Source organism: Vicugna pacos, chromosome 5 (assembly GCF_048564905.1).
Source record: "Vicugna pacos chromosome 5, VicPac4, whole genome shotgun sequence".
Lineage (NCBI taxonomy): Eukaryota > Metazoa > Chordata > Mammalia > Artiodactyla > Camelidae > Vicugna > Vicugna pacos.
Window position 1 is genome coordinate 83,823,066 of NC_132991.1, and position 72,089 is coordinate 83,895,154.

General features: G+C 42.4%; 1 protein-coding gene across 2 annotated transcripts; it reads right to left on the reverse strand.

Annotated features, from left to right (window-relative positions):
- Positions 1-837: 837 nt before the first annotated feature.
- AP1S3 (adaptor related protein complex 1 subunit sigma 3) lies at positions 838-57,166 on the reverse strand. Of its 2 annotated transcripts, none has more exons than XM_072961740.1 (5): positions 56,993-57,166; positions 17,019-17,197; positions 15,065-15,173; positions 6,731-6,868; positions 838-2,399 (listed from the first exon to the last, which is right to left on the reverse strand). In XM_072961740.1, exons 1-5 carry the CDS (start codon positions 56,993-56,995, stop codon positions 2,364-2,366), a joined length of 465 nt encoding a protein of 154 aa, XP_072817841.1. In that variant the 5' UTR covers positions 56,996-57,166; the 3' UTR covers positions 838-2,363. The 2 variants fall into 2 exon arrangements, with proteins under 2 accessions (XP_072817841.1, XP_072817840.1); XM_072961739.1 differs by lacking the exon at positions 56,993-57,166 and adding an exon at positions 56,426-56,532.
- Between the last annotated feature and the right edge of the window lie 14,923 nt (positions 57,167-72,089).

The following is a 72,089-nucleotide window of genomic DNA, read 5'->3' on the forward strand; positions in this document are numbered from 1 at the left end:
AGAATTAGCAGGTGTAGAAAAACAACGTGTGTCTATTTGACGAAAATGTTTTGTCATTATTTTAGGAGACCTGATGTGGGAAAAAGTTTGAATTAAAAAGTCACTTGATTTATCACAAGAAATGTTCACTTTACATCTGTTAATGAAAGAAAAGGAGTTAGTAGGTTTAAAGAGTGATCAATGATTATACATGTAAAGAGATCAGATTCTCAAAATGTAGAAATGGTGAGAAAGAAGCCAATAGGAGCAAAGCAATAAATTCTCTTATTTTCTGTCACCTGCCTATGAGGTTTCTCCCTGATGGTAAGTGCCGAGAAAATGAAGAGCCATATTACAGGGACTTCACCAGGAATTACGGGTAGCAATTTCAAGCATAATAACTAACATTAAAAAAAATTATATTCATAAAGACACACTCAAGTTCCTCATTCAAAAATTTTAAAAATTTTTATTTGGAAGTTTTATACAAATTTAATATTTATTATCTTTTCTTTCACTTGGTAGTTTTTTTACAATTATATAATATAAAGAAAACATAATGATTATTTTCACCAAGGTCCGTGTAAGATGTCCCCAAAATCCCTTGAATTCACCCCAGAGTGACGTATCGTTATGCCCATATTCTATGTGTGCTGCTGACGCGGAGTCTGAGGAACCCTGTCTGTAGCTCAAACGTCTAACGTGAAACTCCCCAGAATCGGTGGAATACATCTAAATAAGGTTTAGTCAGTACCTTCATCCAAAAATGCTGGAAAACTTCAAAAGAACCAGAAAAACTTGGATCCACTTACATAAAGTTGACCTTTACAAAATGTTTTTTTAAAGAATTCTGCTTTATTTAAAAAAAAAAAAAGCTAAAGCACAAAATCAAAGACCTAAAGTAAACAAAGCGATAAAAATGACAAACTTCAATCTGATGCCCTAATTACAATTATATAATTAATTGGGGGAAATACTGCCTATTAAAAGCCCCATAATTACTCCACATACTAATTTGACTTGTTTCCTTTTAATAACAGTTATACTGAGGAGTTGGTCAATTTTTCCTCATGTTCTTCCACTCTTGTCTTGCCATTTTCCCCTAAATAAGTCAGGCAGGATGAATCGAAGAGGATTCTCCAACAGCAGGAACACTCTTCTCTTAGGAAGAACACTAGAGGGCCCCTAACCCCTGCAATGGTGATACTAGACCTCAAAACTAACACTGAAAATACACAGGTAAGTCATCAAAAGCGGGGCACCGAGACAGAAGGGCACGAGCTGGTTCCCGAGAACGTCTGATCACTTTCACCGCCTGGTTTCATAGAACTTTCATTCCCGGAGGCATGAACGAGACATAGTCACGATGGTAACAGTCAGAGCAAATATTTTCTTAGGAGATGAGGAAAGGAAAAAGGAGAAAAGGCACCTACTGTATAGGCTGCAATAATATCAAGTGCTCCAAGTAAGCTTGATAAACACTAAGTGTTCAAATATATTCCATATACATGAAAACACTGGAAACAAAATTTCTCAAACAAGGAAGAGTGCTTGGAACATAAAAGACGATGAAAATAGTAGTAGTAATAATTATTACTGCTACTGCTATTAATCTTTGCTATACTATTTTTATAAGAGAAGTCATAGACACTTTATCTCCAGATGTCCCCAAACCTTAATAAATACGTAGTTTGTAAAAAACACACCTTACTGGAATGCCCCTTATATTCAATCAGAAGGTGAAATTAAAATCTCAGCCTAGATAGCAGCTTCCAAGGCATCAAAAACACTTATATCCTATTCTATCTTTGGTTATTTTCCTTAATTCCAGTCCTGAAAAAAATGAATGAATTCAGGATATTAAAATCAGATACATTGTATCTGGACTGAAATTACAGTATGAAGTGTATTAAAAATGTCCTCTGAACTATTAACATAATTTTGAATTATTATACAATTTAAAAAGTTAAACATCTAGAAAAATTATTATGGATACAAGATACACTTTACATTCAAAATCATGGATTATTACAATACAGTTTCAGCCTGTCCGCAGAGGGTCAAATGCAACAAGTATATTGCAACAGATTTATTTAAAATAGCTCACAAATATGACATGGAGCTAAAACATTGCAAACAAATATTCAGTCTATTGAGTTATGAAGCAGTTAAACATCCAAGTAGTCATATACAATATAATACAGGCATGTAATAATGATAAATATACTATGTTAAACAACATTAATTTTTCCTAGTTAACAAGAATCCCTTTTAAGTTATTTCTGGCTTGGTGCCGGAGGCTCTATCAAATAACTGGATGCAAGGCATTGCGTATTTACAGATTCACAACCCGCCGTGCGTGGAGTCTTCAAGTAGATGTACGGTTAAAACGTAGGCTTGTTCATGTATTCTTCCATTGTCTGAAAGAGAACCAAATATTAGAACAATTTCACTTTAAACCACATCCTTTAGCAGACTTTGTAAACGTCTTCATTCTTCTACATATTTATTTTGCCATTATTGAAAAGAAGCTTCTGGAAGTGTACATGGACATAAATCTTTGTATTCTACTCAAGAAAGGTGGTTCAGCGTTTGAGTATGATTTGTAAACACTCCACATGGCCGGAATTAAATAACTTTCAACAAGAGAAAAAGCTAAGTTTGACCATAAAATGAATGTCTGATAAGAGAAAGGCTGAAGCAACAGCTGCCAAGCTATCACTGTTGACTTCAGAAAAACGTGCCTGCTAAGATGGTCATGAGGACAACCTCCAGGCACCGGTATTAGAGAAATCTGAATTGTATTTGTATACCGTGTATCATTACAGATACGGAACATCTTATTGCCAAGACATAACGGATAAACAGCACATTTCTTAAGAATTTCCTCCACGTATTTTGAAAATGCTTTCCTCCAAAGTATACAAATTCTGTTTCTTCATCCTCTTCATCACTTACCAAGTTTGCTAACAGGCCACAAGGCCATAATTTTTTCCTAGTACTTTAAAAAAAAATGTTTGAACAGATTCATGATTACAGGGAAGCTGAAAGTTACAGTGATGTTGTAAGCCCTTTCTCATGCGTGACAGGATGGACTTTCTCTCGCACTCCCTCCTGTCATAAACAAATATATCTGTGTAACGTAGTGGCACCTGGGTTGAATCAATAAGGGATCTCAAGGGGGCAGCCTTAGGTAACACCCCTACCTCTTCCATGTAAGTCACGGGCAATGCAATCAGCCATGTTCAACCTGTTCTCAAGCTTGAACCCCAGGGGACGTGATCCACGTGCACCTGCCAGGGAAAACATCACCCAGCATGGGCCAAACAGACCAAGACCACGGTAAGGAAGATGGCTCAAAGGATACCAGGGTTAGAAACCAGGTTTTCTAACTGGTTTCACCAGCTCTGCTTAGAATTCCAGTCTTCCTCTGCTGAAAAAAACTCGTGTTCCATCATCCACACTTTCTTTTAAGGCTCTTATGTCCCTTCAATGAGCACTGGCCAAGAGAAGCCCCCACCTTAAGACCTCTGTCCTGTATAGACATTGCCCATGTTTTAATCTTGGCAAGGGTAGCACATTGGCCAGAGGTCCATGACTGTTTCGTGGTACCTAGAGTTTACACCATTTAAACAGGAATACAAAATTCGGTATAGAGTTTACTTACGAGACAAGAAAGGAGAGTACATTACGAATTTTTTTTTGACAAATATTGCAAAATCCAGAACAAGAGCATAAGGGTTCATTCATTAAGTGCCTGACACACTTCTGTAACATCTCTTACATTCCTTACATGGCCATGAATTGTTTGCAGCTGAGATAATCTACCTTTGCAAATTTGACCTTATGAGCCTGCAGGGAAGGGGCCTGGACCCAGAAAGGCCCCAGGGCTGTCAATTCTCTGGCTTCACAGCTGACTGGCCTCTAGCTATGGGCCCTGATCCACATCACCGGAGAAGTCAACGTGCTAAGGACTGCACTGGCTGCCCCTTCTGAGCTGTGCTGTGACTCAGGTTACATGAGCCAATGACATTTGAGGTTGATCCTTTCTCGAGCTTGTCACTTGAAAGGTTGGAACAGGACTGGCACATTCTTGAAGTGCTCTGCCCTGGCCTTTCACAAGCAGACTCGAGTACCTTGGGACCCCTCCAGTTATCCATCCAGCACTGCAGGGTTTCTTGTGTATTTAGTCACATACGCACTATTTTTTTTTTTTTACTGTGTTATGGTTTGGCTTAGCTGTTTTAACATGGTTTTTGCTTTTAAGGTGACAGTGTTGGAGTGCACCTAGCCTTTTCTCATGAATCTGCACATACGCATATGATGTATCTTATTGCTTGACCTAATGAGGTATCATTTGACCCTCCCCTCTTAGCTTGCTTTCTTATTATGCAGTCCGACCATCTTCTGTTTGTCGCCCCCACTGGTGATTCCAGAAATTGCAACCTCTGCATTTGAAGATCACTAGCTTCTTTCAGTTTCTTTTTCCTTCCAATCATTTTTGCAGCATTGTCCACAGGTACCTTCAAAATAAGGTACCTCTTAAAGTCATCCCCAATCAATTAAACTGTTCCTTTCTCTCCATATCATCAACTTCTAGCCCCAGTATATTTAGAAAAAGCTTAAGAGCATACAAAGGTTTAAGATTATGTCTCTTCTTACTAAATACATGGAGACAGTGTTTTTATTAAAAAAAATTTTCACTGAGTAAGGGTCAGGGGAAAGTCCTAGGGCTACTTTGAGATTTGATTTTCAGTTGTGCTAAAAGTAAAAGCAGTATCACAAAGGCCTCAAACTTTAGCAACTACCAATACATGCTTAGGTCAAAAGGACAGGGGGAAAAAAAAACAACCACAGCATTTTTTCCTCCTTATGCAATCATATTACATGTGCCTATTCGTGCTAACCTTTTCTAACCAGCTATACACAGCAAACCACATATACAAAGTCAATTTTCAACCAGCTCCCCCAATGTTCACTGACTTAGCTGAAGTACCAGAGCCCAGCAGAACGCTGGTAATAACGCTGTTTCTATTGGCGGGTGCTGTTAATTCAGTGAGAGATGTAGAAGGCGGTCATGATACTGCCTGCTCACCATGAGGATGCAGGGGCTAATGGAGGGTCCCCTGAGACCCATCTATCAAGACCTTCCACTTAATAACCAGGGACATGAACGACCAATAAATGTTTAATTGTAAAAGGCCTCTCTCTTGAAATAGCAGGCAACACCTGCTTCCCAGCTCTAAGTGGAACCCTGCAAGTTCTTTAAAACTATTTCCTACAAAGGGGGCAATTCAAAATAACCCAGCTATGTCTTGGCCCCAACTCAAGGAGCTTTCATTACTGAAGTGCTAAAGACCCCGATTAAATGTCTGTTTCTCCTATAAGGTGATTCCGCAGTGAGGGCCCTGGGGATAGAATTATAAATAATCCCTAGCATATTTTTAAAAGGTTGTTCTGTGGAATTTCCAAACCACTGATTTCTCAAGTACATTGTAAAATTCCCTTCCTGTGGCATTTGGAGAGAGCCAAGTAAACATCAGAAAGTTTAAATGCATTTTTTGAGGTGATAAGCCCTCTAGAAAGAAATGCATCAGCTTCCTAATAGGAACACACACAGAGGCTTGGCAGTACCCTGCGTCTTTCCCAGGGTCAGTTCACCGAGGACTGGCTCCCGGGATGGGCAGGAGCAAGGAATCAGCTCAAAGATGCGTCAAAGATGTTGTTGTATAGGCTGAAGCACGCTCTTATTTCCAAACAGTGCGCAGAAGGGCTTTACACCAATTTTTAAGGATACTTAATAATGCTCTGGAATGTTCTCACCTGCTCTTAAGAAAACAGAAAAGATAGACCCAATGATGCTGTGGGAAGAACCCAGAGGTGGCAGAGCTGGGATGGAACCCAGGCCCTCAAAGGCACACTTGAGCAGGGGCTGGTCAGAGCATCTCATTTGGGAGGGCAGAAGTCAGTGGGCTGAAGTGGGCAGGACATGAAGGGGCTAATGTAGGTAAGTTTGCTTATTAGGGACGATACAAAGCTGGACTGCACTATGAGAAAAGCTCCAGTGTATTTCATACAAGTGTGACCAAATGGATGCTTCAGGGCCCATTCATACCTTGGTTAGCAAGCCACAAATTCCCAATTTATTTATGCAGACAGGAGCACACATACAGCCTCTCCAGGTAGGTAGGAAATTTTAATTAAAATGATAAATGCCGTCTTCAATAACAAAGCTCTAGTATTCCTGGCAGACACAACAGCAATGTACTGCTGCTCTCCTTTCCCAGGACAGCACAGACATTTTAATGAAAGTCTTTTTATGCCTCCCAAGTAAGTATTCTTGAAAAGAATAGCACCTAGTATTTAATGCCATTTTGACAGTGAAAAGCTCACTGAAAAGCTCAAACATGAAGAGCAAAGACTTTGGAGCCCAACTGCCTGGGTTAAAATCTCTATTCCACATTTACTGGCTGTGTGTTGTTGAGCAGTCACTAAACCTCTCTGTGCCTCAGTTTACTCATCCTTAAAATGACGGTAACAGTATACCTACCTCTTAGAGTTGCTGTGATAATTAAATAGATTAATACATGTAAGTTACTTAGAAACTGTACCCAACACAGAGTAAGCACTCAGGGAGTGTCAGCTAACACATCACCACCACCACCATCTCTTCCCAGGGCGTGGGAGACTGTCCTGATGACATCATCACCATCATCATCATCTCCCAGGGCATCAGAAACTGGATACTGACCTCCTGTAACATATCAGAGTCCTCGATGGCTTTGACAGCGGATTTCTTGGATGTTTCCTGGATTTCTCCACCCATTATAAACTCGTCCAGGATAAAGTAAGCCTTTTCAAAGTTAAAGATAATATCCAGCTCGCAGACCTGGCAGGTCAAAAACAAATGTTTTGATAAACTTGCTGCAGTATCAGGGGAAACATCCGCCGGTGTCTGAAGCTTTTCAACACTGACCCCCAGGTGGCACACCAAAGGGAAAAATATCAGAGGGTATTTTAAGGCCAGAAAAGTAGAACTGGGGAAATCCAGACCCTGAATGAAAGTAAAACGGCATTCTATTAAAGCAGAGCGCGTCCTTAGATAATACTGTTTAATATCACAACTGGAAATTTGAGGCTCAGTCGAGGCTCAGCCGCCCTGCTCATCCTCCCATCTGCACAGATAAAAGCTGAGCCCCCACTGCACTGCAGGCAGGAGGGCAGCGCTCCCTTCCTCTCTGATCTGTATATTTGGCTGCCAGCTTCAGAACTCTCAGAAGCTCACGCTTCAGAGGCAAATTAGCTCAACTGTGCTAATTCTTCTCAAAATTATGTCACAGGCTAGTGGTTTCCAAACTTCAGAGTGTGTCCCAATCATGGAGAAAGCCTGTTAAAAATTATGTCACAGGCTAGTGGTTTCCAAACTTCAGAGTGTGTCCCAATCACGGAGAAAGCCTGTTAAATCACCCACCGCTGGGCCCCACCTCCGGAGTCCCTGATACAGTGGGTCTGGGTAAAGTCTTCGCGTTTGAACTTCTAAGGAGTTCCCAGGTGATGCTAATGGTGCTGGTCCGGGGACCACACATCGAGAACCACGGTCACTGTCACAGACCAAAGCAGAGTCTGATGGATTTGGTTAACTGTAGCAAGGAGCAAGAGCCCTCCCCGCAATCCAGATAAGGCTCGATTCCAATGCTTCAACCACACACAGCCACTCAGGCACTATCCTTGCTGTCTTCCTTCTCACACGTTCCTCAACTCCCCCGTCCACACCCTCCTGAAGGTCTAGCTGGACGTCCCACCTCTACCCCTCAACAGCATCAGATACGCTCCCTGAGTCTCTTGCTTGAACATCTCCTCTCCCTTGCTCCCTGATGTTTGCAAAACTACTCAAGGCCCATTTCCCTCCTCCGTCTCTGATGGTTCTTCTCAGGCTCCTTGGATGCTTTTTCTCCCCCCCCCCCCCACCCCCGAGTCTTGCATTTGTTTAAGAAGTATTTACAAAGTGCTTGGGACACATCAGTCAGCAAAACAAACCTCTCTGGGGCAGGATGCTTACATTCCTGGGACCTACCTTCTCCTTAAAGGCTGGTGTTTCTCAAGAGAGCCTCTTCTCTCTGCAGCACATGCACCCTCCTGGACAACTCATTGACTCTCTACAGCATGTGTCACACGCAGGTGGCTTAACAAACCTAGACGTCAGGGCCTGATCTCCCTGTGCAGTGCTAATCCAGTATTTCCACCTGCTAACCAGACATCTCCACTTGGATATTCCTCAGTCCAGGTCCCCACATCCCAGAGTGAAGTCAACCATATCCTTTTCCCTTTTAGTTCCTATTTTGCATAGTACATGCAACCCCTATCTAGTGGCTCCACCTAATCCACTCTACAGCTCAATTTATTTTCCCCGTCTCTCTCATTCCTGTCCCGCCCAGTCTCATCCCCGTCCATTTGGTCACCAGTTCCTATTGATTCCATCCTGTAAAGAAACCCCTAACCCTCCCCCTCTTGCCCACTTTCGCTGCTGCCACTCAGGCCTGCGACATCTCTCACTTAAGCCACTGCAGTGACCTTTGCAGTGGCCCTGTGCCCACACAGGGCCAAGGACCCCTAACACTTTGCTAAAGTGCTGATCCAGTTCCTTTCCATGTAAGGTCTTCTGTTTGGGACCGTTTCAATTCCTCAGCATGGCGCACCGGGATCTTCACAGCCCCACCCAGGTCCTGCTCCCTGGCTTCCTATGCTGGCGCTCACCCCAAGCTACAGCCACACGGTCCACAAACTCACCCTGTTCTTTCACGCCTTTGCCCTTTGTACATTCCAGAAATTCCTGGAATGTTGCCTCAAATGTCCTTTCCTTCATTCTGTCGGCAAAAACTCAAGCTCATTTTTCATGGCCAAATTCCAAAGTTATGGGCACAATGATTCCTCCAAACGCCCTTTCCTCTCGTTGGGATTCTGCCTCGCCTCCTGTGTTCTTTCTCCCATCTTGTGTGCAGGAGTGCGTGCCTACTTCTCATCACTGCCCCTGTACTGAGGGCTCCGGCTCAGACCCTGACTTAGTCATCCTTAGATCTCTGGTTCCTGGCACACAGTAGGAGGCAGTAAGTGTCTGCAGGATAAATGAACGAGTCAGCCACCATGCAGGCCTTGTTTTTACGATGCTGGGGATTAATGGCTTCCCAGGTCAACAGTCCTCTGATCCTACTGAACCCTATGACTTTACATAAAATGGATGTCAATATTTTCACAAATTGTTCCATATATTTAGGATGTAGGTCAGTAAACTTGTAGATGCCACAAGGAAAATGGCTTATATTGAAAGATCCAACTGAATCTAGAAGCATGAGAACAAATAAATAGAATACCACTGTAATAAATGGCCAACACAAAAGAACTAACCTAACTCACCTGCAAAGGTTACGGTCTCTTCATTCATTAGAAAACAGCATCAAATCAACATGTGTGTCTGTATAATTATCAAGCTCCGTCCCCTCTCCCTAGAGAGTCTGACACTCTCTCTCTCTCTCTCTCTCTCTCTCTCTCACTCGCTCACCCTCTCCCCTCCTACCCTCCCTCCCTCCCTCTTTTTCTCTCCATCTATCTATACAGACACATGTGTACATAGAGGCATATATATATATGACTGATTCAAAATTACAGTCTATTCGCTGAGACACAATCCTATACCCCAGGACTTCCCCCAGACCTTTAGGGTTCCTTCTTGAGAACAACTATCAGAAAAAGGATGGCATCAGAAGAGGACATGTTCTCAGCTTATTAACCTTTTCTTTTATTTCTAGAACATCCTCATTCCAGGAATTTGAGTGACAATGAAACCAAGCTGCCCAGGCAAAACTGTGGAGAGATCAGAGTACAGTGTGGGCTAGGTGCTAAGAACAAGGTTAAAAGTACAGCAATGGATTGGGGATGAAATCTGCAACATACATAACAGAAAGGAAAGCACGGTATCCATGATATAGAAAGAATTCTTGTCAATCCCTGAGATAAACATCACATCATAAAAAAATCAGATAAAGGCTGTCAAGGAGCAATTAATAGACAAGGCAAGAAATGGACCAGCCCAATACTCATCTAATAAGATACACAGTCTCACTAGTAATCAGAAACATGCAAATTAAATTAATGACCATCTGACTATTAAGAAGAGATAATACCCATTGTCGGGAAGTGTATGAATAAATAGGTACTCACAGTCACCGTTGGTGCAACCTGTAAATTTTATAGGCCATTTTGAAGGGTCAAATTGTAGTATCTACCAACTTAAATGCACAAATCTCTTTCCACAAGGAATTTATTCCTATGCGATGCCCAAACTAGTGCATAATAACATATATTAACAACGAGGATGATGGCAGCATCATTTATCATAAAAATTGGAAACAACTCAAAGTCTAGCCATAATGGAATTGTTTAAATAAAGTATGGCACACCCCCATCTTGGGTATGGCTTCATATGCCATGAGAACTCTGTGTAGAAGTTGGAAAGAATGAAGTCGATTTCCATGGATAGACATGGAAAGAGCTCTGTGATAGACTGGTAAGGGGAACAAAAGGAACTTGCAGAATTAAATGCATAATATGATTCCACTTTTCATTAAAAAAAAAACTGTGTATTCTAGAAGGATATGTAAAAATATGCATTATTTTGCAATTTTAAACAATACAGATACACAAAAAGAAAGCACAGTAGATCAAACATCCATGCACATCAAAGAAGGTATGACAGAAAGCTGTTACCAGAAATCAGAAGAGGTGGAAGTCAGGATTTATAGTAGCAAGAGCTGGAGAACCCCAGAGTTCAAGGCAGGTGGAGGCCAGGGACCCAAGACAGATAGGAACCTCATTAGGAGAAACCAGCAACCAGCATCCTGCAAAGTGAACCTGACAGATACTAATGCAAGTTCACTGGGAACTTCTCACACGCCACTCTCTGGGTAGCAACCCACTCCCAAGATTGTAGGGTTCACCAGCAGCCATGGGGCAATTTTACTACACCTAGTATCAAGGGACAGGGATAAGGTAAGGTGGTATGCAAAGCCAGACAGACACAACACACACACACACACACACACAGTTTACTACCTCCAGATCATAAGGGAAATGGATACACAAGTTCTACTTGCTTTACAGAGAACGTTACAAACGAGCAACTCTTTCATGTGTAACAACTCCAAATGCTACTCTATTTTCTATTCTCTGAGTCTAACCCAAGTGGTTAATCTAAGAAGAGAGTAAGAAAAGAAAACATTTCAGAACCTAAGACCTAATGCTGGTTTCTTCAGCTACTAATTATGCAAATACTATTTCTAATTCTACCTTCAGGGCGCTGCCCCAGTGTATCAAAAATGTGCCCTTGATGCTCAAATGACTGCACTCCATCTAATTATGCAAAAGTACATGGCTTTTGTGTTAATAAACACATGAGCCCCTCTACTTATTTTTTTCTCTTTTCCTTGTGTCTCTGTATTCTGGAAGAAAGCTTATACAAGGAAGAAACGGCAGTAATTTAACGTTATCTTTGATCTCCTAGCGTTGTGCTTTACTATAATTTGACTATAATTTGGCTTGAGGGATTCGCAGCAGAACACATGATGTATTGAGGTTGTTTCTGGCATTTCAATAAATAAACCTTTTGGATAGAATCTAAAAGGGATCGGCTCTTAGTGAATTTTGTTCTAAAGTAAATACAAGACATTCAAGTTACATACAACAAATGCATAAAACCATATATAAAATAATAACGCAAGCTGCAGTTACATAGCAGCTGACAGTTTATAAAGCACTGCTAATCACACCATCTCTTGGATCCTCACAACAGCCCCCATGAGATTAGCAAAGTAAATATTTCTATGAAACGTTCTGGGTGCCACTTTTGTTATCTGTGAAATAGAGATCTCTGATGAGGCAAACCCGGGGTCTGGTGAGTGAATGAGCTGATGCCAGGGTCCGGCAGGACACAGAGCGCCCTGCTGCTGACAACAACAAAGCTCCCCACGTCACTATCAAACATCTCTGGCTCGGCAACACGCACACTGTCTTGAGTGCATCAGTAAAAGCTCACACGGCAGCCCGTCATGGGAAAATGTGGCAGTGCCTAAGTCCTCAAACCGACCCTTACCTCTGGGAGACTCTGAGGCATTGCCTCTTAACCTCTATAAATTGGGGTTAATGCTACTTACTGAAGGCTGAAAGATTTAACTAGTTAATCCTTGTAAATCTCCTAGGAATTGAAAAGTGTTAAAAAAAAAAAAAGAAAAAAAATTAATAGCCAGAGATTTTGCAATCTGCTATAGGAATATTTTCTAGTGTTATGAGAAGCTCAGCACAGAGGGTTTTTTTTCTGGGATAATATAAGGGCAGAATTCAAGGAAACCTTCCGTATTAACACAGGAGGAAAAGAAAACCAAAGAGAACAATGTTATTCCTGAGACAATGTCATGAGAATCAGTATTGCTGGGTTTGCTCCTCACGGTTAATTAATAAGAACTGAACACCCCCTGGGCACGGAGTCTTGAATTGCTCTTAGCCGCTCTTAGCTTAATGAAAGATTCATTGAGTTTTTTTTAGTGAATTAAATGTTGGCCCATGACAAAGACAGAGCTTCTAAAGGTATGCCAAAATAGGATAAAAAATTAATGTTAGAGAAACAGGAATGCATTTCGATTCTGAAGGTGATTCCATTTCTCTTGACAAAGCAACGTGTTCTGAAATATCTGAAATTTGGTCAGATAAGATGGAGGTCAAAATTCAACCCCAATTCACATTAGTACAGATGGATAAACCTCAGAAGACATGAGAGGTCAAGCCAGAGTGGAAAAATGAGCAGGAGAAGGCGGGTTACGGGAAGGCCCCGGCACGAGGAGGACTCCTTCAGGGCTTTGCATTGAAGGCGAAGCCTGCAGTTTATTTCAAAGAAAGTACCCCAATGTCAGAATTCATTTGAATAATAGAAAGCATAAAATTAAATAACCTCCAGTTTGAAAACATGCCCTTATATATTCGCAAATCTCTTTAAAAACCAAAAATAAACTTGGCGAACCAGGAGAAAGCAAGAGAAAAAAGGTCTGGCTGTCTTACCACTTTTATACACTTACCAACAATCTGAAATTCCTGAAGTAATATTTAGGTCTTATAACATCATTTACAAAGAAATAAAAGAAAAATCAAAGAGAGGAAGGGAGGGAGGGAAGGAGAGAAAGTTATTTCAAAAACCTTTCAGGTCCTCATCCTTGTGAAGAGTGTTGCAACAAATCTGACAGAACCTTAACCAACACCTCAAGTGCTGTCTGCTCCGTCACATAGAATACAGCACAGAAAACTCTTCTGAAAGCAAATTCTCCTAACAGCACTTACTAAAAATCTTCAGTGAGCAAGGGAACATCACTGAGAAGTATTACTGAGAAGAAAAAAAAACATACTCCAAATCCACCAATTCATTTGTTGAGACTGTAAACTGGATGAAATGTTTCTGGAACATTTGCTAAAATCTGGCCCCGAGCTGGTTCCAAGCGATGAAAAAACAAGTAAGTTCAGGTCATGATCTCAACAGACTTGCAATTTGGTGGTCAAGCAAATCCCATAAAAGGGGAGGATAATACAAGTGTGGTCCACGTGGCTGGAGCACTGGCTGTGTCAGGGACAAAAAGAGAGAGGAGCTAGAAGGCTGGAGAAGTGGTCTGGGCCCAATGTTTAGAAAACTTAAATGCAGGATGGGGAGAAGGTAATAGCTCAGCGGTAGAGTGTACGCTTAGCAGGCACAAGGTCCTGGGTTCAACCCCCAGTACCCCCACTTAAAAAAAAGAAAGAACGAACGAAGCTAAATGCCAGGCTAAGAAATTTGAATTTTATTCATTTAATATGAAGGAGAGTGACTGAGGAGGAATGTCACCCGAGATCTGTGCCTGGGAAGGAAGATGGTAGCTAACAGGCCAAGAAAGGGACAGAGATGAGGTTTAAAAGAAAAGCAAACCTGTATCCCAAACTATATTGGCAACAGTGAAAGATGGAGATGAATTTTAGTCCAGTTTGAATTGACAGAGGCAGACTCAGTAAAGGGTGGAGAAAGATGTAAGAAAAACTATCTTTTTGCGTTGAAGGCTCTTGGGACATAATAATTTCAATCACAAGACAGAATAGCTTTAGTTCTTGTCACGTTAAAGCTGAGAAGACCATGAGAAGTTTAGTGAAGACCATGTCAGCAAAGTGAAGGGGAGTCACCTGGTGATGGATTTCCAGGGGGGAATGTCGAGTAGACACGCAGAGAAGAAGGAACAGGGGGGCAACTCAGAGGGCAGGGGGAGGAGGGGGCTGGAGAGGACACCAAGGAAGGGCTTCAGAAACACAGGGTGAGAATCAGCAGAGCTCAGCGTCAGGGCAACATCAAGAGGGGCAGATTGAAAGAAAGGGCTGTGATGAGCAAGGGTCCAGCGCTGCAGAGAGGCGAGGGCAGGTGAGGACAGGAGAGGCATCGCTGGTGTGGACCCGCATGAGCACCTCACAGCAGTAAAGACGAAGCCACATTGTAAGCCGCCTCGGAGTGAATGAGATCTGGGGATCAGGGCACCTCATTAGAGTCTGTTCCTTGGTGGCAAATGCATGGAGACTGAAAAGCAATGTGAAGGAAAAGGATTTTGGTTTTGTTTGTTTATTTGTCTAGTGGGGTTTTTTTAATGCATAAATAATACTAAAGAACACTTGGCGCTTAGTAAAAGAAACCAGAGAGGGGATAGCAAGTCAAAACAGAAGAGCGACCACAGTCAATGGGGAATCAAAGACAAAACATCAAGGAATTCTTCACCATTAAATTCCAGTTCATTGAAACAAGGCGTCAAGTGTGGCTGTGGTCTGAAGATACACACACCACCTGCCTCTGGAAAGCTCCGGATCTTCCATTTACGAAGAATTACAAGAAGGCAGGGGGAGAGCCTTGCCTTCTGATCTTCAGCACAAATGCAGCTCATATTTTAGACTTGAGAGAGAGAAGGAATGTGTGGAAGGACAGAACTGAAGTCAGAGCTGGGATGGAGACTGGCTACTTCCAGGAGACCAGGATGCCACTTACATTTCCAAAGTATTTGTCCAGCAACTCCACATAACGATGCACAATCTCTAGTGTCAAGAGCTCATTGTCCTGATTTTCTACTGCACAGCAAAAATATAAACTAGCATACCTTGAAAAGAAAGAAAGAGAAAGTAAAATATGATGACACATCGCAGACCCTGAAGATAGATGGTTTTCTCCATGAGTATGCAGTTGCCTCTTCCTCTCCACAGACTCTCCCTGTCCACGTCCAAGAGAGAAATCATTATTCATCGCATCCAATATCCTTCCAAAATGTAAAATGGAATATATAAAAATATGGTGGTGACTGGATTATTTCTGTTAATTATGTGAAAGGTCTTCAGAAAAACTTGATCTTGAGGAGCTGTTATCAGGGGACAGAGTCCTTGGCCCACGGTAATCAGGATGCCTGTTCATACCCCCTCCCCCAGATTATGAACTGGCCTTTCTAACCTCCAGACCCCTGACCAAGGGTCCCAGAGCCCATGGTCCCCACTCAGCTTTTCACTTCAACTGTACTGCAGTGTCTTTCCCAGCCTCAGCTTGTCAAGTCCTCCCCTCCTGTGTGTTTCTTCTGCCTAAAATACTCCTCTCCTCCCCATCTGTGTGGCTCACTCCTACTTTTCCTGCAGCTCTGAGCTTGGATGTCGTCTCCTCCAGGAAACCTCTGTCCTCTGACTGCACAGGACGCCCCTGCCACACACCCCCTGTGCCTCATCCACAGAGCACCCAGGACTCTGCATTCTGTATTGCATGGCCTGTCTCTCCCTCACTGGCTCAGTGGCTTCCCGAAGGCAGGTGCCGAGTCTGCCTTGTTCACCATTGCTTATCCAGCACCAGTAAACACCTGTTGAGAGAACTGCTGTAGCCTATTTTTTTACACAATGGCTTAAATCACACTTGAACCCAAAGCTTTAGACACCAGCAGGCAGAGAGTAGGGACAAGCTCCTTGTCTGCAGGTATGTCCTGGGACTTTGCCTTCCCACCCCTGAGATGCTGATTGCTCGAAGGGGCCTCTGCTGACATCTCTCACGATGCGAGTCCTCAAAGCTCTGACCTTGGACCCAGTGGAAGCAGCTTCGCCCAGGCACTTTCTGGTAATTTACTCCATTAAATATAGCCTTTGATGTTACCTCTCTTTTCCCTTCCGGTTTTATAACCACCCCTTGCGAGAGCCTTTCTATTGTGTATTTTCCTTCCGAAAGTTGCAGTATGATGTTGGATCCAGGATCAGATCGGCTGTGTTCTGGTCCTGGTACAGGCATCATTTATCTGGGTCTTTAAGGGAGAAATTACTTTACTTCTTAGGGCCTCAGTTTCCTCACCTATAAATTAAATCCCTTTCTAGTATGGTCTTGCCATGGCAAGAAGGTTCAGTAAAGGGAGAATACACAAATCTGGACTTGAATCCTGGCTCGGCCAATCACCACTCAATTATCGGGGCTGCGGACTAATTACTTAAACTCTCTGTGGCTTCAGTTTCCTCATCTGCAAACATGAGGGATAATGACCACGATAAAAAGCTGCCCATCCCTGGATCCCGTTAAGCTGCACATTTTTTCCCTATAAAACTTGTTACTAACTGAAAATGTTTTGTTTACTTAACAGATGAATAAGCTTCATGAGAGCAGGAATGTTCTGTGTCTTGTTCACTCCTGTAGCCACACTCACTAGAACAGTGCTGGGAACATAACAGGTGCTCTTAAGATATTTCTTGAATGCACGTGTGCATTATCAACATAAAAATTAAGTCCCTAGAATCCATCCTGGCACACGGAAAGCCTTTTTAACAAATGAGATTTCTCTTCTGTTTAGTCTATGGGTACAAACACTTGGGCTCCAGCCTTCCAAGGTTTCAGTAAACGATGGAGTTGGTGTTGCAATCTACAATGTGCAGGGTTGAATAAACCAAAGCAATAACGGGAGATTCAGTTCTCATAAAGTTACTCACACCTTTTATAAACAAGCTTTAGCTCCTTCCAGTCAACAAAACTGCTTGTCCTCTGACCACGGGAGAGAATAATCTGAACGATTTCCCGGGTGATCTTTTTCCTTTCCTTGTCAGGGAGAGTAGTGTACCATTTCTGCAGCCGTAATTTCCCTTGCCGACTGAAGAGCAATATGAAATGTATCTAGAACAAACAAAGGATAGGAAAAAAAAAAACAGAATTTGGTCAACAGATCATGCTACCAAAGACACTGAAATTCAGCAGCAGGCTTTACAAAGGATTTTAATTCGGAACAGATGAAAATTATCGGCATGCAAACTATCTCATCTGACAAATTACATTTAACTCATCAGAGAACAAAGAAATGCATACACTGCAAACATAGCTTATTTATATTGTAGAGGAGAGATAAGTTCTTTCTTTAATTCCTTTTATGAGCCACAAACTGCTTGTACGGAGAAAAATATATCACGGAGGAATATAACTCTTTTGAGAAAATATTAAATTCTTCCTTCACAAGCCAAAAAAATGTTAAAAGCAGTAGACAGGTTTACTTTAAAAACTACACTTCTGATCCCCCTACCATCTGGGGAAGGAAAAAAAAATTATACTCCGGCTCCATATCACAACTGTAGAAGCATAATGATAATATAGAAACAAAGGAGAGAAGGTAAAGAAAGGAGGATGAAGCAAGGGGGAAAAGTGAGAAAGCTAGAAGGGGACCATAACCTAATTTTTTGAATAAAAATTATATATATTTAGGGGGAGGGTATAGCTCAGGGGTAGAGTGCATGCCTAGCATGCACAAAGTCCCGGGTTCAGTCCCCAGTACCTCCATTAAAAAATAAACAAAACCTAATTATCTTCCCTCCCCCAAAAAATTATATTTAAGGAGTGCAACATGCTGATTCGATATGCAGATACACAGTGAAGTGATTACTACAGTCAAACTAATTAACATATCATCTCCTCACACAGTTACCAGTTTTTGTGTGTGATGACAGCACCTGAAATACACTGTAAGCAAATTTCTGGTATTCACTATAGTATTAACCACAGTCATGTTATAACACTAGATCTCTAGACTTATTCATCCTACGTAAATGCAAATTTGTACCCCCTGACCAACATCTTCCCATGTCTGCCACCTCCACAGTTCTGGTAACCACTGTTCTACTGGCTGCTTCTATGAGTTTGATGTTTTTAGGTTCCACGTATAAGTAAGATCATGCAGTATTTGTCTTCCTGGGCCTTCCTTGTTCCATAGAATGGGATGCCTCCTAGGTTCATCCATGTTGTTACAAATTACAAGCTTTCCTTCTTTTTTAAGGCTGAGTAATATTCCATTGTGTGTGTATGCACACACACACACCATACTTTGTCCATTCATCTGTTGTTGGACGCTTTGGTTGATTCCATCTTTTGACTGCTGTGAATACTGCTGCAATGAACGTGGGAGTGCAGATATCTCCTTGAGATACTGATTTCATTTCCTTTGGAAATATACCCAGAAGCAGGATTGCTGGATCATATGGTAATTCTATTTTTAATTTTTTGAGGGACCTCCATCCTATTTTCCATAATGGCTGTACCAATTTACATTCCCACCAACAGTGTGCAAGGGTTCCCTCTTCCTCACGCCCTCACTAACACTTGTTACCTCTTGTCTTTTTGGTAACAGCCGTTCTAACAGGTATAAGGGATATCTCCTTGTGGTTCTGATTTGCATTGCCCTGATGATTTGTGATTCTGAACATGTTTCCATATCCCTGTCAGCCATCTGTATGTCTTCTTTGGAGGAATGTCTTTTCGGGTCCTTTGCCCGTTTTTTAATTGGGTTATTTGTTTTCTTACTATTGACTTGTTCGAATTCCTTATATGTTTTGGCCATTAACCTTTCAACAGATGTACGGTTTGCAAAACTTTTCTTCCGTTCCATAAATGGTCTCTTCACTTCGTTGTTTCCTTTGCTGTGCAGAGGCTTTTCGGTTTGATACAATCCCATTTGTCTCTTTTTGCTTTTGTTGCCTGTGCTCTTGGAGTCATATCCAAACTATCACTGTCCAGATCTACGTCAAGAAGTATTTTCTGTATATTTTCTCCTAATAGTTTTACAGTTTCAGGCCTTACATTAAAGTCTTCAATCCATTTTGAGTTGATTTTTGTACGTGGAGTGAGATAAGGGTCCAATTTCATTCTTCTGCATATGGATATTAGATTTCCCAACACCATTTACTGAAGAGACTATCTTTTCCCCATGATGTGTCCTTGGCACGTTCCTCAAAAATCAAACTAAGTCTCAAATGTAAGCTCTTTATTCCACTTCGTGGGTTACTTGGCTGAGGGCTTTAGAAACAATCATCTCAAGATACAATTATCTCTGGCATTACAATAACTGTTGAACAATTTAGATCGTGTGTTGGCCGTGTTAGGGAGAAACCTGATCTTATTTTTTCAATTAAGTTCCAAAATGTTGATCTGAAATGCATGGTCACATTTCAATAGATTTTTGAAAGCTTTAAATGAATAAAAGACACTATGACATGTAGAAATTTACTGTGGAGCCTGGGAGCTATGGAAGATTTGTTTTCCAGAAATTGTCGGATAGTCTGATCTTGATTTTATAAGAGATTAGGTTTTCTCAATCCATAGTATGAGAAGATCAAGTTTAGAATCATAATTTGAGTCTTCATTTTGTTTTTAAAAAAATAAAATTCATTATTGAGGTTAATTGTGTCATGGAAGGAACAATATATACTAGAAACAAAATAATTAAAATTTTAGAACTTTTTACAAATAAAATATTCAGCTCTTTATTGAAGAGGTTTGGCTCTGATTGTCACACCGTAAGTCACACAAGGTGATAGGAGGTGGCGAGATCGGAGGACCAACAGAAACCAGGCTCTTTGCTCAGAGCGTCCCCTACCCACAACCTATAGAATCTGAGGCCTTCTTAGTAAGATACAGTCTGTCTCAGAAAGGAAACACCTGTTATAACAAGGACCTGAAAACCCTTGTTTTCAAGTGAAAAGAAAGCAGGTTAAAAATCCCTGCTCATCCAGCAGCTTTAAAAAAAAAAATCACCCTCAGTCTGGAATTTAAGTAGCTGCTTAGAATATAGTATTTTCTTAAATACCCATTTCACTGTCAGCACAGGCATACATAATTCAGTAATGGAACATAGCTACTGCTTCCTAAAAATCATACTGAGAAAGGCATTTTTGTTTCCAAGAAGAGATCATCACCAAAGTGACATTCTAAAAGGACAACACTGAATAGGGACAGAATAATAAAACCTCAGGAAGTTGAGAACAAGGCTCAGCTTCAGGTCATCACCAAACAGAAAAGACTATTCAACCCAAAGTCTAGTGACGGTCAGATTTTTACTAGAGAAATGAGAGCCACACATGTTCTGGGTGTTCCCTTTACATTTCCTGTCAGAAAATGTACTTCTTCCCATCTAACCTAAATCTCTTCTGTTATAATTTAAACCAGTTTCCCCTGGTTTTATTCACAGAGCATATTAAAAGACAGTATTTCATGATCCTGCGAATAACAACTAACTCTTCACATATTTGAAGGCAGGCTTTAAAGTCTACCCCAAGTCTTGTCCTTCCAGAAGAAATCACCCTGGTTTCATGTCATCTTCTTATTGGTTCTATTATCACATCTCACAATGATCATTGTTGTGATTCCTCCAGGATTTCCTCATAGATAAACGTTACTCTTAATTTGAGGAGCTCAGGTCAATGCCCAAAAGTTCCAGTGAGAGGTGGGAACTATTGCTGAGTTTAATTGTGGATTATTTTCCAGTTCTTTTGCTGCAACCTTCTCTCAAGATCAAGTGTCTGCCTTCTTAAACACAAATCAACAAGGCAGAAAATAAAGAAAGAGCTATTCTTCATTCTAACAATGAATTCAAAGAGAAAGGATGATCAGGAACCTAATATACACATCTGTAATGCCCATATGAGATATAAAAATGTGTTTCAAATTCAAAAGAAGCAACAAAGAGGCTCAAGTTTATGCAATAATCACGTTGCATAAGACAGTGTTGAATGATTTTGTCCTTTCAAGTTGTGCTCTGAGGAAGAACTGTAGCCTGTGTTGTGGTGTCTGGTGTCTGTTCCTTCTCCAGAGTTAACAGTGTAGCTTGAGAAAACCTGCAGAATGAATTGTAGTGATTCACAGGAGTTCGTCACCTCCAGCAATTAATTTTATCCAATTTGTCAGTTTAGTCATTCAAGGCATATTTGGATAATATGTTCCAAGAGGTTAATCAAATACATTTTTACTAGCATTAGTTTGAATGAAAGAGAAAAAGGCAACTGGAAGGGTTTGGGTTTTTTTCCAGTATTTACAAAGAGTCAACTTAAATTCAAGTTGATGTCATAAACTAACTTCATCTGACTTCAGAATACAACACACAGGCATTTTGTTTCAATAATAGTGCTGAGAAGAAAGGAGTAATGGAGAGACTGGTAATACTCTTCTGGGAAAAGCCAACTCCACAAATAACCATAAAATCAAATGGAATGTGATGAGCAACGCTGACTTCTTACATTTGGCCCAAATCCTCCGGCCGCAGGCGGGCATCTGGCTTCAGGGAGATCTCCCCTCCCTGTCTCAGAAGGAGACCCTTCTATCAAGAAGGAGCCCTTTTGAGCAGCCTGGTTCTGTCCCAGATGATCCTCCAAATCCAAATATGTCAGGTTAATCCAAGCATTCCTTGTCGTCAGGGTGTCCACTAGAACAATCCTTGACCTAACTGGGTACAGCCCAAACATCTCGCTTTGACCCATGATGTAAGCTACTCTGGGTATTTTCTTAACCACATATTTCTGAAGCGTGTCCAAAGAGGCACCACTGAGCCTTCACTGGAAGCACAAAGCACATCAGTACCAACCGACTTCTTCTGTTGCTCTGAATCAGTGTTAGTATCTTCCCTCTAGTTGAAGATCAGCAATGAAGACTTCCTACAGCAGCTTTGATTCTTAATGTTTGCAAATCTCCCTGCTCCCAACCTGAACCCACACAGTAGGTCCACAACCAGCTTCTAAGAAAAGAGTTATCCAGGAAACTTTTCCTGTCCCCAACACCATCACACCATAAACAGCAAGGACCTACTTGTGTTTCAAGAACTGAGCTGCAAACACAAACACACAGAGTATGTTCTGTTCCTCTCCTTCAACTCCATCAACCTGACAGGTCCTTGCTCTGGTGGCCCAGATCCCAGGATGCATCACTTAAGCTGACCCTAGGGGTCAGTAGTGGACAGCAAGCAGCTGTTGCTGACAATGCTGTCTGCACAAGGCAAGGCTTTATCCACCCTAAGCAGCCCAAATCTGTGCAAGGCCGTACTTCTTCTACACTGAAGGTTTACGTTACCTATCAGAGGACTTACACAAATTAGCTATGGCTTTAAGAAGAAATGCTTACAGACACTTGCAACTCTCCTGGATCTTAAACCTACTTCAGAGCCTGCAAAGCCATATTTTTTTTTTTCTGCTAAGAGAGGAAAGTGTTCCTCCACCTCTACCGCCAGTTTTGTTTTGTACCAAAAAACCCATCTCTTAATCGGGAGACTGAATGATTCCTCCCTGGAGATACTAGAAGGCAGAGAAAAGACCCCTAGTCCTGACAACGAAGCCTTGCAGGCCGCCTGACACGCCCCCAGAACTGCCTACTGGCAGCTTAGCACCCACTCTGAAATATGAGCAGAGACCAAGGGTCCGCAGATATTTGAGAATCATCACTAATGTCAGAGAAAGAGACTGAAAAGAACAAATGGGAAAAAGTAAGCGCTGGATACAGTAAGAAAAAAAAAAGCATGAAACAGGACAAACTGTTATACACACACACACTCACATACGAATATGCTCAGAGTTCAAAGAAGATGGAGTTCCTGTATCAACAAAATAAAAACAGGGTGGGGAAACAGAGACAAGAAAAAACTCCTGAGAATTAAAAAGCATGATAAATAAAATAAAGTCAAAGGAGTCTCCAAGAGACCAGAACAAACAGAAAAGCAGATGGAAAATTAGAGGAAAAGATAAAACTAGTAAGGGGTCAATCCAGAAGGTGCAAAATCCAGAAAGCAAAAACAGAGATCTCAAAGAAAGATTTAAAAAAATGTCCTAGGCCTAACGACATGAGACTTCACATAAGAAAGGCTCATCCAGTGCTCAGCACAATGCATCTTAAAAGCACGTCGCCTGAAACGCCAGAACACTTAAGACAAGGAGAGCAGCCTGGGAGACTCTGGGAGGACAGAAAGTTCACAGTCACCGGATCAGCACTCAAAAGGGCGCCCGACCCCCCGCCGGCAGCGCTAGCTGTGGGAGGACCAGATGTCCACATCCAACCAAATTATCAATTGAGAGAAAGAGGTGAAGAGAATTTGAATTTTCACACTTGCAAAGACTAGAAAGAAAAAGAAAAAAAGAAATCTGCATTCAGTATATCTTTCTCGGGAAGCCTCTTGAAGACGTCTCCCAGCAAAGTACTGGAAAGAGTTAGAGACCGTTACCCAGGGCACAGGGAACCCAAAGCAAAATAGTGCTTCGGAAAGGAAAGGGGAGAGTGACAGCCCCGTACCGGACCAAGAGAGCAACTGTTCCAGAGGGAAGTGAGGGGGCTGCAGGGAGGGGAGGGAGAAGCAGAATTCACAGATGACTTCATTTCTTTGTGTAGTTGGAAAAAATGCTGATAGCCATCTGAAAGATCTGTTGTGCATTGGGAGAGAAAAAAAAGTGACAGATACATAGGAAACTAGACAAGTGCAAAGAACATTTATAAACTCCAGAAAAGAAGTGATACAAGCAAGAAATCATACGCCTAGTTCTTAAAACCGCTTTGGGAGAAGGAGAGGAGAGGAAGCATGCGTGCGAACAAAGAAGAGGCAGATGCCCAATCACTGTAGCAGGAAGTCAGAGATAATGTAAAGAATGATGAGTGGACCTGTAATGGAAAAAAATATGAAAACAAATACATGTATGTATGTGCATGACTGGGACACTGTACTGTGCACCAGAGATTGACATATTGTAATTGACTGTACTTCAAAACAAAATTAAATTAAATTAAATTAATGTAATGAAATGAAATAGCAAAAAAAAAAAATGAGTGGAAAGCTGCCAGCATAAATATATTACTTAGAAATGCAGGCGTAAATACCAAAAGAAAAGGCTTTAATTATTGAAAGTAATTGCCCCTAAGAGAAGAACGTGGTAATGGAGGAGTTGCTGTATTTCATTACAAAGTATATAACTGTATTTGATTTTTAGACTGTGTATATATATTACTTAGATTAAAAAATTTTAAAGGAATTAGAAATAAATAAGGGGGGGTAGAGTACTGATATTTGACAGTGACATTAAAAACATATTCTGAGATATTATCCCCTCTCTCCCCCAATATTAAGCTCAAAAATTTAAAGGGAAAAATCCTTAAACACATTAACTGTTCTAAACTATCTGTTAAGAGCTCTCATTCGATTTTATCTGATGCAGTTTTATTTTTCAACCTGTCCCAGTTCATGGATAAGAGGGCCATTAGTTTACCAGCTGCCAGGTAGAATAATGCATTTTAATATATGCCCTGATTTTCCTTCAAGGCACTTAACATTCGACCAGAATTCTACCATTCCTAATAAAATTTTTAAAAAGAGAGGATTGACAGGAGTTTTTGCAGATTCTTCATGCACTAACAGTCCACTCAGCTTCCACCTGTGCAGCAAAGAAGTTCACCTCTGCAGCTTCTCTTCATACCATGGGTTTCTCAAATTCCTCATCATTCTGCATATTTCTTCCTGAATCATGTCGAACTCCATTCTTTGCTCATAACAAGGACTCAGAAAATATTGGTGGAACTGTTGAATGTTGAGAAACGACAATTAGCTCTGGATTAATATTCTCAGTAGAGAACTGGGTTTCTGTAAGGGTCAGAGAACACTAGTTTTTTTGAGATGACTGTCCTTAAAAAGCCCAGGGTTTCACTGGGCATCATAAGCTTGCTCCTGGGATGACTTTTCTCCGGATGCAATAAACTCAACTATCACTATCACTGGTTGTACCTGCAGATCTTCTGGTAGCTTATCCTGACGGGTTTAACCGTCCTCTGGCCAGAAGAGCCTCCACCTGCTCAGTTCTCTCTGCTAGATCAATTACAAAAATGTTACATGCAACCTTACTGGGTCCTCACTCCTTCAGGACCCACACATTATATTTGTATATGGGAATGATCCCGTTAACACTTATCCTGATTTCCCTCCTCTAAGCCTGCTCTGAAAGTGACAAGACCAACCCTCCAGGGCTGAACCCCTATCAGGAGGGCTTTCAGAAAGCACCAAGAAGGGCTAGCCACCGCTTCTCCCCCAGCCTCATGCATTCACCTTCTCAAAGGGCTCCAGTTTCCTCTTCCACAAGCCAAGTTGCCTTCTCTCTAAAAAGGTCATTTGCTTAAGCTTTCAGTGATCTACCCTCACTACAGATTTTACCAGCATGCCCCAGGTAGAAAGATGAGTCAGACTAACGTTTTCCAGAATTCATTTATACATGTTCTTAAGACAAAGATTCACTGACAAGTCATGAGTTCTCTAACAACAGTGACCTTATGGAAATTAAAATTTTAGTTTTTTCAAACCCATTATACACCATCCAGCCAAAATGGTGCGTCTCAACCACTGTCTCAGATTCGGTCCAGGACATGGTGTGCATTTGCCACTAGGCCAGCCCAACTGGATAAATGTGGGGCATTTATTGCTAGGCCAGGCCACATCCTTGGCCCGGGGCCAAGGGCAGAGGGGTGGGGAGGGCTGTGAGTGGTGGACATTAAAGCAGGTAGGTTATTACTTGGAAAGACTCCGGTGATGGGCAGCTTGCGAGTTTGCACTTGAATCCTGGCTCTGACATTTGTGAGCTAAGTGAACGTGGAACAGCTACCTGCTCTCTCTGGTCCTCAGTCCCCTCATCTATTAAATGAGGATGACAACAGTAATGACATCAGTCACGTTAGGGGGACACAATGATATCACACATGTCAACCTTTCAGTGCAGAGTCTCGCACAGAGTTAGCTCTCAATACATACTTGCTACAGCTAACACATCATCCAGTAGTCAGCCCTGCCCATTTATAGCCCCATTTATCTTCACTGAGGCAAGAAAAAAATTCTCTGCTTCCTCCTTTGAAATCACTCCATGTCCACTCCATCACTTTTCCAGAAATTGGTCCCCACGTTCTGAAAGAAAGGGCTTGTGACTGAACCCAGAAAAGCATTCTGCCGTTTCTTTGGATAATCAGAAACCACCCAACTTCTAGCTGACTTGCTACCTTGCCTGTCTCATCAATCACCTTCCAAGGAGTTTACCCCAAAGACAGCCCAAACGTGCAGGGAAGTTACTTAGGGTTTCTTTATTTCTTTTGACCGCTGACCAACGGTGTTCTGATCATGTATTTATTAATTCTCTCCAAGTTCCCTGTAAGGTGTTTACTTTAGGGTTCCCCATTTTTTCACTTGTGTTTCTATCATCGAGTCACAACAGTTCAGGTTTTCGCCTTCCCTCCCGCCTCTACTTGAACTGCATCACTTGTCTGTGGTGGGTCCCTCTCCGTCTTGCCCCACCAGTTTCTCTTTCACGGAGGCAGCAGGGCTCAGTGGGAATTCCAGGGCAGGTGTGGCACCGAACCAGCCGTCAGCTCCCCTCTCCAGGCCTCATCTCTTTGCCTAAGAAACAGGAGAGCAGGGTCAACTAGTCAGATACCTTTCGTGGGCTGGGCAGAGGCAGGCCACATTTTCAGTGAGGGCCAAGGTTCCGCATCATACAACAAGGGGTGGAAGAGACAAAGTCAAACTGCAAATCACAGGTTCCCAGTGGAGGCACAGCTTCAGCTCAGCCATAGCGACGTACTGCCAACAAAAACAGCCAGTCTTGCCAGGCCTCCAGATTTTTCTTTTTCCAAAAGAAGCCTGAAATCTGGATGATTATGTGAAGTACTGGGGTTATTTTAATATTGGCAATTAACAGGAATCCTGACAACAAAACCCTGTTGGAACAAAGCACACACTGTGGGTGGCTGTGGTCCGTGAGCTGCATTTGGGCCGCAGGCCTCATTCGAAAAGGCCGAACTGGGTGACAGCTGCTGCCCCTTGTTTCGTGGAAGCCATTCTACAGCCCTACTGTGCTCCACAGATTTCCCCTTTATTGTGGTCTCTGAATCCACCCATTTAAGGAAGTGGCCCTCAGACCCGTGAACCTTGCTTCCCGCCTCTGGGCCTAATATTATTGTTGACACTGTTCGGAGATCAACATCTCCTATTAACTCTTTTTGTTTCTATTTTTTTAAATCGAAGTACAGTCAGTCAGTTTACAATGTGGTGTCAGTTTCTGGTGTGCAGCATAATGTTTCATACGTATACATACATGTATTCGCTTTCCTATCCTTTTCCATTATAGGTTACTACAAGCTATTGAACAGAGTTCCCTGTGCTGTACAGTAGAAACTTGTTTATCTATTTCATATACAGTAGTTAGAATAGTATCTGCAAATCTCGAACTCCCAATTCATCCCTTCCCCTAGAAACCATAGGTGTGTTTTCTATTCTCCTATTAACTCTGATTCATCAAATGTTTTAGGTTTCTTTTCCTCAAGATTTCCAGCTCACGTTTCTGTCTCCACAGTACAGGACGAGACACTGTATATGGAGAAGTAAAGTCCACACAATCCCAGGACCTCATTTTTGGCTCATTATTCCAGCTTCCTCCTGAAATAAAATGTTGACAAGCTGCTACGCTGGCCAATGTGCTTCATACGCTTTCCCAGTCCTTGCACACCATCTGGTGGCGGGACTGTCTACTTAGAACAAGTGAAACGCTCAGTGAAGAAGGAGAATTCGGTGAACTGGGTGAGGAGGAAAGGGTTCGGAAGAGTAGAGTCAGAGGGACAATAAGAGAGAAAAAAACAGGGGCGGGAAATGAGACAGAAACATAAGTCACAAGTAATCCACAAATTAAAAGGTCAACTTCTGAGAATTAGTTCATAGCCATTTATGCAAAACTTTAAAGGTCCCCCTGTAAAGAAAATTCCTCATAAAACGGTCCATTATCCATCCACCAGTATAGCACAGTAATGTTTATTGGAGGAAAGGAAGGAGAGAAGGATGGATAGATGGGTAGTTACATGACAAGGACCAGATAAGCAGCCTGTCGCGGGCTGACTTGCATCACCCGAAAATTCTTATGCTGAAGTCCTAACCCCAGAACCTCCGAACATGACCTTGGTCACCACAGATGTCGTGAGTTGAGATGATGCTAGAGTGGGGTGGGCCCCTAATCCAATATGAGAGGTATCATTATGAAAAAGGGAAATCTGGACACTGACACGCACACAGAAAGAACTCTAAAGATAAAGGCAGAGACTGAGGTGATGCAGCAGAAGCCAAGGGACACCAAAGACTGGAGGCAAAGCACCAGAAGCTGGGAGGGAGGCATGGAAGAGCCTGTCTCCCACAGGCCCCAGAAGGAACCAAAACCTTCATCTGGGGCTTCCAGCCTCCAGGACAGTGAAACTATACATTTCTGTTGTTGAAGCCCCTCAGCGTGTGGTGCTGTTACAGCAGCCCTAATACACAGCTTGTCTCTGGCTTTGAATTTTAGGTCTTTTATTTTTTTAATCTCAAAACCACCACCATTGTTTTCTATGTCATTACAGCTCAGTATCACAAAACCAAATCACCTACATTCCAGAGATAAAGTCAGCAGACCTCACTCAACTTAGCAAATATTTAGTCAGTGTCTACCCTACTGAGGTATTTAAAATGAAATCACCACTCATTCCTGGACTCACGAAATGGTAACATTAGAAAGGACAGCAGAGCTGGCTGGGTGCAAGCCCCATCTTAAGACAGAGACCCTCGGCTGTGTAGTTAGCAAGAGGCAGAGTTAAGTAAGACTCCCGCCTGGCTCCCAGTCCGAGGCTCTTTGCACTTGCAACCTTAAATCACTTTTTTTTCTGGCAGAGTTAAAACTACTACTGTTTTTTTTTTCCCATTTATGTGAATAATTACAATCAGGAAAGTCTTAAGCTAATATCAGAGACCTACTTATAAGGACTGACATGTGAACAAGTGCCAACACTATGCTAAGCACTTTACATGGAGCACCTCATTTAATCTTCATTAAAATCGTTAAGATATAGATACTACTTTCACCTGCACTGGATTGATAAGGAAACTGGGGCCCCAAAAAGTTAAGCACCTTGCTCTGGGTCAATTAGCTAGAAAGTTCTAGAGCTGGGCTCTGATCCTACAACCCACTGTATAAATGGCTGTGGAACATCACCTCGTGGGGTGACAGCAAAGATACAGACACTGGCATCAATGAGGCTGCATTCACCCTCACTGACTTTCACCGTTTTGAGTAGGGGGAGGTAATTAGGTTTATTTATTTATTTTAATGGAAGTACTGGGGATTGAACCCAGGACCTCGTGCATGCTAAGCACACGCTCTACCACTGAGCTCTACCCATGCTCCGACTTTCACTTTTAAAGTCAATATGATACTGACCATCCTTATAACTTATAAGGTAGTTCCTGAAGCTCCCCTATCCAATACCAAGAGTTTCTGTACCAATCTTAAAAATGAGCAGGAAGGCCCAAAAAGCCTGTGCTTATTGAGATTAAAATAAAAGAAATAAATATTCAACTGAAGGTAACAATGACAGCAGCAAGGAATCACCCTGGGTCACTACTATTAAACAGATCACAGCAGGGACACCAAGATGGGTGGGAAAAGTTTGAAGCAAAGTTTCCTGGACTTGAAACTTTTTGCTAGCAGAAAAAGATCATCGGAAGGAATCTATGCAGTTTAGCCAGAACAAACATGGGCCCTTACCACTTCTCATATAAATGAGAGCAATGAGGAACTTGAACTTGGGGGAAAAATTCCTTTGAGGTGATAAATGTAACAGGGAAGTCCCTGTTTCTAACAGAATGGGGTGGGAGGTAACGAGGATGGCAGGAAAGGAGAGGAAGAAATACCGCTGAAGCCTGCTGGGCTTGCCTGCTTATTGAAAATGCATTCTGTCTTTCTTTGTTTCCTTCTTTCACGTATTCATTCAGCAAGTACTTACTGAGTATCTACTAAGTACCAGGCACTGTGCCAAGAGTTGAGGCAGGACAGAAAAGCTCTTACCTTCATGGAGCACACCTTCTAACAGAGAGAGAAGGACAATTAAACAGTATGAATTATATCCGCGCCTGATGTGGTAACACATACATAGCACAAAGAACTATGAGAAAATAAAATAACCTTGTCTACACTTGTCCCTTCTTCAGGGAACTTTTGAGGAAGTGACCTTCAAGACAGGACCTGAAATGTAGGTTGCTTTGGGTAGTGAAGCCATTTTGATAAAGCTGATGCTTCCAATCCAAGAGCACAAGACATTTTTCCATTTCTTTGCAGCACCTTCAATTTCCTTTATCAATGTTTTACAGTTTTCAGAGTATAGGTAACCTCCTTGGTTAAGTTTATTTCTAAGTATTTTGCTGTTTTTGATGCAATGGAAATGCATATGCCAGTTATAAAATTCTGGTTTTTGATGTGAAAAAAAAAAAGTGAATTAAGGGCTGTAAATGGCAAAATAGTCTTTCTTTCTTATGGGTGAGTTGTATTCCCTTACATATATATGCTGCATCTTCTTTATCCATTCATCTATTGATGTGCATTTAGGATGCTTCCAATATCTTGGTAATTATAAATAATGTTGTTAATAACAGGGTGTATTTATCTTTTTTAATTAACTCTTATTTTGTGGTTGGCTTTATTCCTTTGATAACTATGTAAGTTTAAAAAGCTAAAGCTCTAAATGTTCTTAGAAACAATGAACAGTACATATATGTAAATTACAAAAATATGTGCAGTATATTGTATTTATGTATTTACATGCAATATATTGTGTATGTGCAGCCAAATTGTAACAATTCTTTCTAATAAAACTGAAAAAGGAAAAAAAACAAAGATAGGATCTGAAAGATGAAGAGGATTAGCCAAATGGAAACAGCAAAAGGAGAGAGTAGGGCTAAGCAAGAATGATCAGACAGTGGAACTGAGGAAAGAAAAGCCACAGGAGGGAAAGGATATGGCATCTTCTGCAAACTGAGAACAGTGCATATGGCTGATTGACTGGAAAGGAAGAGTGGGGAGAGATGGCACATGAGAGGTGGCAGAGGCCAACAGAAGGAGGGTCCTGTAAGCTATGGTAAGGAGCTTGGACTTTAAGGAGGATGGGAATGAAGAAGCTCAAGAATGGAGCAATACATCAAGAGATGACAACAGTGGCTTCCATCGATGCCGCAGTGAGGATGGACAGAAGTTGAAGGGGTCTAAGCTACTAAAGTAGTAGAACCAATGGGACATGGTCAGCTGAGGGTGTGAGAGGGAGAGGAGATTCAAGAATCATTCCCAAGAGTGGGGAAAAATTTTCTGAGCCAAGGAACCCAGGGAGCTAAACCAAAGAGGAGGGGGCAGTCATGACAGTAGCAACAGGCTTGGAGACTCGACCAGGTCATGCTTCAAGCTCCTCTGGAAGGCAGAGACTGTCCTCCAACAGAGGTCCATCTGGAAGAACCTTTCTACATCATTTGCCCTCATCCCATGTCTTTAAATAAAGAAACTGAGGGACAGAGACAGGAAATGACTCACCAAAACCAAGCAGGAAGTGAGTAAAATCACATGTAGCATCCAGCCCATGTTTAACACCCCACAGTGTTTCTCATGAAGCAAGAGGTGAACTTTTTTACCCCTTTCCATCACCTCCCTAGAGCAAATCTACCCAATTTGACAAGAAAGACAGCATTAGTTATATCCCGCACTGCTTGTCTATTTCTTTAAAACTTTGGATTCATTAAAGAAGAGCATTTCAAAACATCTCAGAAAAAAAATAATAATACTATGTAGGTTGAGAGTATCTCAGTATTTTGCAATAACGAACCATTTTCCAACAAGAAACCACCTAATCAGCGATGCTTATACGGAGGATCCCAAATAATGTTATTTTCACAGGTAAGAAAAAACTAACAGTGATTTTTGCTAGATTGTTTAAATCATTTCAAAGTTCTTCAACATAACGACAAAAAAAAGTATTTTCTTACAAAACAGTATAAAAATTATTAATGGCCTTTTGCCTTTTTCATTCCTAGTAATAAATCCTATCTTTAAAAAATAGTTCCCCAAATTATAAATTACATTCTTAGGCAATATGGGAACTATAATTAAAGAAGACCAGCTCTTAAACAATTTTAAGAGCACAAATCCCAAGTGCAGCAAAGGCAAACCATGTTACACACACATATGTTTTTTCATTATAGGTTGTTACAAGATATTGAATATAGTTCCCTGTGCTGTACAGAAGGTCGTTGTTGTTTATCTATTTTATATATAGTAGTTTGTATCTGCTAATTCCAAACCCCTAACTTATCCCTCCCCCACTCCCTTTCCGCTTTGGTAGCCATAAGTTTGTTTTCCATCAGACTAGTCTTTTTCTATGACCGCTTGAACCCCCTTAGAGAAACTTTAAACTGCAATGATGCTATCAATTGCAAACAGACACATCTATCAGCAGTCGGGTGTTTTCTTCTTATAGATCGTTAGCACTCAGGGAAGACAATCCACCCCAACTCCAAAATCGTCCATCCTCAAATAGAGCATAAGTTCACTTATCTCTCTCTTTCACTTTCTGAAAGTGAAAATCTTCCTCTCTCAGAAAGTGAAAGGGTTTTTTTCACCAGTTAATTTTTTAATTTCTACCCAAGGCAATCAAGAAGAGTCAAAATCGCCTACCAAAAAAATGAAGACTGTTAGCAAGGTTTATAATGCCCCGATTTCATGGTACAAGTTCAGTGTCACTAAATGTTTCTGCTCAGAATGTAATAATAAATTGGCTTTACCCTAATAATAGCATGGCACCTAGCATGGGAGGAAAGGGGATGGGTCAGACTCGCAGAAAATTTTCTTTAAAAAGTCTCAGGATGGCAGGTCACCGATTATCTGTGGCGTGAAAATCAAGTCTCCAAAACATACTTAACACTGAGTATAGTTTCCCTGACCTTTGAAAAGCGGAATGGACAGCACAGATGTAGGGTGTAAGGACGTCTTTATTCAAACTTGAGTAGAACGTTGAATTTTGACCCAGCAGACCCTGCGTCTCCTTTTCCCACAGTCTGAACAATGGCCCTTTAACGAAAAACAATGTGTGGTGACAGCCAGGTAAAGCGAACTGTGGAGAACCTCCCAAGTGATGCCGAGGTTCACGCTCCTAAATGTCGGTCCCACCCATGGCCCTGGCATGACAGAGCAGCCATCAGGCGGTGGCTGAGCACGCGTGCCAAACCCTCCAAACAAGCGGCTGCAGATCCGCGCTGCCAGCCGGAGCTGGAGCCGCCCCTTAACCCCACCACGCACGCTCAGCTGAGCCCGCCCGCTCGGCCAAAGCCACAGCCCCCTTTCTTCCAGGTCACCGATTCCAAACTAGGGAGGTTAGAATAGACTGGGATCATCTGGATCAAATGAAAGGAAACAGAGTTTCTAAAATAAGAATGATCAATGGTAAAATCTGCAAATTGTGTTTGTGGGTCCATCTCCAACACTGCATCCTAGGGAAAGACTGGATTTTGCAGCAGTGTTGTAGGAAAGGCGCGTTTCACTGCTAGTTATTTGAAAACCACCTTGAACTAAACAGCTGAAATTACATAGGCTTTAAGCTCATGTGTGCACAACAATAAGTCAAGGAGAACAAACCTGTGAGAAAACATTCCTGGAGAAGCAAGTGCAGAAAGAACTTGCCTCTGAAAGGCAAGCAAAGTAAAGGCCAACGTTGAACAGAAGACTTTAAACCCATCATTGGGCATAGGAAGTAGGAAATAGTGATCATTATGGTTTTAACATATGTTGATGTATAATTTCCCAAAATACCTCTGAGGACTATGCCTTTATGTCTACAATACATAGTGCTACACTTCTGGTGTCAAAACAAAGTGATTTAGTCTCAAAGTTTATTCTGCCTGGGAAGTGATCCACCGGATACCTTAGATGTGTATTAATACCATTCCAAATTACTTTAACAAAAATATGCTAATGCCTCACTGTCGTTCAGAACTACATCTAACTTGTTACACTTTTGAAAAAATGTATTTTGGTTTCTCACAGGCTGTTCTTCAACCTATTTTTTTTTTCCTTTTACTGTATTTGTTTTACCCAAGTAGTATACATAATTTAGCTACAACTTTTTTCAGAACTTTTGCAAACGGTGATGAATCTGAGGTTAACCGTGAATATATCCTGTGCCTTCACTAGTGTGAGTACACCAGAAACCTCCATTCCGAACACTGACTGATCAAGGACGGAATCAAATATTACAGGAGAGTTGGTGCTGTACCAAGTAAAGGTGTTACCTAATGACAGACAGAGAAAGAATTGTCAAACTTTTACTTCTAGAAAAACAAAAATAAAGACAGACTTGAGTACACACACTAGAAAAATTGCAAAGCTGTCCAGCGGGCATGCTTGCCAAGTTAAAAAGAAGCCAGACAGGTTCCAACTGAGTGGATGACAGCACGCATCCACTGCGGGAAGTGCCAAACCCGAGTAACCCTCCTGCTGATCACGGTGCGCGCTTGTGAAATTCACGGCCACATTTCAGGTCTTGGTATAAACAGAGACTTATTTTCACATCCCTTAAGCTGTACACATTTCACATATTTAGCTGATAATTTTTATATCACTTTATATCACATAGCTGCATTTTATATCATTTTAGAGTCTCCCTTTTACTTTTCTTGCCTTTGGAAGTTAACTTTATACTTTCAGTATTGAGAATATCTATAAATACAACATATATATGCTGAGATATTGTTCATGTTTACTTTTTATAATATTTGAAGAAAAAGATAATAGTATAAACAACATTGCAGTGGTTCTCCCAAGGCATTCTATCAGGTGGTTTTTATTTTCGTCTTTACATTTCTGCGTTTCTTCCAAAACTTTCATAATAATTATGAATTAGTTTTTAAAACCATTTAAATGTCCATCCCCAGGGAAATACAGAACACAGTAGCTACTCCAGCACAGGAGGAGAAGAACTGGGCTTTCTGGAACGCTGGATGGCTGGACGCAGATCTATTATTACTCAGGGACACGGGAGCAAGGACACCGCCACTCACCCCGCCCGATGCCTCCACCCAAGGAAATAGGGCTTTGCTGTTGTTTGGTTTAGGTCAAGAAAGAGATCAGTACTTGTAACAACGTCCTTAATCAGCAGTGAAAAAAAAAAACAGGTAACATAAATTCTTCCTGACGGCAGGGTAAGGTGACGTGGGTGGAAGAGAGCTTCAGGGATTTGGAGAACCCCATCCTGCTGTCACCCCATCGCTGGCAGCTGCGGGCCGATGTCATCCTTAAGGGCCCAGGAAGTCAGGCTGAGAAGGGCTGCCTCTGCTCTCCCTGTGCAGCCCCCTCCCTTCGGATAAGTTTTAAATTCTAGGCTAATTAATGGGACTTTAATGCCACGTGGAAGGGGAGGGTTCTTTGCTTTTTGGTTTTTTCGGTCACTCTATAGGCCACAGGAAACATTAGAGAAGCAAGGGCCCTTTCCAGTCACTTTTACCTTAGAAAGTTGTATCATGTACGAGTTCTAGTTTTAAATGGCTCATCTTCTCCTTTAGACAGACCTAAAGAGGCCCCTCAATTCTGATTCTTTGATGGCAAATCAACCAGAAGGCACTAGACTAATGGACCAGAAAACAATGCAGCTAAATTTCCTTAGACATACTCAACATTCTCTTTTCAATAAAATTTTGACAGGCTGGTGAAGGGTTAGGAGAGTCCTCTTTAGGAAGATCAGAGCAATTCTTTCAACCATTGCTCCCTTACCATCTGTTCTTAATTCAGCAGCCAGATCCACTGTAGGTCAGAGCAGGTCATTCCCCTGCCCAAAGCCCTCTCCCCAGGCAAGAGCCAAGTCCTTACCAAGACCTTCAAGGCCCTTCTCAGTAAGCCCCTGTCTGCCTCTGACGTCGTCATCTGCTCCTGCCCTCTGTTCAATGCGCTCTTCCCCAAATATCTGCTTGGGTCACTCCTTCACCTCCATCAAGTCTATTAAAGAAAATCTGTCTCTCAGTAAGGCCCATCCTGAACTCTCTAAATAAGATGCACTGCTGTCAGTCCCCGACCCCAGCACTCCTAGTACTAAACCCCGCTCCACTGGCCTTCCCAGTCCGTGGGACCTGCTACTTTATTTTGTTATTCTGCACTCCACAGCGTAAGCTCTGGAGGCAATGATTTTGCCTTTTGTTCACTGACGTTTCCTAGTGCCCCGCATTCTGCATGAATGAATGAAGTGCCATGGCAGAGCCACCCTCGTGTGAAGATGATAAAGCAGTGATTTACTTAACAGTTGCATAATACAGAAAAGAAAATACAACATGCAGAATGTAATTACTTCATTAACTTACAATGGAACTGTGAGAATTTAGAAGATTAATGTTCAGAAAATTGAGGGGTTTCGAATTATGTCTCAATCCATAACTGCTTCGCATTTTAAAGGCAGATTTTGCCTGTGGGACAGGAAGTAAATTAATTTTTTCTGGAAACTGTTGATACACTATCAACATACAAGTCTATTTGGTGTCAGTCTCTGATGGATAACTCTCGGACAACAACCAAAAGCAACATAACGGTATGAATTTTTCTTCCTGTAAACATCATTGTAAAAAAAAAAAAAAGTAAAAATCTATCACAGCCAAGTCAAAAAAATCTCCTTGGCCCATTCATTGGTAAGACTAACAATCATGAATAATTGCCATGGGGACTTAACATTCAGTTTAACGCAAAATGAAGAAATGAACATTTAACTTTTCAACTGGCTGCCAATTATCCGTTCTTCCAACATATTCAACATTACCTCCTCCCAGAAAACGACACAGCAAAGATAAGCAATCAGAAAACAAGTAATGGCCAAAGGACATGTCTTGACAACACAAAAGTACCCCGGGCTCTACGTCTAGGATGCAGCTAGCTGCCGAGAGTTACCACGGTATAATAAACGGAAAATAAGCCTCTAAGGACCCTTGAAACTGTAGGTAAACACGACATTGAAGGGTTTTCTTAAAGCCATTATTAGAGGTGGTCATTTTCCTTTCTCGTTCTGTTGGAAAAACGCAAGTTTTAATTTCCAAGCCACTAAATTGAGAATGAAGATCCAAGCCTTTGTCACCATCTATCCCTTTCCATTTGTTCTCCTTATGACTTTTCCAGGACAAGAGGCAGGACAGCGTGGTGTCCACCAGCTCTGGAACTCTAGAGTGAGCGAATAACTGATTCCATCGGCACTAGTGTCGAGGGCTTCCCAACAGTTTTCACAACACTGCTTCTATAAATGATACGCCAAACGATGTAACAGAACAGCTTCTAAAACCGAGATGCCTTCTCAACTCAGGGCCATGAACTGAGTCCGCTGGGTTTCCCAGAGTTCGTTCAGAAATTTGAAAAGAGTTATATGGATCAAGAGCAGAGAGCAGTATGTTTTAAAATCTGTGTATGCACTAAAAACCCCAACATAACAGACCGAGGAGTTCACAAAAGGCTAAAGATGGATAGAATCTAATGGAAACTCAGTTTTACAGGAAAAGCCTCAGCTCAAAGTCACCTGGCCATTAAGCTTTTGAGTCAGGATGAGAGCCTGGGGACCCTGACCTCAAATATGGTTGTCTTTTGACCAAAGCAAAATACAGCTGGGTCACTGAAGATGTAGATGAAGTAGCTTAATACATGACGGAGGAAAAATAAATGATACCTGACCCCATCCCAGCGCCCTCTCTCTCGTAGTCTTCTAAATGCACTACTCTTAAGTTGGTACCTGGCCCAGAGAAGCAATATTATTTCCTTTCTTGAAACAACGCATCAGGTAATGCCCGCTTACCTAAATGCAAAGATGTGCTGTCCCACCTAAAAAATATACATACTCCAAAGAAAATGCTCAACAAATACTTTGTGAGGGGTAGAAAATTCCCAGTAATTAGGTAGTCATTATTTGCATTGTAAGAGAGCATTTAGGGCTCCTCCCTTACAGACACATTCACTGCAATATTCTTTCACAAAGTACATTATCTGCTTACTACGGTTTAAGTTTTGGCCCCATTTTAAGTTTTTTTTTTAATTTTTACTGTTAAAAAAACATACATAACATAAAATTGTCATGTTAACCATTTTTAAGTGTAAAGGTCAGCATTATTAAATGCATCCATAATGTTGTTCCCAAAATGAAACTCTGTACCCATTAAACAATAACTCCCCACTCTTTCTTTCCCTAGCTCCTGGTAACCACCATTCTACTTTCTGTCCCTATGAATTTGACTAAGTACTTCTTATAAATGAAATTACACAGTTTGTCTTTTTTGCGACTGGCTTATTTCACTTCTCATAGTGTCTTTAAGGTTCATTCCTGTTGTAGCAGATGTCAGAACTTCCTTTTTAAGTCTGAATAGTATTCCATTGCATCTAAATAGCACATCTTGTTTATCCGTCATCCATCAATGGGCTCCTGGGTTGCTTCCACATTTTAGCTATTGTGAATAATAGTTATGAAGATGGATGTACAAATATCTCTTCAAGTCCCTGCTTTCAGTTGTTTTGGGTGCATATCTAGACATGGAATTGCTGGAGCATATGGTAATTCTATGTTTAATTGTTTGAGGAACTGCCATATTGGTTTTCATAGCAGCTGCACCATTTTACAAACCTACAAGCAGCGCACAAGAGTTCCAATTTCTCCACATCCTCGCCAGCATTTCTTATTTCTTTTTTTTTTTTTTTAACCATAGCTATCCTAATGGGTGTGAAATGGTATCTCGTTGTGGTCTGGATTTTCATTTCCCTAATGAATCGTGATGGTGAGCATTGTGACATTGTGCTTACTGGCCACTTGGATATCTTCTTTGGAGAAATGTCTATTCAGGCCCTTTGCCCATGTTTCTGTTGAGCCATTTTTGACTCCGTATTTTAACACCTCCATCTATATACATCTGTAGATGCTGGGGGCGTTCTGGTTTAACAGTTACTTGGGACTTGGGAGTTGTGTTTATGTCTTGGGGCCCTTGGACATCAGGTGTAGAAATTAGAATATGTGATCTGGTAGTTTTCAGGTGTCCTACAAGTAGCTGTTTATTCTCTATCTACAATTGATCCAGTAAAATAATAGTTTTAGGAAAACCAATATGGTACTGTGGCATAAAATGTGGTTACAAGCCCAGATTTTTGCCAAGAGGCAGTTCTGTGTGACTGTGCAAGCTGACCAGCACCTCTGGGATGCTGGGCCTGAAATAATTCCCCAGGTTTTTTCCAACTCTAACTGTCTGACACTAGACATCTATCACACAAGGCAATGACAACCACACATTCTTTAAAATAATGGGATACAGAGATTGATTATCAGATCAGCAGTCCCAAAGCATTTTCACATATGTCTCAGAAACCATATATTACAGAAAAACACAAATACATTTACTGACCGAAGTCCTCCCGCACTTACGCATGTAGGTGTGTGAGCCACTGTTTACCTGGCGTAGGTAGGCAGGTGCAGTAAGCTTGGGTTCCCTTTCCTACCCCTTGCCCTGGGAGAGGTAGTCTTCAAGCTTGAGAGATTAAAAAAAAAAATGTAGACTCTAGATCTAAATAAAAGTTAATTACAAAGAGTAAAAAGTAAAATCTGAGCAGCTATGGTTAAAGAGAGGTTGAGGGCTTCAGAGAACTCCATGGAGCTTTGCTTGAACATCACTGTCTTATTGTTCAGACAGTGGAGGGAGGGGGCAGAGTAAAATTAGGAATGTGTAATGATGTCACAAAAACAGAAACACTGAACTCAAAACTATCAATAAAAACAATGAAAAAAAATTCGCTTTTCTTCTACAATTGCCTTGTGTACGCCCTTTTAACCTCAGAATGCATGTTACAAATCTCAGTGAGCAATTGTTCTACGATTTCCAAAGCCTGTCTTTTGGAATTTATGCCCAGAGCATCTCCGTTCAGGATACTCATGGGCCTTCATCCCTTATATGAGCCCAGGAACAAGAGAACAAACACACTGAAATCTTGGGAAGAAGAATGAATAGCACAACAAACAACAGTAATTTATTACTATTGTACATTACTTGGACTATCATCTGCTCCATGTCAGGCCCTGTGCTAAGTACTTTACATCATTTAATCCCCACAACGAACACATGAGATGGATAACAGTTATTCGCCACCTTTTTTTTTTTTTGAAGTGTAGTTGATTTACAGTGTTAGTTTCAGGTATACAGCAAAGTGATTTCAGTTCTGCATATACATGCATATTTCTTCTTTTCAGATTCTTTTCCATTATATGTTATTGCAAGAAATTGTGTTATTCTCCATCTTTTAAGTTGGGGTAACTAAAGGGCAGAGAGGTTAAGTAACCTGCCCAAGGTCACACAGCTATACGGTAGAACTGAGCCTGTAAGCTAGGCAGGTGAGCAGCAGATCCCCGACTCTGAATATTTTTTACTAACTAAAGCCCTGTTTGGAGGACCCAGCCTGGCTAAGCCCACTCTGTGACACAGCCCCTGTGTCCTCCTTGTAAGCCATTTTCCAACATATGGTCATGATGAGTGCCAATGTACAGAACAGCAAAGACAAACATATCAGCCTCAGAATCAGAGGCAGCCCCACAGAGTGCAAGCGGGAAGCAGGAAGGGGCAGGCCTCTTATCCACATATGGTCTCAAACTTAGAATCGTGCATTACTTAGGCTGTCAGAGAAGCTCTAACCAGGCTGAAAGACAGATTCATCCTTTATATGGCTAGAAGCTTGTGCCCCGTTACTAGTTCAAGATCCTGGCAAACATGGTGAATCAATACATTTTTATAAATCCTAAAATATTTTGCAAAAGGCAAAATGAAACTGCGCAGTATTTTATGCATCCTGTATATGTTATCTTGTTAAGCATAAGGCTTGAAAAGGTGCCACGATATTCATATCCTTATTTGAGCACTTCTTCATTTTGTCACACGCCAGAGGCTTTAGAATATGGAAGTGGCCTGGGCTTCGCACCCACACCGTCCCCAGGCTCTGACACCCCCATGACTCTCATTGGGAGTAAGGCTGCACTGAGCAAGTTAGAGAAAAATCATGGGCAAGAGGCCACGGTGGACATGGCTGGCATCGCTGCGTATCTCACAATCTGTTCTGTGTTTTGCCCATTAACAATGGGAAGCAGCTGTTCTCGGCCTCTCATTTTCTGTTCTGCTCTGTCTAGTTCACAGCCTACAAGCAGAGACCCCGCCCATCAGTACTGAGCTTAACAAAGAAGTAAAAATGACAAAGGGCTGGCCTTTTTGCTTCTCAGACATCACCTAATTCTGAAACTAAATATGCTTTAAAGGTAACATAAACCATCCCTGGCCACTTTCAAAGCCAAAATAATCAGGGACGTGTGGCCAGGAATGGTTTTCTAAGGACCCTACCAAAGTTCACAAACAAAATTCTCATTGATCATGTGACAATCCATCATTTGCAAAATATGTATAGTCTCGTGTTTCAAACACAGCTGTACTTCAATCAAAACTAGGCTTGTACATTAAACTAAAAAATACAAGAGTTCTAAGACTACGGGAGATTTCAAGCTAACAATAATTGTCAACGACTCAATCTTTATTTTATTTTATTTCATTTTTTTATTTCAAAAACAACTTTATTTATAAAACAGTGAGCTTTATAAATACTTTTAAAAACAGTGAGTCAAACCCTGCTCAAGGTATGTGTTTTATTTTAAATGAATGTGATTTAGTTTTTGACCTGGACTTTTAACTTTTTACCAATAGGGTGGATAGTTAGTAAAACTATATCATTGATTCTGAAATGTTCTATAGACCACCCTGGAAAACCTTTGAAAATCTTTTGCTATAAAACTAAGGACAGTCATTGGTCCCCTTGCTTGGTAAATTCCAGTCGTGGCCTCCAGTATACAACACATTTTCTTAGAGAGGAAGAGCCTGGAGCAACTAACTCTAGGAGAAACCATCCAGGGTTGATTTTGAATACAATCCAAGGGAAGCGAGAGACTGTTAAGTTCCAGACAGACCCTAGTAATGATTGTTTAGGGTCTAACCCAATCTCAGATAACAATCACCTTCCCTCCTGAGTTAATGAACCATCTTCAAATTCCTAAGGGCTGCGGTAGAAACAAACCTAACAGGGACAGTGCATAGATTTGTGAAACCAACCTAATGTGTAAACCTTGTAAGAAAAACTAAGGTAATGGGTCTTAGTTAACTAGGAAATCTAATAATTGTTCAACGTGACAACCCAAGCATTCTTATTTATACACTACTCTGCATTCCACAGAGCACAATACTACCAGAATGAACTCTGTCATCAGCCAGGTTAATTGTTTAAATTAGGAAGGTAAATAGTATGTTCAGTGATGAACCTCCACGACAGACAGTGGATGGTTATTTTTCCCCGTCCCTGTGCATTTGTAAAACAATGACTTCAACTGATCACTTGTCAAAAGTGAATCAACAGATCTGATGGCCCTTTTTGAGCAAAGCCAGGCTTTGCAGGCCATGAACCCACAGCGCTGCTACGCTGCTAAGAGAAAGAGGAAATGTAAGTAGCCACCAGCCATCACAATAATGATAACCACCAGCAAGGAACAGATAGTGAGTGTTCATTCGAGGCCATGGGCAGATGCACCATTAATACCCATGTGAACAACTGAGCTGAAAGGCTAGTAAATGGCGGAGAGGGATTCCAGCACAGATCTGGCTGTAAAGCCTGAGGTCTTCCCACCATCCACACATCAGTCCTCCCCACTGTCAAACGCAGTCTTCATATGCACACACTGTCCATGGGACTGGTTACACGACACGAGTCTTTTGCGTCTGTGTTAAACACAGATGCATAGCACTAGACTCAACCATACTGCTGACTATTCACAAAAGACTACAGGTAATCCCCATAGCTTGGCAATTAAAATTAAAGAACCCATAGGCAGCGTGAAGATAGAAGACATGGTCCAATGGACATGACCATGGTGTGGTCAGAGTACAACACAGCTGGAATGACAACCAGAAAGTGGCTCCAGGTCTACAGTTGCCTGTCTGAAAAAGTGGTGTTAATAGCAGTGGTCTACTTAGAGTCCTTGGAAGAGAAGACAATTTGGAAGAATGTGTGAGCACACCTCCGGGGAAAAGGTGCCCATCCAGCCTCTATGAGTGTCTGCTGTTGACCTCGTTACCTCAAGAGGAGACAGATACAACAGCTATGAGTTAGATGACACTAGAGATGCTGTCACTGGCCCACTAACTCTCCCTTCTCTGGTCCTAAGCTCCCCCAAGAATCTTCTGATCATCATCTAACTTCTCAGGGAGACTTTCCTCCAAGAAGACTCAAATCTGCTGACGAACTAATACAAACATGGTATTTCACATGACAATTATTATTTCTCAGTAAAAATGACCCGCTGCATGGGGGCACAAGGCAGGACACATGTATATACACTACACTGTTTAATCCACATACCTAGGCGATGTATCAACATTGAAGTCAAAATGATAATAATAATAATGGTAATTAAATTGCTGACACACTTAAAGGACTGACCCGGATTCATCACGCTATTGGTGGCAGGGGTAGGTGTTGAATGCAGGTAGGATTCTATAGCTTTACAAGAAACGCCTTAAGTCTAAGGATAATCTGGAAGAGAAAAGGGTGTCAGAAGACTTCCTAAAAGCATATTTTGGATTTATGGGCACTGCTCTAAGGAAAAGGTCGAGAAATTTCAGCAGATTTCCAAAAGGGTTCTTATCCCAGAAAATATGAAGAAGTACCAGCTACTTTGAAGAGAACATTATTTCACCGTCACAGATTTGAGCTTCAGTCATGGGGAAATAGTTTAATTCTATTTTAATTGCCATTCAAGTAATTCCAGGGCTAATTACTTGATGGTGAACCCAGCCTCCTGCTCAAATCTCAGCATATAATTCCTCTCTGGGACTTTTTCTGCTCTTACAATGCGATGTGATTAAGGCTGGGCAGTAAATAAACAAGCATTGGCTAGGGTTACATGTGTTCTGTACCTGCTGGCCTCCGGCTCCCCACACAGAAGCAGCACAGAGGACATCAGCCCCCGCCCAGCACTGGCCTGGCCCATCTGGGGTCAGAGCACTCAGCCATGTGCTGAGAGGGCTGAAGATGGACTTGACATCGTCAGTGTTGGACGCTTGTTTCTTTTTTCATTAGAACAGCCAAATAGCATGACATTTTTTTAAGGGAGGATGCAACAGGTGGTCTGGGGTCACTTTTACTGGAAATAACCATTCTTCATGTCACCCGGTGGAGAACCAGGCAGCGGGAGAAAAGCACACTCTATTTCCTCATTTCTTTCCCCTGCCCAACATTTTATACAGTTGTCTTAAAATTCAGAAATCTAACCTAATTTTAGGAATGTGCAGCTACAGAATAAAGTCATTGGCACCTATAAATAATTACGGCAATTGGCAGTGAAATTGACATTTAATTATAAATCCATCAAGGGTGTTACCAAAAAAAGCACCACCCCAAGATGCTTTGGTCTATTATATCTCAGTAAAAGTAAGGAGAAAAAAAGTGCTTTGTAAAGAAAAGAAAGTTCTATTCTTTTTGTGAGTATCTCATTTCACAGTTAATTAAAAAAAAAAAGAATTTGTCTTTTTTTGTCACTTGCTCAAGTGTTTAGCTTCTGTAGCCAAGACTCTAGGACAGAATATAGTTCTAAATTGGAACTATACCATAGAAGCATTCATGTTGTAAATATTTGCTAAAAATAGAATGATTATTATAGTTAGTTACCGTAAACATTCTTTTATTTGAATTCTTACTGATAAAACACAATTATCGTCACTGGTTATAAAAAGGAGCTCAGGAAAGTGGGATTTAAAAGCTGATTTTGTTTAAAAGTCTTGATGTAACTCTTGTTAGAAAGATTTAGTGGAGTCTGTCAGATAACAGTGTTTTGACCCCAAAACTGACTTATGTGGAGCAGAGATTGCACCAATGCAAAATCTTTCATCAACAAAATTGACACAACATTTGCTAAGCTGGTTGCTCCAAAAATTACTTACTATCATGATTTAAAAGGCACTTTTGATATTGCTTTCACTAATAAATATGGATCAACAACAGTTACTCAGACAAATCCATTACTACAAAGAAAGTCAATTTAAAAAGGTTTTCTCTCAGACTAAAAGTTATTTGACTTGCAATTGACACTGGATAACTCTTTTTCCAAATGCTTTACACAAGGAGCCAGAGTTGAAATGTTCACATTTGGTCCATTATGTTTTAAAGTGTTTTCTTCTTCAATAAGTTTAATGGTTTCAGTTTTATCAAGCAATAACATATAAATATTTATTGCCTGGATTTCCTTTAAAAATGATCATGGACATTCAGTGATCATTTCACAATATACACACATATTGAATCATTATGTTATACACCTGAAACTAATAAAATGTTGTATGTCCAGTTATATCTCGAAATACAAAGGAAAACTTTATAACAATTTGGCATTGCCAACATCCAAGTTGACAATCAGCAGTTCATGCAATAGAAGGTGTTAAAAAAAAAATTTACCAAAGATAGACTCAAGTTTTTCTGAGACATATATGTGATTGTTCAACTTACCTAATAAAAAAGAAGATGAACATAAAACTTTAAATTTCACTTTAAAATCCTCCTGAAAAGAAAAGCAAAAAAGCCAGACCTTCTTGGACTGTCCTCCCAACAAATGACAAGGAGAAAACCTCTGTCATTCAACATCCTCTGCCAAATGACTCCATTTTTTCTCAGGAACCAGGTTTCCGGGAGGGGTGCGTGTGTGTTGGATGCGCTTTCCAAATTTATTCCCACATGCAGCCCCGCCAACCTGCTTGTAGGCCCTAAAATATGTCTTGTTAGGACCCATCTCACACCCGAGCTCCCCACTTCCTGCCCCATCCCTGAAACACACTCCTCACCGAGCCAAGCCCAAAACTCCCTTTCAGAGCCTCTCATACAACGTACACTTCCCCGTGTACCCGAAACCCTCCCCGCCACGTCTTTATTTCCAGCATTCTTGGAAGAAACCCACAGCTTGGGGTAGCATGCAGCTGCTCTATTTCTGTTTTCCCTCCCTGTAGGATCAGAAGCAAAATCATTTCTGTCTCCTTTGTATCTCTTAACCATCTCTAATCCTGGGGACAAGCCGCAGTCGGGATTCAGAAGTGGGGACCTACAGCAAAATAGTAACACTGCGCTTCTTTTACGTTCGACTTGATTGAAGTCAAAACTGCACTTTCTCCAGAACTTCAACACATACACAAACAGGTCTGTGAGCAACGCGATGACTCCGCATACAGTGACACGGGCCCTGTCCGCACGGCCCTGGCACATTCACGGTCCACGATGACCCCACCTGTGAGCTGCGCTTCAGACGAGCCCAGCTCCTGATCCACAGAGGCACCAGGGCACAAGGATCAACAACTTAGCATCAGGCCTGTGTGGCTTGATTCTGACACATTCATAAAACAATGTGCATTGGCCTTGGAGAGGCATATGACTTTCTTGTAGCTGATAACAGACTGTGAGAGCCAGAAAGGATTTTCAAGATTAGCCCTCGGGCCCCAGCTCACCTCAAGTGACAGGCGAAGACAGGCACCAGGAAGTCATGCCACCTGGTCAAGGTCACAGCTGTGTGACCACCTGCAGCTGGGTGCAGGACCTGAATCTCCTTATCCTCCAGTCCTGCAACCCGTCCAAGCATCATGTTCCTCTGTCTTTCTAGGGATGTCTGTCTCATGCTATGAAAATAAGCTTCCTTTTTCAAAACTTTCATGAACATGGTGGAGGAAGAGCGCATGGGAGCAGACACAGAGGGCAGTGCAAGGGTGTAACAGCATTTGGATTTTCAGAGATACACGAGGAAACTAACCCACTCAGAGACAAAATACACGCACACAAGCCTAAATACACCTGCAACTTCAGTACCATTGTTTCTTGGCTGCCAAGAAGATAACTCATCTCCAAAACCCCAAGTTTTAAGTGAAGGGAGGTTCCTCCTGACGTTGGACAAGCCTCAAGTTACTTTTGACCCATTTCCTAAAATGTTTAAGGAAGGCATCGTTTATTGACTCTAAAAGAACAAGAAAAAAAGTTCATCATTTTTAATTATCTGGAAAGTCCACATGTGAGAGCCATCATTCCCTACACACGCTGAGTGAAAAACTTCCTGATGGAGTTGGCTGGAGGATGGAGCTGGAGATGGAAGAAACAAGAAGAAACCAGTTGCTGGTGGTAGACGTTCTGGCTCTCCTCCTGGATTTGCATTTCCTTAATACTACCTTTCCATGTAGTCTACTTATTAACTCCTTCCCACTCACATACATTCCAGACACACACACGCACACCCTTTTCTGAAAAGCTGAAGGCAGGGTCACCTGCCTTTCCAGACTCAGCCCAACGCCTGTCTCTCCCCTCAGCCCCTCCCATGTCCTCCCCCACGGATGCCTGCAGTGGTTATATAATCTGAACGACAGACTTCGGAGCTTAATTATCCACTCTCATAGTTGTTGAGATCTGCTAAGCCTGGAAGAAATTTCTTTCCAACAACACAAATAATCTTGTAATCAAGAAACAGATCTTATACTTGTAGAATTTTCTTTTCTTTTCTAATAGCCTCCCCAGTTAAGAGCACAAGGTTAACAAATGGAAAAAAAAAACCCTCAAAAGTGATTCACATACTACTTCTTCACTTATCATTTGCTCTGGACAGAATAATCAACTCAGGATATATCAACAGTATGTGTTGGTGCTTTAATTTTGCCTTAGAGTCAAGATGCCCCTAATTAGATCTCCGGGAGTCTTTTGAGAGGCAGACTGGCCTTTGGTTCTGTTTCAGATCATTCAAGGAGGAAAAAGAACCTGGAAATAGGGAGCAGAACTTCCAGGCAATGTTCAGTATGACTTTGAAGTTGAATGAAACATTAATAACTTAGGATCCCATTCATATTTCATAGTGGTGCTTTATTTGATCTTTCTTAGTGTGAATTTTTTGAGGTCAGGACCAGCTTTGTTCAAGAGGCTATGATTGCGAGGCTAAACGCAGCACCATGCACGGTAATGACCACCTAAACACTTATTAAGAACCTTCCTTTCTCTTCCTACTGCAGCCTACTCAACACTCATTAAAAGTCTGTCCCCCGGGCCTTCACAACTTGACAGCCATGCCTACAGCCGTGAACAGAATTTAAGAGAGTAGGAGGTGGTACATCCATCACATCCATCACGTCCTTTCAAAGTCCAAATCCCCTGTGAGAGACAGACTGGCCTTGTTACAGTCAAGCCTCCCCTTCCCCTCTCACACTTTGCCAGGATTGTTCATGTAGCTGGGACTTTCTGAATTCTTAAGGCATCCAAATCGTGAGGCCAAGCAGACTTAGAAAGGTGGGACTCATACACAGGGCACTTGGGACTGAGAATCTAACTTCTTATAAAGAAACTGAAGGTAAGTACTTGTTCAAGAAATAAAAGGAAGTTTGCAGGCATTATAGAGGCTATTACTGGAGACTCGATAGACATTTTTATTCCAAATAAGTCCTTGTGGACTGTGCCATCTGTGGGAAATCTCAGGGCAGATGTTTATATCCGGTATACACTGAAGAAATCTTTTTCCTCCTACTAATTTGACTAATTTGTAATAGCATTTCTGAGTGTTTTCCTTTTTCCATGCGTGTAGTTTCTTTTATCTGCAATTAACAATATTCTAATAAAAGCATTACAATTAAAAAAAAGAAATAAAAGGAAAACGTTGTATACACACACTGAGTTTGGAATCACACTTTTTTTTTAATGTGATGCTACACTAACCCTCATCTCCTCCCACCTCTCCAATATTTGGAGTCTGTGATATTTTGTTTATTTCATCTGTTCAAATAAATTTCTCATTAAAACACAAACAAACTTAAGAACCATCTTTAAGGTTTTCATTAGTTTTTTTTTTTTTTCCTAGTTCTCTTAAAAACAGCCTGGCTAATCTTTAGGGAGTGCATGTCAGGTACCAGGCCTCGAACTAAGGGCTGAACCATATTGGCTCATTTAATCTTCAGGAAAATTTAAGTGACCTGGTCATGAGAGCAAAGAGCAGAGTGTCTGGATCACAGAGCCTGCACACAGGGCCTGGAGCTATCTGCCTCACTGCATTTCCTGCCGCCTGTCACACCCACAACCCACACCCGCCTTTACAAGTGAGCACCTGAAGGCTTCCTGAGATGCTGTATGTATGTCGGGTAGCTCGCCATTCACACAACAAAGACGTCTCTGCCACCGGAAGACATTCTGACATTCCTCCTGAAAGAAACCATTTTTTTCCACGTCTCTTCTCATAGCTTCGGTTACATAAAGAAAAGGTGCTTCCTTGATTTTTTTTTTCCTCACGGAAGGCAAGGGAAGCTGTGGGTGGGCAGCAGACACTGAAATTGGGGCAGAAACACTCAGTCATAATCTGAATCTGATACCGGCTTTGACTGGTCCTTCCTGACTTTTCAGGGACATGACTTCTCAGTCTTGCGAGAATGTTCCGCTGCCTACATAATGCAGGGAGGCCAAACCCAGATGACCTGACAAGCATCTCTGTACTCTAATGGCTCTATCCTTTGAAGCGACGAGAAATGCTATTTTATCTCATTACCAAAAGTGGTCAGAGTCGGTGAAATGAGAAAGATGGATCACATTTTTTCCCTCAGCTATTCTGTTCTCATTCAAAAGCAAGGTACAATCAGGAGTCCTGGAAGCCTGGTCAAGAGCCCAAGTTAAAGAGGAAAAAGGAGAGAACATGTCTGTGTGTGTGTACGTGGATGTGTGTACATGGATGTGTGTCTGTGCATATTCATGGGTGTGTGTACATGGATGTGTATACATGCATGCGTGTGTGTATGTGTTCTAAGGAAACTTCTGCTTCCATCCCAATTCCAGACACATCCAAGCTTAGGAAGGTAAAAACGAAACAGAGTTCTGCTGGAGAAGTAGTATAAATGGAAATATTTTTAAAGTCATTTTTCATATAATTCAAAAGGAATTCCACCCAAATAGAAAAACCTGAAATGTCTAATAGAACATGCCATAAAGAGTGAATCTTTCTGCCACACCATATGTTTAGAGCCCTTCCCGGAAACAGTCACTGTCTCTAGCATATCCTTCTGGATGTGTTTTGTTTGTAAGTAGGCATACCTGTCTCCTCATTTTACGCAAACGGGGAAATAACACACAAGGTCTAAGCTGACAAATTACACCAGATCTGATGATCGGGGCAGACCTGGGAGGGGCCAGGGAAGCCATGGTGCCCTGTGCCCAGTGCTTCATGGGAACGCGGACAAAAGCAACGCCAGCAGCAGAAGCACTAATCTAAGGATCTGATTTAAGGCAAAGGCGGAAGGATGGATGTGGTTCTAAACTCTCTGTCCGGTCAGAACTGGTTCAGGAAGTAACTGAGCCCAGGCAGAGAGAGCTGCAGGAATGGTCCCAGCCCTCAGGCCATGAAGGGATGGGGTGACAGGGCCCCCAGTGGCCACCAAGGCCAGTCCTGCTCCCTGTTCCACAGGCCTGGAAGGGGCCCCCACACCACATCTGCAACTCCTACAAAGTACAAGTGAGATGATGAGTAACAAATGCTTTACGGCATAACCCTCTTCTGTGTGCTGGGGACAAAATACATACTTAGAAAGTTTGGAGAACCTCCTCCCGAGAATGCGGGCTCCAGGAGAGCAGGGGAGCTCCTGGCTTGTAAGGCATGACCTCGGGGGCCTAGACCCAGACCTCGTTCTGCAGACACAAGAGCCCTGGGTTCAGAAGGGCACCACCCTTGATTTAACGCTCGGCTGCCACTGTCTCCAAATTCTCAATAAATTATGAACAAGAGACTCTACACTTTCATTTCACCCTGGGCGTCACAAACTATGTAGCCAGTCCCGCCAGGAACACTGCCTGTCATAGGGCAGGTATCCAATTTATTTGTCAAATACACATATGCATGAATTAATGGACGTTGCCTTAGAACATGGGTCTACAGAACAAACCACCACATCACGGGAGGGGATAGCTCAGTGGCAGAGCACAAGCTTAGCATGCACAGAGTCCTGGGTTCAACCCCCAGTACCTCCATTAAAGAATAAATTAATTAATTAAAATAAACCTAATTGTCTCCCCTCACACAAAAATAAATAAATAAAAAGATAACATTAATTTTAAAATACGACGGGAAAGGGTATAACTCAAGTGGTAGAGTGCATGCTTAGCATGCAGGAGGTTCTGGGTCCAATCCCCAGTGCCTCCTCTAAAAATAAATAATGAGTAAACCTAATTACTTCCTCCTCAAGAAAAATTAAATTAGATTAAAATTGAAAAAAAAGAGAGAGAAAAGAACAAACTATCGCCTCCACTGAATTCTGGCCAGCCATCTGTTTTTGTAAGTAAAGTTTTACTAAAACACAGTCACAGCCATTTGCATCTTGGCCGTGGCTGCTTCTGCTCCACTGTAGAAGAACTGAGCACTGTAGGGCCCAGGAAGCCCAAAATATGTGCAACCCAGCCCTTTACGGGAAAATGTTTTTGACACCTGCCTTGGAACACTGTCTCACATTTTTCTACCCAAATAACTGTAACAGCAGAAAAGGCAGGGAGCCTTGTGAGACCCGGCAGGTGAGCGTTAAGCCACTAGCCATAAACAAGCTATTTTTTAGGTTTTTATCTTTAAAGTTTATGTGAATTTTGCATCTTGGACACAAATATATTCATGTTTTAATGCAAAACAAGATTTTTAATCTACAATGATCTGGATGAGTCATTTTTATTCCTTGAGGTCCCCCGTCCCCTGCCCCCACCCGAGCCCACCCACCTCCACACCACACAAGGACGAGTATGCAAAGGGCCCAAGCTCGAAAGTTTGTAAACCGAGGCCTGAGTTCCTGCTGCTTGACAGACCCAGTGTAAAAGGAAGGCTCCCACTGGATCTAAGAGGTCACAGAACCTCGCCCCACACACACCATCTCTCACCAGTCCAGAAGCCCTGCTAGAGAAGATCCAACAAGAGCATTAAAAGTGGAATCCTGAAAATATATACAAGATCTTGTGGTAGCTCATGGTGAAAAACAATGAGACAATGAATATATATGCATGTCCATGTATAACTGAAAAATTGTGCTCTACACTGGAAATTGATACATTGTAAACTAACTATAACTCAATAAAAAAATTTTTTTAAAACTATTATGTATAATTGTAAAATGATTATAAATCAATAAAAAATGTTAAAAAAAAACTGCTATGTATAAAACAAGCTACAAGGATATATCGTACAACACAAGGAATATACCCAATATTTTGTAACTATAATTGGAGTCTAAACTTCAAAAACTGTGAATCACTATATTATACACCTCTAACTTATATAATATTGTACATTGACCATACTTTAACAAAAAATATAGTAAAAGAAAAAAAAAGTGGGATCCTGACTTCCTTGCTCTTGACCTAATATAACACAGGTCTCCGCCCCAGCGCGCTGACTGTATTGTTTTCCCCTAGGCAGTTTTCAGAAACTTTTTAGAGGGAGCTATTTTAGAACCCAGCTCTACCTGTTGGGAAGTTTTCAGACCTGGGACTTTGTCGGAGATTTTTTTGAAGGCCAGCTTCCTCATAGCAGTCAGCGGCATTTCACGTCTAACGTCAACAATTTGCAGAGTACCCCCTTGCCACTGTTAAAATCCTTCCTCTAGCCCACTGTTAGCAGCCACGCAGTAAGCACTCTTTGGCTAGTCAGAGTGCTGGCAAGACAGTTTAGAAGACCCCTGAGAGGATTTTAGGGGTGTTTGCCTCTGATATCTGCACACACTCCTTTACATCACAGGATCTGGGGCTGCAAACGGTAGAAAAGGAGTTTCTCCTGAGCAAATGGCTCGCAAGGAAAGGCCTCAGGAAAGCAGGAATCCCAGGGAAGTCTCCGCCCTGGGAGAATCTCTGTGCAGCAACAGCAAAATAAAACTCAAGAATGACTCATAGAGATGTCAAGACACGCTTACCTCTGGGGACTCCTACAGGGCATTTCTTTCTTTCTTTGGTGGGGAGGTTCAACTTTATCTATTATGTCTTTGTCCGTAATAAAATAATTCATGGGACCCCAAAGGACAGGCATTGGAAACAGTGTGGCAGATCTGCACTCTGCTGAACATTTCCTTCCACTTGCTGTTAGTAAAATACCACTTAAAAATTGTAAGCTGTTGACAGTGTTTGTCACAAAAACCAGTACTGGGAACTCAGAAGTAACGATCCTGGTGAGGCGTAAACACAAGTCTCACTGGTGGTGCTGGGAGGCCCAGGGGAAGGGCCTGTTATGGGTGAGCGCTCTTGGGAGAAGTAAAACCCCATGGAGGGTCATTTCCAACCCTATTCCCAACCCCTCTACCCCACGGGAACCGCGGACCAGCAGCCCAGACCAAGCCTCAGAGGAGGAAACTCCAGCGACTCTAACAGGCTACTTCACTCTTCAGCTGGAACTTAAACCACCTAAATAACCACACACTTATCACCATTAAGCCTCAGACAATAAAACTGATATACTGTGTTTGGGGAAGGTGGTCATGGCAGGATCTCCAGGCTCACAGTCAGGTACCTCCCTCACCCTCAGCAACCTCTTCTCACCTTTCCTATTTCTCTGTAATACAATGAGATTATGATGAACATGAAAAACTTGGAATTACTCGATGTAGGAAAACTCATGCTATTTTCAACATGATTTCAAATAAAGGAATGACTTCACAGTTCAGCTTGAGAAGGTCTCTCTCTCTCTCTCTCTCTCTCTCACAAGTCAGATGTAAAAATCACACACAAAAAAAAATCCTTTTTTTTTTAGCATAAGTCTATCTCACTTTAGATAAATAACACACATGAGAATTGGATTTGCAACACAAGATGCTTACTCATATTTCAAAAGGGGGCACCGTTTGAGTTTCTTTCAAGGGGTAATTTCCCTATTTTGTTCACAACATGGTTTTAAAAGTCACCTCAACTTTTCAGAAGCATTTGGACTGCATTAAGCAATATCCATATGCAATTTTATGAAGGGTGTTCCCAAAGCCTTTCAAACTTCACCCTATAAATCCTCGCTGCTGTCTTCTTGCAGGAAAGAAAGGAAGGAAGAAAATAAATGAAGGAACAAATGCTTAAAATCTTCCTTCCATCAACACTGTCAATCATTCAGTAGTAAATTCTTCCCAGTAAAATGTTGAAGTGCATGGGGCTCAGAGCCATGGGGATCCCCAAACACAATAACCCTAGCATTGTTTTCCAGGGCAGAGATTTCTAAACAAAGGCAGGGTGTAGAAGTACAAGGTTGATGTAATCAGTAATATCCAGGTGCAAACACAGCCCCAAGATGCACAAGGTATGAAATCTCTGCACCAAAAACCTGGATCACTGGCCCAGTGGAAGCCAGGACCATCTTCTGTGTGTAGGTACCAGGCAGGATGCTGTAAGCATCTTCTAGTTTCCTAGTGTAAGAGTCAGCAAGAGTCAGGACTGAAGCAGGGGAGATACAGGGAGTCACAAAGTGGCCCTCACCAAAAGGCCTAGAGGTGCCAGGCAATAAGGAGGGCCACTTCTGCTTCCCTACCACGTGACAATAATGGCCGATGAAAGGCAACAGCCGCTGAGCACTTACACCTGCATTAACGTACCAGAACCTGTCTGTGACTCATTTTCACTCTTAAAAATTCTGCCCCAAAAACCTTTTGTTTATGTAGGTTGTATCCACTGATGTTTACTGTATTATGAATTTAACTAGAGAAAAATTTTAGATACTTATTAATTCACCTAAAAATTATAACCAATCTATTACACATTAACAGAAATAACTTTTTTATAAACAGTAACAATATTTCACAAAGCAAAACAATCAGTGAGAAGAGAGGCATTGTTTTACATTTTGGCAAATTTCCTTAATGCCTAACTCAACAGAAGACAGCTGGACTCTCCTTACTGCTTTTGTATTCAGTCTGTTGCCCTCTCCCAGGTCATGTTTGCCTCGAGAAAATTGGAACAGTCATGTGAAAAGGGCAAATAATATCACTGTGCTATTGTGAAGATAGGTTTGGCTTTGTGGAACTCTGGAAAGTCTTCATGATTCCGAATGGTACCCAGACCACACTTAGAGAACCACTGCCTTATGAGTCTGAAACGTTTATTACTTTCATTTTACATATGAGCAACCTGGCATCGGGAGGTCAAGGCATGGTCCAAGGACACACTGCTCGGACAGGTCAGAGCAGGTAAAACGCAAAGAGCATAATACCCTTGTTTGGTTGTTTGCTGCAAGGACTGACTGAGATCATGAAGGTGACGAGCTGACCATTCTGCTTGGTTATCACAAGCACTCAGTAACATCAGTATTTCCCACTGGGCAAGGGACAGTGGAAAAGCTAGGGAAACTGCACATTTCTGATGAATGAATCATTCGACACCAGCACACCAGCAAGAAAAAAATAAAACTACACTGCAGGTGTTGTCCAGAGCATGGACGCAGCCCCAGCCCTTAGGGTGAAGGCAGTGTCTTGCTGCTCAGAAACTCTGGGACCTTATTCCACCCTCCATTAGGGAAATGATGCAGCAGGCTGCACACATGTCACCTTGTTCCTTGGGAAACCTGAGCAAGCCAAGAGAGCTGCTCCATTATTTACAGCCTCCTTTTTACACCACGCTGTATTTACAAGGAACCCTCAACAAACCACAATAGTGCCTCCAGTCTGGGCAGCCAAGCCTCCTAAGAACCAGCACCTGTGGTCTTCCTGCCTAGGCGCTCAGCTCTGCCTCTCTTAACCGGCATGGCGCTCCTGCCCCTGCCTGCCCAGGGCGCAGGTCACTTCTGTTCCTCCTTGGATTTGGGAAGCCAGCTCACCGAGGGTCGTGAGTTCAGCCCACTGCCCTCTCAAAACACTACCCTAAGCCGAAGGTGAGAACAAGAGGAACCTGGAGCTACTACTTCCGCCCAAGTGCGGCCACCAGGATCTCTCACCCAGAGCACTGCAAACTGGTCTCCCTGTCTCCACTTTGACACCCTCCTCCTACCCCACCCGTCTGCTCTCCACAAACAGCCAAAGCGAGCTTTTAAAGGTACAGAAGGAATAAAGTCAGTTCTCTAGCTTAAAACGCTCCGAAGGCTCCCCAACTCCTTTGGAATAAAAACCAATCTCCTTAACTTGGCTTATAACATCTGGCCCCTGCCTACCTTTCTCGCTACAAGTCCCTCCTCGCTGGCCTTTGCCCCTTCTGCGCCCACTACCTGCAGTGCTCCCTCCAGGACCACCAACAGCTCAGATGTCCCCTCCTCAGAGGCCTTTGCTGCGTGCCCTCTGTGGAGCTGCCTCTCCATGCCTCCATCCGGTTGTACCTGAGACTCCAGAACACTCACTCTCGGAAGTTACCTTGATTACTAGTGCATTTATTACTCAACTCCCTGCCTCCACATCCTCCTCCCAGACGGTAAGTCCCGGATAGCTTATCATCTACCTGGTCCCCGCGACATCTCCAGTGGCTGGCACCCTGCCTGGCACAAACTAAGCGCTCAGCAAACGGTCGAATGAATGAAGCAGCAGCGCTCGGTGGCCGCGAGCGTCCCAAGCCGGCTTTCCTGGTGCCCCGGGCGCGTCTTCATCGTCCGGGCGCCAGGACCACAGGCGCGCGCGGGCCAGGGGGCTGCCCAGCAGGGCCGGGCGGGACAGGCTGCTCCCCTACCCGGCCGCGCGCCCGGCCCGGCGCAGCAGGTGCCTCCCGGGAGCGCGCGCACACGCCCCCATCCCCCCGCTCCCCCGCCCCGGTCCGCCCCGCCGCCCCGCTCGCCCGCACTCACCATGGTGGCCGGGCCGCCGCGGCCCCCGGCCGGCGAGAGGTGAGCGCGGTGGTGGACGCGAGGGCCAGAGGCGAGCGCAGGAGCCGGCGCGGCTGACAGGTGAGGAGCCCGCTCAGACCATGGCTGCTTCCCACAATGCCCTCGAAGTGAAAGTTTGCAGACTCCTCCCCGCGCCGCTGCCCTCCCGCCCCTCCCGCCCCTCCCTTCTCCCTCCTCCCTCCCCTTCCATCTTCCCTCCTCCCTCCCTCTTTCTCCCTCCTCCTCTTCCTCGGTCTCGTCTCCCTCCTTCCCCTCTTCTTCCCTCCTCCCTTCTCCCCCTCCCATCTCCTCCCCCTCCCTCACGCCTCTTCCCCTCCTCCTACCCCCACCCCCGCCCGCGCCCGCAGCTGGCCCCGCCCCGCGCCGCGCTGGCCGCCGCAGGTGCGAGTACACCTGCGCGCGCGCCCCGGCGCGGGGCCTGCTCTGCCCCCGCGCGGGTGGGCCGGCGCCCGCGGGTTCCACGAGGGCGCTGCTTTCCAGATTCTGCCGCGCGAATGTAACATTCATTCATTCCACAAACGTTTCATCAGACCTGACTTGCGGGAAATGTCTTAGGTTGTCTTGCCCTGCACCGCGCAAAGGAGGGAGCCTTTGGCAGAGCCGGAACTAGAAGCGATTTCCTGCCTCCGATTTCTTTCTTTACATATGTATATTACATATATATAACCGCAATCCGAGGACATATGTCACTTCAACAGTCCCGGTTTTAAGAGTCTCCCCTAAGAGTGTGGAGTCGAGTTTCTAATCTCTCCCCCTTCCCTTGATTTTTCTTAAGTCTGGAGTTTCCACCTGGGGCCTTAGGAGTCTCCAAGCCCCCCAGTTGTAAGCAGAGTTTTGAGTGCATTTTAATGTTCGTTTGGGAGAGTCGGTTAGTTTCATCAAATACCTAAAGAGACATGTGACCCTAAAAAGGTAAAGAACCTTTGCTTGAGTGGATTCTGGAAGCCAAAATTGATGAAAGTCCTTCTCAGGATGTTTTCCGGGGGTGTGGTCCAGCCCAGGTGACTTGCATTATTTCCGCGCACTGCTGCTGCCGAGCCAGGCTGCAGGATCGTGGGAGGTCCGGCCGGGAACAGACGAGCCGCTTCCTTCTGAGGGGCCCAACAAATAATAAACAAGTAAATAAATAATTACAAAGTAATGAGCGCCAAGTAAGTGAGGTTATAAAGATGATGGGAACAGGTTGCTGGGACAGGCACAGGGGAAGCTATTTATGTAGCTGTGGGTCAGGGGGAGGCTGCCCAGGAGGTGACATGGGAGAAGAGGTAAGAAGCCAGTGCCCTGAAGGGGAAAAAAAAAAAGAGTTGTCCTCAAAAGACCCAAAGAGGGACTCTGTGGCTGGAGTTTAGTGAGAGAAGGTCAGAGGGTGCCAGGAGGCCACCTACCTTTAGGCAACCTGTGCACTAAAAGCCCCAAGACAACCTCAGCCTTCAACCTCAAAGCTCTCAATGAGCTCAGCTGCCTCCTAGCCCTGGCTTTTCAGATGCTGCACACCTCCCGATGGCTCCCACCCCTAGTGTCACAGCATCTGCCAGAGAACTCTAGAAGAGGATTATTTCATAAATTAAACTCCAGGCTATGGAGTGAGTTCACTTCTGACAGAGGAGCCACAATTCAATGTAAATTTAGGAAAGCTGATTGCTAAACTAATTCTACCCCCAGGGTGCGCTTACCTCTCCTGCTGGGAGTTCCGGCTCCGGCTCTGGTCTAAGCTTTGTGCCGCCTCCCCTCCATCTGACTCCAGGGCAGGCCCCAGCCATGTTCCCCCTACCTTGCCCGTTCTGTGAAGCTTTTGCTTTGAAGATTTTGTTGCTGGTGGAAAGACGGGGGAAGGCTAATGGTGAGCCTTGAAGCTAATCTCAATGCTCTTGTTAAGTAAAGGGTAAAAGAAACTTCCCTTACTCTGTGGCCCAGGTTAGGAAAAGGGTGATTGGAGAATGAGAGGAACCTTTGACTTCCCTCATGACCTCGCTGAGATGGGCAGTGGACGCTCTCCTGGGCCTCTGCCCCTAATGTTCTTCCCTCCAGATTCGTACGTCACACCTCAAATCATCCTCAGGGCTCCACACTCCACATTGGTTCTCTTATCTGGCCCTCAAACAACCTACAAGAAACAGGTGCTGTGCCCACTGAACGGATGAGAGCCTCAGTCTCAGAGTCGGCAAGGCCAACGCAGGCACAGAGAGCTAATCGGAAGCAGAGCTAAGTCTGGAATCGAGGCACTGAGCTGGTTCCTACGGAAGCTTCACACCCAGCAGACCTGCTTAGGACACACAGTGGGGGGTAAGCACTGTTTATTCAGAACGTCCATGGGTCTTAGTGGCATAACTTGCATTTTAGAATCTTGACTTCCCCATCCCATCCCTGCTCCTTTTCAAACTCCACGGCTGGTCCACCAATAATGAGTCGGATCTGTAAATCAAGATGCTCCACAGCGAAGATGGTCCAGTTCTGAAGGGGCCTCTAGATTCCAAATCTGCCATCATAAGCAGAAGCCAGGGAGCGCGGTGTGTGATATGCTTCAGGTCGGGCTGTCTCTGAGCTGATGGGTGTGATTCCGGGCATGTACATCTACTCACAACAAAAGCCCTGGTATTAGGTCAACTCAATGTATGAGTTTCACTTCTCACATCACTCCCTAACTACATAATAACAGAAAGTACAGAGGATACAGTAAGAGCCACCATGGAGTCCAGGAAGTTGGTGGTAGTGAGGGTTACAAATCAGAAACATGCTAATAAAGTGATGATGGTAGTCCACAAACCAAAATATCAACTTTCTGGAAATTGAACTACGAGTTTAAAAAAGTAAAAGGAGCAAAGAGAGACCAACTTCAAAGCCAGCCTATGCCATTCCTCCCCAGCTGCAGACATTTGGTTGAAGCCTGGCCCTGCTGTTTTCTTCAGGGCCTTGATATTAGTGTCTTAGGTAATCAGCATCTCCAGCAATCCCTTCTGCGGTGTTCAGGAATTTCCCTTGTCATGGAGACAGTTTTGGTTTGAGGCCTTATGTTCTTGAGAAAACCCCTTTTCTTTCCAAACTGTACATTTTTATTCCAAATAAAAGAAACTTATCCAATTTATTTCTAAAGACTATTTTCAGAAAAATTTTGGTTAAAAAATGGTATAGGTTCATCGTCAATTTGGAAAACACAGGCAAGTGTTGTTTTAAAGCCCTATTCTTAATTCCACCATCAACTACAACTACTGTTGTATTTGGTGTATTACCTTTCAGATTTGAATTTTACAAGGCACAGAGGTGGGGAGAAAAAAAATTTAGTTTTTAAAACAAAAATTGGAATCCTACCATATATACTGGTTTATATTCTACTGGCTGTTTTTTGTTGTTGTTGTTTTGGGGGGGTTGGTAACACAATTATTGAACAAATGTTAATCGAGCATTAGCTTTGTGCTAAGAATGATGTTGGCTACTGGGCATAGAGCAGTGGAGGAAAAAAAACAAATGACTGGGTCCCTCCCAAGGTGAGTATACAGTGTTATAGGGAAGACAAATATTTTTAATAATATACATAAATGTATAATTATCAGAAATGCTGTGAAAGGAAAAAAGTTCCTATGCAAATATGTAGTAAAAAATTTCCTGGTGGACTCTTGTTTTCTGTCTCTCCAGGATCCATTCCCCCTGCTTCCTGAAATCCCAGTTTGGGTTTGGGGACCCAGTGCACGCATAACTCTTAGCCATAGGAGGAGCACGTGGCCTGACAGCATCTTGGCCGATCAGAGCATTGCTTTCTTGAAGCAATAATGATTGTTTCTAAAATAGGCATATGCTTGGAGTCAAGTAACCCAGGACAACAAGACTAAATTCTGGAACGTTTATTGGTATCCTCTTGGAGAAGTATATCCACTCTTCCTACTAGATTTAAAGGTAAAGGAGAAAGCGGGAGCCACTGCAGCAATCTTAGCACCATGAGAAATGAGCTTCACTCTGGAGCCAGCATAGAAGTGAGGTCAAGAGGTGAGAAGATTATCAAGTCCTGGTGACACTTTTTGAGTTCTGGATCAAGACGGAAACTAATCCTGGGTTTTGCAGTTACCTGAGCTAGTGTGGGTTGTCACAGTTTGGATGATTAAAATGATGGAGGCATAAACAATTCAGGGGAGGTTTCCTTGAGGAAGGCAGGTGTAAGGTGAGACCTGGTGAATGAGTAGGAATCAAGCAGGGCTGGAGCAGGAGGGGGGTAAGGAGAGCAGTTGAAGGCAAGGAACAGCACAAGGGTGTGCAGGGGCCAGGAGCAGATGAAGGTGCAGAATACTGGAGCAAAAAAGCTCGGCACAGGGAGGGGGCAAATCACGCAGGGCCTTGGAAGTTGGATTAAGGATTCAGGATATGAGATCAAGAAACAAGAAGCCATTCAAAGCTTACAAGTAGAGAAATGTCAAGATTGTGTTTTAAAGATGTCTGTTAACAATCCCATTTGCCGTGGTGTGGAGAACAGAATGGGTGGCGGACAGGAGAGGATGCAGAGAGACCAAGTGGTCTTTGCAATATTTCAGGTGAGAGATGATAACAGTGACTTCAGGCAGGATGCTTGTAATGGATTTTGCACTTAATGCTATTTTGTGTGTCAATATCAATTTCTAATTTAAAAAAAAAAAACAACAATCCTGAAAGGACACAGAAATAGTCCATTCGTGGGCTAGTCATAGTCTATTCCCTGATAACCAATGCAATGAATTTCCAGGAATCTAAGTCCTGATGACTAAATACTGAGATTGTTTCCAGTTGTTATTTTATGAATATGACAATGGAAATCTTGCACATGAAATTTTTCTCCAAGTTTCCGGTTACATCAGGATACATTCATAAAGTTCAAATGACTGGTTTAAAAAGTAAACCTTATTGAGGCTTTTCTCGCTATTATCTACCCATCAAGAAAGATGGTACCAGTTTACACTGGTCCACATTCCCACCAGTTATAAACAACCTGTGGAACTCTTGAAGTAATTTCAGTACGAACAAAGTGCCAGCTGAGCTTAACTGGAAAAAATGCACAGCTGTGCCGGCTAGTCCCACTGTAAGCTCCTGCCCACAAATTTAAATAATCTTCAGGGCCAACCGGCAGCCTCACCACAGTGCCCCAGCCTGCTTGCTCTCGACTCTGGAAGAAGTGTTGAAGACTTTCTCTTCTCTCCGTGTACTTCAGCACCTCCTCCCCTTTCCAAACTCTCAGCTTTTTATTCCCCTGAGAAAATAGAGGCAATCAAAGGAGAACTTCCTCATCCTGGAAACATCAATGTTCCAGGCTTCTCGAATTCTCTCCCATCTCCTACCGGCTCGTCCCTCCTATTCCTTCCATGGGTGGCCTGTCTGCACCCCTCCACTTGGCCACAAGTACCTCCCCCACAACTCACAGCAGCAAGGATCTTGCTCTGGGACTGTCACACATCCCCATGCAACATTTCAACATGCAGTCATAGCCTCCATCTTTAAAAAAATGAGACAAAACTCGCTTTGGCCTTGTGGTCCCTTCTAGCTGCTACCCTACATCGCTTCTCCCCGCCGCAGTAATGTCTCAAATGCTGTTACTCCCTGTCTTCGCATCCTCTCATTCTTTTGATCCCACTTCCGTGAGGCTTTTGCCCCATCACACTGCTTTTACCCCAATTCATGCCCTAGCCCAGGCGGTAGCACTCAGCCTTCCTCACGATCTGTCCATCCGCAGTGTGTGACCAAACCGCACACAGCCTCCTCCAGGAAGCACTCCTTACCTGGCCTCCAGGACACCACTCGCTCAGTGCCCCTTCTGCTTCACCGGCCCTATCCTTCACCCTTTGCTAAACCCGCCTCATCTTGCAATCCTCTAGGCCTCAGCCTCCCCAGGCACAGTGTTTGGACCTCTCTGGTCTTCACACTCACTCCCTAGTTCAGCTCAGATGTGACGTGGGTTAGGATAGTGAGTGTTTCAGAAGCTAGTGTAAGTTTGGACCAATTTCTGAAGGACACTCATGTCAGTCAAATAAGTCCTGTTTTCAACAATGAGGAGCTGTTGAAGGTTTCTCAGTCGGGGTGAGGATGTCGGGAGGGGGTGCAGTGGAAGGGGTTGGTGTGTGGCTGGAACAAAGCTGTGCTGGAAGGAGATTGACCTGAGAACGTATTTGGCTGCAGGGCATAAGGACAGGATGCCAGAAAGAATTGTTCAGACAACTAGATGCCCAGTCAGGTGAGACTTTAAATGTACTCCTTGAGATAGGGGAAGAAACTAGTAATCTGGGCAAGAAATTCAGTGCGTGTATGTGGTTTAATTCACTGACATGCACATATGCACATGCGCGTACACACACACACACATCCGTGATGAAGGCAAAAATCTCACAAGGATTCAGTTTCTTTGTGTTATGGCTTTTACTGATTACTGGAATCAATCACCAGTACACAGACTCCTAAGTTGTCTCCATTTCTATGTAAGTGTGTTTCCAACATGCTTCTCATGCAGTAAGGATTTTTTTGTTGTTGTTGTTATTTTTTTTAACATTTATTTATTTTACAATGTTGTGTCATATTCCAATGTAGAGCAGAATTTTTCAGTTATACATGAACATACATATATTCATTGTCAAATTTTTTTTCTCTGTGAGCTACCACAAGATCTTGTATACATTTCCCTGTGCTATACAGTATAATCTTGTTTATCTATTCTGCATATGCCTGTCAGTATCTACAAACTTTGAACTCCCAGTCTATCCCATCCCATCCCCCACCCCCTTGGCAACCACAAGTTTGTATTCTATGTCAATGAGTCTGTTTCTGTTTTGTTTTTACATTCTTCTTTTTTTTTTTTTTAGATTCCATATATGAGCGATCCCATATGGTATTTTTCTTTCTCTTTCTGGCTTACTTCACTTAGAATGACATTCTCCAAGGACATCCATGTTGCTGCAAGTAGCATTATGTTGTCATTTTTATGGCTGAATAGTATTCCATTGTATAAATATACCACTTCTTTTTTATCCAGTCATCTGTTGATGGACATTTAGGCTGTTTCCATGTCTTGGTTATTGTAAATAGTGCTGCTATGAACATTGGGGTGCAGGTATCTTTCTGAAGTAGGGTTCCTTCTGGATATATGCCCAGGAGTGGGATTCCTGGGTCATATGGTAAGTCTATTCCTAGTCTTTTGAGGGATCTCCATACTGTTTTTCACAGTGGCTGCACCAACCTGCATTCCCACCAGCAGTGTAGGAGGGTTCCCTTTTCTCCACAGCCTCTCCAGCATTTGTCATTTGTGGACTTTTGAATGATGGCCATTCTGACTGGTGTGAGGTGATACCTCATTCATGCTGTAAGAATTTATGGAAAGAGGAGTGGGAGTCCCAGAGCCAGAGCTGTGGTGGGATGGGCACAGATCCTTGAGGAAGGTGGGAAAGCCAGCAAGTCAGATGCTGCAGGCTTACTGTTACCCCTACAAGTTCTCAGTGGGGAACACCTTGAGCAGGCCCCTCCCTCTTCAGGAAAAGTCCTGGACTGCCTGGTCCCACTGGTTCATCCATAAGTTAATGATATCCATTATCTCCAGAGCCCACAAATTGTTTTTTTTTTAATTGAAGTATAGTTGTTTAACAGTGTTTCAGGTGTACAGCAAAGTGATTCAGTTACATGTACATATATATTCTTTTTCAGATTCTTTTCCGGCCGTCATTCAAAAATCCAAAAATGACAAATGCTGGAGCGGATGTGGAGAAAGGGGAACCCTCCTACACTGCTGGTGGGAATGCAGTTTGGTGCAGCCACTATGGAAAACAGTGTGGAGATTCCTCAAAAGACTAGGAATAGACTTACCATATGACCCAGGAATCCCACTCCTGGGCTTGTATCCAGAAGGAAATCTACTTCAGGATGACACCTGCACCCCAATGTTCATAGCAGCACTATTTACAATAGCCAAAATATGGAAACAACCTAAATGTCCATCAACAGGTGACTGGATAAAGAAGAGGTGGTATATTTATACAATGGAATACTACTCAGCCATAAAAACTGACAACATAATGCCATTTGCAGCAACATGGATGCTCCTAGAGAATGTCATTCTAAGTGAAGTAAGCCAGAAAGAGAAAGAAAAATACCATATGAAATCGCTCATATGTGGAATCTAAAAAACAAAACCAAACAAAAACAAAGCATAAATACAGGACAGAAATAGACTCATGGACAGAGAATACAGACTTGTGGTTACCGGGGGTGGGGGGGGGGGTAGAGGGTGGGAAGGGATAGACTGGGATTTCAAAATTGTAGAATAGATAAACAAGATTACACTGTATAGCACAGGGAAATATACACAAAATGTTATGATAAATCACAGAGAAAATGAGTGTGTATATGTCCATGAATGACTGAAAAATTGTGCTGAACACTGGAATTTGACACAACACTGTAAAATGATTATGAATCAATAAAAAATGTAAAAAAAAAAGATTCTTTTCCAATATAAGTTTTTACAAGATACTGAATATAGTTCCTTGTGCTATATAGTAAGTCCTTGTTGTTTATTTATTTTATATATAGTAGTGTGTATATGTTAATTCCAAATTCCTAATTTATCCATCCCCCTCTTTTCCCTTTGGTTACCATACATTTGTTTTCTATGTCTATGAGTCTGTTTCTGCTTTGTAAATAAGTTCATTTGTATCATTTTTTTTTAAATTCCTCATACAAGTGATACCTACCATATGACATTTTCCTTCTAACTCACTTACAAATTGATTTTAAAAACACAGCTACATGCATATCATCAAGGTGGGCTGATCTACCATCTCTTTTTTTATTTTTTATTTTTTTACTATTTCTTCTTGACATACTGAAGGATTCATGCGGAAATCGCAAATCCCTGAGAATGAGGGATTTTATTAAAGAATATATTAAAGAATGAGGCAAATATCCCTGCAGTTAGCTGCATCTCTGCCTTCGAGGTTTAATGGTATCTAACCAGATGACATATATACTAATTAATACTATTCAAATGTTACTTTATCACACTGTAAATGCAGATTGTCTTTAGAAAAGAACAAAGGTGCAAAGTGTGCATTTGTGTGTGTGTGTGTGTATATGATTATGCAAAATGCTTCTTGATGGCTATTGAATTCTTAACAGTAATCTTTGGAATCTGCGAATAAATAAGACTTACTGATGCCATCAAACAAGATTTGTCAGGAAGTGAACAAGATTTTTCCTTTCTAATCATAATGGTAATCTGGTTAAAGGCTAACTAAAATAAAAATAAATGGAGGGGGAGAAGCAGTTCTTGGGTTTTTCATTTTTGTTAATGTTGTCAAAAACAAGGTAATTCAACAAAGCAGACTGCTGCACCGAAAGAGAAGAGAAAATGAAATGCAAATACACCTTGATTTTGCCTGGTTACAATGGTTACAATAATCATTAAAATGCAGAAAATGTCAGCCTGCTAGGCGCCAAATAAACTGGAGAGCCTTTGAAACAATTTCATAATTTGATCCTTCAGTCGTGTTCAGAGACTTGGCTTCCCCACTCAAGGTCTTGGTGTCAAAGGACTGGCGTCATTCCTGACTGCCGCATCACACTTTCAGCTGACCTTGGCCACCATTTCCTCACTGCTTATATCCATCCTACTTTGGAATTCTGAATGCTCGAACAGTGACACGCCCCAGGAGGTTCTTGTGACCGCTCGCCATACCCAGCGGTGGTGACGCTGCTGAGTGGCCCAAGACATAGATGTGATGTTTGGGGCCAGATTTATAGCTGGATGGGAGAAGACGCCTTCCTGCTTGAGAGGTTTTCAGTTTGTTCTGAAGCTTAATGCCACATGGGTATCATACGTTGCCAGTCTCCTGTGGAATATACTGAACTCTGCGGTCGATATTTTTTTTTGAACTTTTTTTTATCGAGTTATAGTCATTTTACAATGTTGCATCAAATTCCAGCGTAGAGCACAATTTTTTAGTTATACATGAACATACGTATATTCATTGTCACATTTTTTTTTCGCTGTCGCGGTTGATATTTAAATTCACATCAACCAGAGAATTCTTAGCCCTGGTGTTCCGGAGCAACGGTCTTTGGCTTTGTAGCACTCAGTCGAACTCCCCATGGAATCCTGTGGCCATGTGTAGGCTGATAATGAGTACAGAGTCACTAGATAAATGTATATGTTGGGCAAGGGATGAACCTCAAAGCCAGTGATTTCAAAATCCAGGTCTGGGAGAGGGGATGGCGATGGAGAATAATTGAAATCACCTAGTCCTCAACTGAGTGGGACAGAGAAAGAGTGGAGAGGTAGCATCTGCCCAGAGTAATGTGCTGGGATTGTCTTAGGAGGAGAGGAGTTTCTGCAAACAGACGCCCTAGGTGCAGATCTGGTTTCTCCTTTCACCCGCCATGTGACTTTGGGCAACATGCTTAACCTCATTGTGCCTCGATTTCCTCCCTATAAACTGGAGATAGATAATCATTCTTTTGCCTCCAAAAGACGCTGGCAGGATTTCAAAGTCCACACTCAATCATTACAGCTGTTCCTACTACTAGTAGTAAATGTTAATGAGTATTAACTTTATTTAAAAGTTGCCTTGTATACTCACTGACCAGATCACCTTTTCCAAAGCATGATGTGCCTTCTTAAAACCATGTTTCAAAGCAGTGGAGAGAGCTAAATGGGATGGCACCCAGCAGTGCAAGCCACACTCGAGTTTCACATGAACCTCAAGCAATAAGCAGAATAAAAATCTGTACACACAAGCAGGACTTGAGCAATCACATCCCAAGGTTCTTCAGGGTAAATAATGTGAATGCATAAGGGTGTTTGCTGGATCCGCAAAGGTGGAGATTGTCACCCGAGAAAATGTCAGCTAGCTGTCTGCTTCATTCAGGAATTTGTGAGAGAATGCTTTCTCTCCTGTTGGAAGAGACCAAGTTCTCTGCCTTCTAATTTCTGTCTTTATAATATTATGCTGTCATAAATATCTAATTACATGTTGGCTCTTTTCTAATATGAGTCAGTATTCTAAAAACAGTGTTTGCTGGTGGGAATGTAATTTGGGGCAGCCACTATGGAAAATAGTATAGAGATTCCTCTAAAAAAACTAAAAATAGAAGCATCATATGATCCAGCAATCCTACTCCTGGGCATATATCTGGAGAACACTCTAATTTGAAAAGATACCTGCACCCCAGTGTGCATAGCAACACTATTTACAATAGCCAAGACATGGAAGCAACTTAAATGTCCATTGAAAAATGACCAGATAAAGAAGATGCAATATATATGTATATACATATATAATGGAATATTACTCTGCCATAAAAAGAATGGAATAATGCCATTTGCAACAACATGGATGGACCTAGAGATTAGCACACTAAATGAAGTAAGGCAGAGAAAGACAAATATGATATCACTTATATGTGGAATCTAAAAAGTGATACAAATGAACTTCTTTACAAAACAGAAACACAATCATAGACATAGCAACAAACTTATGGTTACCAAAGAGGGAAGGAATGGGAGAGGAATAAATTAGTAGGAGTTTGGGATTAGCAGATACACACTACTATATATAAAGAAGATAAACAACAAGGACCTAGAATATATCACAGGCAACTATATTCACTATCTTGTAATAACCAATAATGGAAAAGAATCTGAAAAGAATATATATATGTGTATGTATATGTAAAACTGAACCACTGTAATCTGAAACAACACAACACTGTAAATCAACTATATTTCAATTCAATAAGAATTTTTAAAAAGATAAATAAGGACCTACCATATAGCACAGGGAACTATATTCAATATCTTATAATAACCTATAATAAAAAGAATATGAAAAAGAATCTGTATGTATAACTGAATCACTATGCTATACACCAGAAACTAACACAGCCTTGTAAATCAACTATACTTCAATATAAATATATATATATATTTATATATAAATATATATATAATATATATTTATTATATTAATATATAAATATATAATATATATATTTATATAATATTTATTATATTAATATATAAATATATATATAATACCTATATATGTAATAGGTATTAGATACTGGCTATTATCTTATCTTTAATACAAATATTCTGCCCTTTTGACTCTAGGACTTGGGTGAAGCAAACAATTAGCAGTAATCCATTCAGCCATGAGGTTTTCAGTGCAGGCTCAGCCCCTTCTTCATCTGTCTTCTTCAACCACATAATTTCCTCTCCGATTCTTATTTTCTCTCTGATCACACTTATTTTACCCTCATTTTCTCCCTAGTCACACATTTTGGAAAGTACTGAGATGCTCCAAAGGTTCCGTCTAAGTTATTGTCCCCCGTTTGGAGATGAGGAAACTGAAGCTCAGACTGGTGAGGAACTTGTTAAGATCACCTCACTAGTTAAGTGCGGAGCTGGGGTTCAGATTCGTTTCACCCAACTCCTAGAGTCAAAAGGGCAGAATATTTGTATTAAAGATAAGATTAATAGCCGGTATCTATTACCTACTAACAATTTTTTTAAATATTGAAGTATAGTTGATTTACAAGGCTATGTTAGTTTCTGGTGTACAGCATAGTGATTCAGATTTGGGTTCAGATTTGGGCATCCCTGCCTCCAAAGTCCACTATCCTTCCCCTAAGGTGACCTTTCAGCCCCCAGCACGTATTTTATCCTGATTTTGAGCTTTCCTTTATTCTTGTGCTCTTCTTTCTTGACTCCAAACCTCCCAGCATTTTTGAGCACAAGTCTGGAAAGGGTTCCCTGTGCTGCACACACCATTCACACTCTTTCCTCCAGCCTGAGGGATGGAATCACCACCCTGGACACGCGTCTGTGTCCAATAGATAGGCAGGGAAAACACAAATACCCATTGGAAAAATGCTGCTGGGGCCACTGGAAGCCCTGAGAACTCTGGCCCTGCTCGTTAGAGTCAGGGGATCACAAACTCTGGTGGGTAGCCCTGGGAGGGAACACATGAAAGATACACGTGCCAGCCCCGCCCAAGAAATGCCGACTCAGGAGATGTGTTCCAGGGTTTAGAGTAAGTCGTTAAGGGCTCAGATTGGGAGTGTCCCATACTTTTCATTGCTCCCATTTAGTAATCATTCAACACGCCTAGATAGTCCTCTTGCACTAAACCTACACTTTCAGGCAAAAGGGGAGTGTGAATATTAGCTCAGAATTTGACTTCTGGTCAAATGAAGCTCTCAGAGCAGCGAATAACATTTTTTTGACCCTGCCAATTTAAAGACTAGATTCTTACAATCTTAGAGAGTTGGGTGTAGTAAGGCTTTCAATGAAGACCAAAAGACTGAGCTAATTTCAAGTCAAGACATCTCAGTGGAGACCCCCTGTGTTCATTTTGAGTAATAGCTGCCAGTCGGAACCTTTTTTCTCCAATCTAAAAAAATTAGAGGTGTTAAGTGGGAAAATGTCCATTATGCACCAGGGCCATTCTTAGGAACTTTTTTTTTATATAATTAGTAGCTATCTTTTCAAATATAACTTACTAAACAAGAAAGTCAGCTCAAATTCAGTGGAGCTAAGACGTAGGGCCAGTAATGTATTGCCATTCAGCCATGCTGAGCATTAGTGTTATCAACTGTAAAAGTAGTAAGTTAGGACCATGTACTGCTCAGGGGCCTTTTCAGCTCTAAAATCCCAGGAGCTCGTGTTGAGACTTGGAGAGCTGGGTTCTAGTCTTGCCTTTGCCTTGTCTTTGCTCTGGGTGTTCAAGTCACTGAGCCTCACCAGCTCTCGGGGTCAGGGAAGAGCTGGCGGATTGGATTCAGTGCTCTCGTAGGCACTTTTCAATTGCATTAAACTTGTAACCTTCAAAACTTCCACCCCACTCCACAGGCTTGAAAGAGTCCCACTGCAACTTGTCCAAATTGACGGCACTCCCCGGACTGGGGCGGCTCCCGTTACACGGTGGTCTCTGTCCCCCGAAGAGAGGGCATAAGTACAAAAGGCCAGCTGGAAACCAAGAGAAGAAAGAGTCATGAAACCATGGGATGCAGCTGGGGTCCTTCAAACACCCGCTCACCAAGCAGGACTGGGAAATGGGTGGGAGACTTGCCCCGCATTATCTTCACCTTGACAAGGGTTCCTAGACTCCACCTGCCGGCGATTAGGGGCCTCTGGGTGACTTGCAGGTTTCTGAGATACATTATTATTCTTTGAATATCTATCTCCTGGCTGGGGCATGAAAAAAGTTAAAATTCACTAGGCATTGAGTATATGGCAGGCGGCAGGCAGGGTTCAAAACACTGTATATGTATGGACTGATTTAATCTTCACTGCAAGTAATTACCCTCCCCACCTTATGGATAAAGAAATCTCAAGCCAGAGGTTAAATAGCTGGTCCAAGGCCACACAGCTCCTAAGAGGCCCCCAGTCCAGACGGTGGGCTCTGCAGCCCACGCCCTTGGCCACGCCGCCCGCACTCCCGATGCCCAAGGCTTTGCAGGGTGGGCTGGTGCTCAATGAACACCTGTTGAGTGACTCATTGCTGAACAAATGTTTGAATGAATCAAAATGGAACTCACTTCAAGATCCCACTAAGGAATGCTCCTGGGCTCCAGATTCTCTGAGCCCCTTCCCTTCCTTTCTGGCTCCAAAGGGATTCTTGGCCAACAGGTCTACTGCTGACCCACGAGTGCTTCCCCTCCACGACTCCACAGCACTCCTGGCTACCCTCGGAGAGGTGGCCTCACCCATACCTAGAAACCCTGCTCACTCAGATTTTATAGGCTTCTTCTTTAACTGGTGAAAAGCACCCTAGGGGCTGAGCCAAGGAAGACATGCATGCGCTGCCCAGAATCAGCCGTCTGTTAAAGCACCCTGTGTTCTTTTTAGGCCATGAAAAAGGAACTCAGGAGGCAATCAGGGCCATGAACCTCACTCTCCACCCCAAAGGGAGCTTTGCCTCAAGGGGCACGTCCCACACACTCTCTTCTCCATCAGCTTCCCCAAAGCAGGTTCAACCTCCACTTTATTACCATCATGCCTCATTCAAGGGAGGGACAGGAAAGAAACTAACATTTATTACCTACTATGGATACTAGACTAGCT

Coding starts and splice junctions, on each gene's coding strand:
- AP1S3 (XM_072961739.1), bottom strand. CDS start 56,515: ATGGAGAGGCAGCTCCACAGAGGGCACGCAGCAAAGGCCTCTGAGGAG. Junction 17,198..56,425: donor TCCTGGAGGGAGCACTGCAG/GTAGTGGGCGCA, acceptor TGTTTGTTCTAG/ATACATTTCATATTGCTCTT. Junction 6,869..15,064: donor TGGACAAATACTTTGGAAAT/GTAAGTGGCATC, acceptor TTGACCTGCCAG/GTCTGCGAGCTGGATATTAT.